General features: G+C 29.3%; 4 protein-coding genes and 1 long non-coding RNA gene across 5 annotated transcripts; 4 read left to right on the forward strand and 1 right to left on the reverse strand.

Moving 5' to 3' along the window:
- The first annotated feature begins 30,930 nt into the window (after window positions 1–30,930).
- On the forward strand, window positions 30,931–37,976 carry LOC112755758 (probable receptor-like protein kinase At1g80640). The gene is made up of 10 exons (XM_025804053.3): window positions 30,931–31,271; window positions 31,663–31,836; window positions 31,937–32,181; window positions 32,755–32,887; window positions 33,030–33,093; window positions 33,397–33,493; window positions 34,125–34,227; window positions 36,183–36,301; window positions 36,380–36,469; window positions 37,322–37,976. Exons 1-10 carry the CDS (start codon window positions 31,121–31,123, stop codon window positions 37,505–37,507), a joined length of 1,362 nt encoding a protein of 453 aa, XP_025659838.1. The 5' UTR covers window positions 30,931–31,120; the 3' UTR covers window positions 37,508–37,976.
- A 1,052-nt stretch (window positions 37,977–39,028) lies between these two features.
- Window positions 39,029–43,593, reverse strand: LOC112755759 (aspartate aminotransferase P2, mitochondrial). Its single transcript, XM_025804055.3, has 12 exons — window positions 43,344–43,593; window positions 43,076–43,156; window positions 42,915–42,956; window positions 42,059–42,253; window positions 41,836–41,874; window positions 41,657–41,746; window positions 41,458–41,566; window positions 41,253–41,362; window positions 40,764–40,907; window positions 40,405–40,571; window positions 39,864–40,128; window positions 39,029–39,490 (listed from the first exon to the last, which is right to left on the reverse strand). Exons 2-12 carry the CDS (start codon window positions 43,154–43,156, stop codon window positions 39,359–39,361), a joined length of 1,374 nt encoding a protein of 457 aa, XP_025659840.1. The 5' UTR covers window positions 43,344–43,593; the 3' UTR covers window positions 39,029–39,358.
- A 1,795-nt stretch (window positions 43,594–45,388) lies between these two features.
- On the forward strand, window positions 45,389–48,089 carry LOC112754194 (uncharacterized). The gene is made up of 4 exons (XR_003178420.3): window positions 45,389–45,569; window positions 45,660–45,714; window positions 45,803–45,939; window positions 47,701–48,089. It is a non-coding gene; the product is annotated as an uncharacterized lncRNA (long non-coding RNA).
- Window positions 48,090–55,099: 7,010 nt separating this feature from the next.
- On the forward strand, window positions 55,100–58,440 carry LOC112755760 (DEAD-box ATP-dependent RNA helicase 38). Its single transcript, XM_025804056.3, has 8 exons — window positions 55,100–55,540; window positions 55,651–55,944; window positions 56,129–56,356; window positions 56,556–56,621; window positions 56,991–57,395; window positions 57,487–57,610; window positions 57,848–57,933; window positions 58,094–58,440. Exons 1-8 carry the CDS (start codon window positions 55,382–55,384, stop codon window positions 58,163–58,165), a joined length of 1,434 nt encoding a protein of 477 aa, XP_025659841.1. The 5' UTR covers window positions 55,100–55,381; the 3' UTR covers window positions 58,166–58,440.
- A 5,610-nt stretch (window positions 58,441–64,050) lies between these two features.
- LOC112755761 (disease resistance protein RPP13-like) lies at window positions 64,051–68,570 on the forward strand. Its single transcript, XM_025804057.3, has 2 exons — window positions 64,051–64,719; window positions 66,343–68,570. The coding sequence occupies exons 1-2, from the start codon at window positions 64,077–64,079 to the stop codon at window positions 68,337–68,339; spliced, it is 2,640 nt and encodes an 879-aa protein (XP_025659842.1). The 5' UTR covers window positions 64,051–64,076; the 3' UTR covers window positions 68,340–68,570.
- The last annotated feature ends 1,837 nt before the right edge of the window (window positions 68,571–70,407 follow it).

Genomic DNA, 70,407 nt, shown 5'->3' on the forward strand with positions numbered 1-70,407 from the left:
TAACGACGTGACCATTTACTTACTTGGCCATTAGTGTGACATGTCAGCAAAAGCTTTAACGGCATCGTTTTGTTTGAGTCACCATTTACAACGCTTAATTTTCCAACCCTGTTTCATTCCAGTCCATACCATCCTTCTTCTCGAAACAAAACATCTCTCTAATCTCATCCTTCTTCTTTGGTTCTCACCTAGACAAAGAAGAAGCGTTGAACGGCAACCATCGGCGCAGACCGACGACGACATTGTGTTGGAGTTGAAGGTGACAGTTTTGCAACAACGTTGGTCAAGCGAAGAGTGCACACAATCGCTTTGTGTGAGAGGTAGGTTACCTTTTTTTCGTTATTTTCTGAAAGCGATTGTGCTTTTGTCTCTTCATTAACGTGTATCTATGATCATTGGAAACCCATTGTTACTGTTTGTAATGTTAAGGTATGGAAAATATGTTTAGGTTTAGGGTTTACGTTGTGACCCATGAATGACTCTGTTTTCTGACATTTGAGAACAATGTTTGTGGTCTATATAGCTGCATGTGTGTGTGTTTTATTTTTATTTTTAGTTTCTAATAATTTAGTGTGTTGTTGTTTTGGTTGCAGATGAAAGGTCCCCTATGACCTTTGTATTTCACTATAGTGAAAAGTTCAAAATAGATGAATCAGGATATCTGTTTTATGAACCAGATAATACTGAAGTATTAATAAAGGTTGAAATTGACACTCTAGATGTATTTTTTGTGAAGGGGTATTATAAGGAGTTAGGATATGTTGAGATGAACAATTGCTTGCAGAAGGTTCTTGGAACACATATGGATGATGGCTTGAGGAGGCTAGAAAATGATGCTGATCTGTTGGCTTTGGTAGGATTGTAGGAAGAATTATAACCTCATAAACATCTATTTTGAGCATATAGTTTCTAAGCTACATGTGGTCGACTGTATGAGTGAGCATGATGATGATTTACAACAATTTCCAACCAACCCAAAATTTATGCAACAAGCATCCCTGAACCTCCAGAAAAATTGAATAAGGACCACAATAAAGCAATGTCTCATCCAGTTTGTAAGATCACAAAAAAATCTCCTCAGCCAAAAAGGAACAACTCTCAGCCCACCAAGTTACCCTCACCTCAGTCCACACCTCAACCCAAACCTAAACCCACACCTCAACCAAAACCTAAGCCCACACCTTAGTCCACACTGAGACCTAAGCCCACACCTCAACGCAAACCTAGGCCCACTCCTCAGCCCACATCTCAACCCAAATCTCAGTCCACGCATCAACCCGAACCTCAACTCACACCTAAACCTATACGTAAGCCCATCCATCATCCCAAGCCTTGGACCAAACCCTAGGCTATTAAAGTTTCTGCCAATCCTACACCAACTAAAAACATGAACCAGAAAGTCAAAGGTACAAGCAAAACAAGATCTGAAAGGCAAGTTAAGCCAACCCCAGTTGATAATGATACTGACTGTCATGATTCATATAAGAGTGCTGAAGATAGTTTATACAAGCCTCCAAAAGTTGTGGGAGATTTTCTATACAGTAGTGACAGTGATAATGAAATTGATAGAGAACAATCTTCAAGGGCTAAGAAAGTGGATCTTAGAGAGAAGCATAGGTCTGCTACTGACAGAGAAAGGGACAAAGCTATTGACACTTATGACTCTAGCTGTGAGGATATTGAGGCTTAGTTTGGTAAAGTTTTTACTTTTTAAAAGTAGCTTATAAAAGCTATCTTTTAAAGGATAGCTTTTTAAAAAGTATAGCATTTATGTTTGGTAAATCAACTTAAAAATGATTTTTAATAAATACAAGCAACAATAATTACGTTTGGTAAAATAGCTTTTAAAATTTAAAAATACTATAAAAGACATAAATTTAAGCGTTAAATTTGAAAATTAGTTAATATATGAGGTTATATTAGACTTTTAAATTTTGAAAAAATTTTACCAAACCAAGCCTGAATCTGATGAAAGCTCTGATGCATGTATTCTTTATTTAATTATATATGAGTTCATTGCATATGGTCATTTAATTGTTGTATTATAGTTCTTTGTGAATTAATTGCTTGTATTATAATTGTGTGGTGAATTGATGTTATTTCAGATTTAGAGGATGATTTATTGTATGAAGGATCATCAGAGGGAGATGAATGGCAGTCAGAATATTCTGATCAACAATTAGACTCTGAGGACGAGGGTTCAACTATGCATCCACAGTATAATGACAAGGTCAAATTTGGTGATCTAAAATTTGAGGTAAGTATGGTTTTCAAGTCCAAAAAAATTTTATGGCTGCCAGTAGGATTATACTATTCAATGGGAGTAGGAATATAAAGTTCACTAAGAATGACAAGGTTAGAGTCAGGATTATTTGTAAGAGTGAGGACTGTCCTTGGGTAGTATACTATGCGCACAACCCAAGTGATAGTTCATGGCAGATAAAAACATTAGTGGACAATCACACTTGTGCAAGAAAGCGAAAAAATGGAGCTGCAACTCAGGAATGGACTGTGAATAAGTTGTATCCAAAACTAAGGAAGCACCCGAAAATGAAACACAGGGAGGTGTATGAGTGATTTGTTAAGAAGTGCAATGTCAAGCTGAATAGCACATGTATAACTAGAGCTCTTAAGAAAACTAGGAGGATAGTTGAAAGGGATGAGGTTGCATAGTATGGGTTGATATGGGATTATGCACATGAATTGCTTACTGACAATCTAGGTTCTACTGTCCAAGTGGGTGTCATTCCCATCACTGATAATCCACTTTAATTTGAGAGATTTTATGTCTGTCTTGATGCTTGTAAAAAGGGGTTTCAAGGCAGGGTGTAGACCGTTAATAGGATTAGATAGAGCATTCTTGAAAAGCTTACATGGAGGATAGCTTCTCATTGCACGTAGGCAGGATGCAAACAATCACATTTTTATGACTGCATATGCTATAGTGAATATGGAGAATAAAGACAATTGAAAATGGTTTCTGGAACTGCTCCTCACAGATTTTGGAGACTACAAAGCAAATAACTTGTGTTTCATCTCAGACATGCAGAAGATGAGGAATAATTTGACTCGCAATTTAATTATTTAGGACCATTCTGATTTAATGATATATCTTGTTAGGACTGAATTGATTTAATGATATTTCTTTTAAGGACTTAACTGACTGAATATCTTTTCAGGTTTCATTGTTTGTGCAGGAATTAATCCCTACAGTGAAGGAACTGCTACCATCAATTCACCACGGATTTTGTGTTTGGCATTTGTGGAGAAACTTCTCCAAACTGGGGCAGCATCGACCTAAAAGACTTGGTCTGGGAGTGTGCAAGATCAAGAACTCCAGTCGAGTTTGAAAGAAATATGAATAGAGTCAAGAGGATTAATCAACAAGCTTGGGACTATCTAGCTAAGTGGCCGAAGGAAGCCTAGACGAAAGCCCATTTCAGTGAAGGGCCAAAGGTAGACAATATATGCAACAACGCTTGTGAATCTTTCAATGCAAAGACCAAGCATGATAGAGGAAAGCCTATTCTGAGTCTGGCAGAGGAGGTGGGAAGAATAATTATGAAAAGCATGACTGACAACAGACAGAAGCTCATGAATTATCAAGGAATTCTTCCTTCGGTTCAATAAAGTAGGCCAGAGTCTTTGATCAAGTTATCCAGAAACTAGGCTCTTCACTGGTCCAGTGATGACAAAGAGGTTTTGTATGAAGTTCAAGGATAGACAACTAATATGGTGGTAGACTTGGGTAACCATACCTGCTCCTGTAGGTTTTGGCAATTGGCAGGTTCAACTCCTAACTAATTTTTAATTTGTGAATAGATGCCTTATTTGATATTTCGCTGAATATATTTGTTCATATATTTTAATAAGAATCCCTTGCATGCACGCAATTTCGGCCATTCAAGAAAAAAAGATAAGAGGCTTGAGGAGTATTACCATGAATGGTTGACAATGAAAACGTATAGAAGAACGTACCAATACAATGTGAATCTCGTCAAGGGACAAGAACTATGGGAGAAAACTAGTTCTCCTGCACCTGTTCCACCACCAATAAAACCTAAACTAGGAAGACCAACAAAAAAAAGAAGAAAAGACAAGGATGAAGGACCCACTGGCACTAGGACAAAGATGAAAAGGAAGTATAATCTACTTAGGTGCATGCACTGTGGAGAGGTGGGACACAACAAGAGAACTTACAAAAAGAAAAAGTAAGGCTAATGCAATTGCAGCTTGCAGTTGTGCCACCACCAAAAGGTGCTCTTGTTCTTGAAGCAGATGATGTAGTTGACACTCAGCCCATTCAGACACTCCCTCTAATTCCACCAGTTAATCCAGATGAACAGACTGAAACTTCTGTTAGTCAAGATGCTCAACTTCTACTGATACAACAATCACATAACTCAACCAATGATTATCAGGTTATCTTGTATTCAGTTTTAAATTGAATCGGTTGAATATGAATCTATTGGATCTGTTGAATATCACCCTTTGTAGTTGATTATGAATCTGTTTTGTTTGATTTAATGATGAATATTGTTTGCTGCAGGCTAAAATTAGAGGTAGGCCTCCAAAACTCCATGTCATCTGATGGGTTTGGAAAACTCTAAACTAAATTGATGATGATCAAACATTATTAACAGCAAAATTATTAAGCTAATCTTGATTGATATGTTAATTAAATTAATTCTGCTGTGCAGGTTTTATTGGGCCAGAAAATAAAAATGTTGCTAGCCCAAATTAAAAATCAGCCTTGTTGCATGTTTATATACTAAGTGGCTGAAATTTTATATTGTTGGGCCAAGCTTAATGTTGCTTACAGCAAGCCCAAAGAAAGCTTTCCTTTGTGTACAATGCTTGATCCAAATCCATCAGGAAAGCAAATGTTATTAATTGGGCCAGATTTAATATTTGATGCAACTAAGCCCAATTATATACAATGCTAATTCCTCATGCATTACCCGAAAACAATGAAGAGGGAACCCAAATTGTTTTCAACAGATCCAAAAATTCAAACATGTGTTGGATTTCAAATTACACTCAACTATCATTTATTACATGGGAACTATGAGAGAGAAATTGACAAGTGATGTGATTGCAAGCACAAAGGCTACACGTTTGTCAGTAAAAAAGAGAAAGGGAAATTAATTCACTTTTATCTCTTGTTTCATTAACTACTATTTCTCTTCCCTCTCTCATCTCTTTCTTCTCTTCTTTCTTTGGTCTTTGTCCAGTAAACCATGGATGCTGTGCTCATTAACCAACAGAAGGAAGAAGCTGCATGCATCAAGACCATCAAGCTAATGATGGCAAGAAAACATACTAAAATAAAAATGAGCTGTGGCTGAGATATTCACTATATTTGGTTAAGATTTGGTGATGTATCTTGAGCCTCTCATGCTCAAAAATGGACGAAGAAGATTCGGCCAGCAAGGGAGATTCTTGAAGCATGGCTTGTCTTTGATTCTGCTCAACCACCACAGGGAGTAGCTAGAGTGGCGAAGTGATGGTTGAAGGCAGAGATTGAAGCAGATGAAGCCATCATCATCATGAAGCATCAAGGGCCAGAAATCCATCTTGGAAAGCAAGCCAAGGATGGAGAGCTCGGATTGATGAAGGGTGATGATCAAAAAAGGACTAGAGGTAATTGCATGTTGGTTAATGCATGGTTATCTCTTCTCTCTCTTTGTGGCCGAACCGGTTTTGTTGAAGGAGGAAGAAGTTGGTTCGGTTTTGGCTTCAATAAGTGGAGGTTTCCCTCTTCTATAATAAGGGTGGACAGCCACTGTTTGAAGCAAGGAGAAAATTTGAGAGTGCAAGGCACAGTGTTCTCAGAGCTACCTGAGCTAACAGTTTTCTCTTCTCCTTCAATGTATTCTGTTTTGTATTTTTCTGTTTAATTTTGTCATGTCTTGAGTCTCATGGTAAAAGGCAAACAGTGAGGTTTGTAATGAAAAAGCCATAGAGCGGAAAAAGGCAGAGAGTGCAAAATTAAAAGAAAAAGCCATAGATGTCTTAGAGTTTCTTTGTTCATCTATGTTGTGTTTCATGATTCTGTGGGAATCCCCTTGTAAGTTGGGTTGGCACTTTACAAGTTGTAATCAGATTGATTATAGTGAAATTCCATCATGGTTGTGATGGAGACTGGATGTAGGCTGCACTGCACTTAGCAGCTGAACCAGGATATATCTGGGTGTAATATTTCTTCTCTCCTACTCCATTTCTGTTTTCTACTGCACAGAAGCAAAAACTAAAATGTCTCGTGCCAAGTGACGAGACAAAACAAAAAGTCTCGTGGCAAGTGACGAGCAAAAACAAAAAGTCTCGTGTCCAGAGACGAGCTAAAACAGAAAAGCCTCCCCTGTATTCAGCAAGTGTCAGCAACATAAAAAAAGGGGGCTAAGATTCAACCCCCCTTCTCTTAGCCACTGAAACCATCATCATCAATACCAGGGCAAGGAAAAATGCCTCTCTAAAGTCTGTTGCTCAGACACCAGTTGTTGTATCTGCTAAAACCATCAAGAGTAGTAGCTTTGCAACAGTCAAGAAGCTTGCTAGCTTCATGACATTTGTTCCAACTCCGGAATTCAAACCTCCCAAGAAGAAAGACAAAGCATGACTTGAAGACTTGAAGACATGATGTATAGGCCTTAGTATTTGCTATTTTGTAAGGGTCAAAAGTTTCCATTTGTAAACAATGTGGTAGCTATGGTTTATTGGATAGCCCTGTTTTTTATAGTCCTTTAGGTAATGGTAACCTTAGTACAAACTGATGTTAGGCTTTTTGAGCATACCAATTTGACTATCTACTCTATTTTTATGTTATTATCATCTTAAAATACTGTTGTTATTTGAATTTGAAACAATGGTAACTGATAGACCATTGGTTATGTTATGCTAATCCTATTTCACTTCATTTTATGTGGTTTTTGTGATTTGTTAAAATTATGTTATGGTCAAGATTCAAGAAAAATAGTGCATGTTGAAGGTCTTGTATTACTAAACTAAGATGAACATAGCATATCAAAAGGTTTAGTCAGAAGTTTGTTCATATACAATAAGAGCATACAACTAACAAGGTTCACAACATCCACAATTTGACCATTATTGCTAGGGTTGCATATGGATCGGATAATATCCACATATTCGCATCCGATCCGAATTTTATGAATATTATCTGATCTGCAGAGCCATTGGATTGGATCCGATCCGCACTATGGTAGGATTAGATTGCGGATTTGGCAGTGATATCCGCGGATCCGATCCGCAGATCCGTATATCCACACGTGTCATATAAATAACAAAGTTTAAGAAAGTAAACCCTAATGTGATATGAATTTTAGTGTGTTGTTTTATGAATTTTTGATATCTTGTTTTTAATTTTTTATGTTGTACTTTAACTTAGAATAATCAAACTTAGATCTTGTGTTATTATTTTCTTTTTGTTATTCAAGAGAACTTTTATTGATAATATTTTAGGAGTAAATAGGCTAAAAAAGGTGAAAAAATAGATTTTCTAGATCGAAAAAGGGCCTTAAAACATTTTTTTTTAATTATGCAAATATATCCGATATTCGATCCGATCCAATCGCAAGTATGCGAATCGGATCGGATCGGATCTAGCTTGAAAAAATGTGGATATTATATCCGATTCGATCCGTGTGCAACCCTAATTATTGCTTCACTTGGCACTAAAGAACATACATATAATCATAACCACCAAAATCACAACTATTAATCCAAAATACAGTTGCATCCTAAGTGCTCTAACTTCATCTTCTAAATTTAGGACAATTCTATGATGTTGAAGGAAGAAATGTTCCTCATCTGCTGAAATAACGTGGCAAACATTCAGAATAGACGCGTGTCCCTCCCATTTCAATGAGTGTGAGAAAGTAAGGGTTACTGTTCGTGGCAGACTGGTAGTGCAACCAAGTGTGGGTCCTACCAATGCCAGTGGAGCTTTGACGATGTTTTAAGTTTTTAATTAATCCCCTTCTAATGGATTATTATTTGCAGCAATTTATGTTTATTGATTTATATTTTATACTATTTTAATGGATGAATTATGTTATGGACTAGGCTATGTTTTTTTTTTTGGTTCGTGGACTAGGCTTTAAGTTGAACTGGTCCTTAATGTGGAATTGTGGATTCGAAGTTAGAGTTTGTACGCAATAAATATTTTTTATAATTTACTGTGAGCTGTGTGGATACTGGATAGTATTGTAATGACACGTTTAGTTTAATGAGTGAATACCCCACTCGGCCCCTAACAATTTTTTCAAAAGAACAACAAGGCCCCAAGAAAAAAAAATACCCAATCTGGCTCCTGATCTTTTTTCTGGGACTGATTAGTCCCTGTGTAAAAAAAATAACATTGAATTTTTTGGCACAGGGGCTAATCAATCCCATAAAAATAAAGTTTGGGGGCTAGGTTGGGTATTTTTTTTTGTCAAGAATCTCGTTGTCTTTTGAGGTAATTATCAAGGGCTATTTTGGGTTTTTCTTTAGTTTAATTTGTGAGAAATTCATTTAAAAAATGAAGTATAAGTTAAGGAAAAACAGTGGCCAATAAACTTTTTGTGGTTGTTAAACAATAGAAAAAGTTTGGTAATAGTTATAATTAGTCAAAATTTTCTATAATTTATTTTATTTATATAATTTAGTAACAATTTTATTTTTTATCTCACTCTTCTATCGATTTACTTATCAGATTCTTATCAGTCTCATTTATTAATGACATTGATTATAATATCATATTTCTTACTGTTAGACATTCTTGTAATCAATATTTAATATTTTTTTATGATTTGATTTTTATATTTAAAAATACAATAAAGACTAATAATAATTATGAAGAACGGTAATGATAATTTATATTAAATGAGTTAATTGTAATTAATTTTTTATTTTTGTTAAGTCATTTATCATCATTTAATGAAGATACAAAACTTGAAAACTACCCTAATATGGTTTTGTTTCAGTTAATTCAATTATTTTCATTCAAAAATCACAACTCTAATTCAATCGTCATACTATTTGCAATGATAAAGATGACTTCTTGTAAAATTTCTTGGCCTATTTTAAATTTTTAGGTGAATGCTACTCAACCTCCTCTAAAATAACATGTAAGTTACTCTTCATGATTTATCAAATTTTAATTGGACATTATCTTAATTGGTCATTATCATTACCGTTCTTTATAATTATTATTAGTCTTTATTGTATTTTTAAATATAAAAATCAAATTATAAAAAAATATTAAATATTGATTACAAGAATGTCTAACAGTAAGAAATATGATATTATAATTAATGTCATTAATAAATGAGACTGATAAGAATATGATAAGTAAATTGATAGGAGAGTGAGATGAAAAATAAAATTGTTGTTAAATTATATAAATAAAGTAAATTATAGAAAATTTTAACTAATTATAACTGTTACCAAATTTTTTCTATTGTTTAACAACCACAAAAAATTTATTAGCCACTGTTTTCCATAACTTATACTTCATTTTTTAAATGAATTTCTCACAAATTAATCTAAAGAAAAACCCAAAATAGCCCCTGACAATTACCTCAAAAGACAACGAGACCCTTGACAAAAAAAAATACTCAACCTGACCTCTGAACTTTATTTTTATGGGACTGATTAGCCCATGTGTCAAAAAAAGTCAATGTTATTTTTTTTTTTTTGCACAGGGACTAATCAGTCCCAGAAAAAAAGATCAGGAGCTGGATTGAGTGTTTTTTTTTTTGGCCTTGTTGTCCTTTCGAGATAATTGTTAGGGGTCGAGTGGGTATTCACTCATTAAACTACAACGTATCATTACAATACTATCCAGTATCCACACGACTCACAGTAAATTATAAAAAATATTTATTGTGTACAAACTCTAACTTCGAATCCACAATTCCACATTGAGGACCAATTCAACTTAAAGCCTAGTCCACGAACCAAAAAAAACATAACCTAGTCCATAACATAATTTATCCATTAAAATAGTATAAAATATAAATCAATAAACATAAATTGCTGCAAATAATAATCCATTAGAAGGGGATTAATTAAAAACTTAAAATGTCGTCAAAGCTCCACTGGCATTGGTAGGATCCACACTTGGTTGCACTGTCAGTCTGCCACGAACAGCAACCCTTACTTTCTCACATTCATTGAAATGGAACGGACACGCGTCTATTCTGAATGCTTGCCACGCTATTTCAGTAGATGAGGAATATTTCTTCCTTCAGCATCATAGAATTGTCCCTAAATTTATCATTTTCCATGATAGGTAATGCTTCAAGTCAACAAGATCATTCTCCATTTCTACATCAGTTTCACCGTTTTCCTTTGCACCATCTAAGCCTTCATACTCATTATTCTCAACTCACTTAAAGTAATTGTAGTGGCTGCCCTTCTGTAAAATATTAGGTTATAAAAATCTCAAAATCCTACACACATAACCAAGTGATTGAAGAAGATTATATTTATAATTCACCTGGTATCTTGGACAAGCACTACAAGAAAATGAAATATTTGTAACAAAAAATTTGTATCAAATTTAAAATTGTTATAAAAAAAATAGTTTTTTGTAATAATAATTAGTGATTGTTACAAAACACGATAATATCTTGTAACAACATGTTTTATTTTGTTACAAATTATGTTAGTTTTTGCAAAAAATCAAAATATTTTGTAACAATTTTTTTTTGTTTCAAAAACTCCAATTGTTTTGTAAAAAAAAAGTTAATTTGTCACAAAATTCAATATTGTTTGTAACAAGTTAATTATTTGTCACAAAATATAAGTATATTTTATAATATTTTTTTTTCAAAATGTTAAACACTTTAAGAGTAAAAAAAATTGTGTATATATTTTTTTCAAAATAATTTTATTTTGTTTCAAAAATTAAATTTTTTTACATACTATTTGTATTCATTAATTTTTAAAAATTATAAATATTATTTTATATTCTTCTAAAAAATTAATATATACTTTTTATTAATAATAAGATTTTTAAAATTAACTAAAAACTAATTCATGTAACTTAAAGAAATTTTATTAAATTATAAATATAAATAACAGTAACTAAATATAAAAGAAAAAAAATCAAGATAAGAAGTGTAAAAAATAATAGAGTGTAGTAAAAAATCCTAAGTCCCCACCCCCTTACTTTGAGCCTCACTCCACGAAGATATTCTGCGCCGTCTACCACTCCACGAAGCGCAATGGAGATACTGCGGGAAGAAGAAGCACCGGCGTAGCCCCCGAAAAACGTTCTCCTCGTCGTCGTCTCGTCTGCTATCACCATCTCCTCCGCCGTTGTATCGTGTGCGGCGGCCTCGTGTTCTTCGGTGATCTTTGTCCCGTCGTATGCGTCGTCGCCGTGTGGTCGTCGTCGCAGTGATCTTCGTGGTGGTGGTCGCCGTCGCTGTTCGTGGTCACTGTCAGCTCTGCTTCTCTGTGTAGTTCATCGTGCTCTGCTTCTCTGCGTAGTTCTTTTTGTGTTTTGCCTCTGCCTCTAGTCCGATAACTTCTCTGCTGAAGGTAAGCTTTGGTTTATTTGAGTATTGTTAACTACATTTTTAGTTGATAAACTGCTGATTTTAGCTGAAATATTGAACCCTTTAGTGTTAGTTGATTTTGCTGATGTTATGTTAAAAATATTAGTGTGTAATATGATTGATAATCTTATTTTTGGTTATTTGGAGAGTTGATATTTGATTCTAATTTTTGTATATGTGTTCTATTATTTTGATTCTATATTTTTTTAGTGATTTTGATTCTGTTAATTTTTTTTTATATATTTTTGTGTTTGTGAATTGAGTGTCTTAGGTAACTACATTATCCTTGTTAGCAAAGAAATATTGGTTAAATTTTGTCAGTAATTTTGTGTTTTTCTTAGGATAGTTTATGCTCCTCTGCTCATCCTGCCTCGTCCGCTGTCTCTGCTGGTCTGATTCGGCTGTCCTTCCTCTACTGACTACTGGTGGTCTGGTCTGGTTCGACTGCTTCTCTGCTGAAGGTAAGTGCAGTTTATTTGAGTATTGTTAACTATATTGTTAGTTGATTCTGCTGATGTTATTGTGGTTGAAAATATGGTGTGTAATATGGTTGATAATCTAATTTTTTAGTTATTTGGAGAGTTTATATTTTTATTCTATTTTTTGTTCCTGGGTTTTATTTTTTTGATTCTATTTTTTGCAATTTTTTTGGTGATTTTGATACTTTTTGTTTTCTTAAATTTTTTTGTTTGTGAATTGAGTGTGTTAGGTAACTACATCATCATTATTAATATAGAAATATTAATTCAATTTTGTTATTGATTTTGTGTTTTTTACAATGCATTGAATTAGGATAGTTTGTATTGCGGAATTATAGAGAACCGTCTCGAAATTTAGTTTACATAGAGCCCTTTAAAAGTGATAGTCGCTGTGATGCTATGTTATGTCATGCTGCTCTTTTTTTTTTTCCATTCTTTACATCCTTTTATATGTTCTCGTCTCCTGCAGAAATTAGTCCAATGGTCAATTACAAGAAATATTGAATTAATTTTGATAGGCGTACTCTTGAGTTTAGGAAGTGCCTCGATGAATTATTTTTAAATATTTTAAACTTTAAAAAATTTGCAGCACCATCCTAGAACTAGTGTCGAGCCTGACATTCAAGAATTGCGGCAAATTACTCATAAAAAAAATAACGGAGAATGGGTCAATGAAAAAGCTAAACAAATTAATGTAACATTACTAACCTTTTTCTTTTACTGTAGCATGGAAGTTAAATTTTATCTTCATTTTCAAATCACAAATTGGATTGTGCAGGATGATATTAGCTGTATGATCAATGAATCCTATGATTTGTAAAATCCTATCACTCCAAATGAAGTTTTTTTTACTTGTGAGAGGTGAGAAAAGTGGTGCAAGATATAGCAAAAAAGCTTCGAAATAAGTTAAGGATTCAAGCACAACTTCAAGAAGGAATGCAAGACCATGAGGAGCTAACAAAAGAAATAGATGTGCTCAAAGAAAAACTTGAAGAGCAATGAACACAGCAAGAGAAAGAATTAGCTCGAGTGAAAGCTCAATTGGAAACTCAACAAGTCATTGTGAATTCTTTTATAGCACGCTTTGACAATGAAAGAAACTAGACAACTAAAGGTAGTCCTAAAATTGCTTATGGTTTTAATACATATTCCTAGGTGATTCCTATATTATTAGTATAGTTTAATTTGTATATGGATCTATTTATCACATTTTATTTGTGTCATGGTTGAGAAGTGATAAATATCCTATTATTTGGTTTGATAAATTTGGTTGTGTATTGACTGAGAAATAAGTAGTGAATTGGTTGTTTTTGTTGCAACCGTAGACGGTGGAAATATCCAAGTTTTAGGGGAGGTTCTGCCAAATTTTTTTTAAACATTTTGGATAAAACTTAATGAAAAAAAATTATAATTAGTTTCTTGTTTCTAATTTTTTGTTTCGGTTTTTCTTATTTAGGAGTGCTAAAATGGTAACCACATGCTACCTTGAGGGCTCAAGAATATTTTGATTTATAGAGACACTAATCTATGTTAGAACATTTAACTTTTGGTTGAACTTGTGCAAGAAATATAACTTGTAGAACTAATCAATGTACTCACTAATGTTATTTTGTTTTAAAACAATTTTAACTAAATGAAGCATGTTTGAATTATGTATATTTTTACATATTATATAAATGTAGACTTGCTTAGTAAAATAGTTAATATATTAGTGAATTAAAAAAATAATTTAGTAAATTATGCATGCAATTTGTATTAAAAAAATTATTACAAAATAATTATTTTTTTTGTAAATAAAGAAGAAAGATGTTACAAAATCAAGTTATATTTTGTAACAAAATTTTATAATAGGAAAAAATATATTATCACAAAAAATATTCTGAAGATCAAAATTTGTTACCACTTTTGTAACGATTTCTGACTTTTTGTATCAGAAAAATGTGTTACAAAATATTATTTTGAATTGTAACAGTTTCATTTTTTATTACAAAAACTTTTGTAATGGGGCATACTACAACGGTCTCTTTTTTTTGTTACAAATATTATTTTTTTCTTGTAGTGTTCAACCCACAAAAACTCGAAACATTGCTTCCATGTGACTGCAACATTAGTATCCGACTGCGACCCAGTTACACTAACCATGATGCAGTTCAACATCAATTTTGGCCTTTGTAGAATCAATTTGTTACTACAACAATAATGGTATTTAACGAGAAGAAGAAATTAGACAACAATTTTATTTTATATTTTAAATTATTTTTAAAATAATTAAATAATATAATAAATATATAATTATAAATATTAAATTAAATTAGATAATTTTAATTATTATATTTTTAATATTATTGTATAAAAATATATTAATAAATAAATATATATTATTAGATTTATATTTTAAAAATATATATTAAGATTATAATTTAAAAACTTTTTATTAAAAATATTAAAAATTTAAATTTTTAATATATTTATTTTATATTTACTAACAAAAGTTAAAACCTTTCCCTGATATTATATACATCCATGTGTCCATTATGTGTTCTGTTACAATGGCCTTGGTGATAATGCTTGTCAAAGGTTAATAATTTGGGATGATCCAAAGTCTTGCGTCATTTTCTCATCTGAATACAAATGAGAAATTATTAAGTGATTCACGTACGTATATTATAAAAGAAATTATTAACCATTTATTTTTTATGGAGTTTTTTCTGGTGAGTTTCTTTTGATAAAATTTTAATGAGATCAGTAGAAATAAGATTATTGAATCTTGGTGATTTTATGTTCATGTACTTTGCTTGTATTTCTCTCATTTAATTTTATTCATTTTATTTTTAATCTTCAAAAGACATAAATAAAAGGAATTCAAACAATTATAAAAGCTTGTTTTACTGGTATAATATAATAATATAACATATAGGGTCAAAATACATACAATGCTGCAGTAGATTCTGTTGCTCTAGATTAACTCTTTATAGCAACCAAATATATCTAAAAAGGATATTAACCATTAAGTGAGTAGAGATTTAAGAGATATAAGGTTTAATATTAAATACATCATTTAGATATATGTTAAATTTAATAAAATTGAGAGAGTATATAATAAAATTAAGAGAGTACGTAAAGAAAATTTGTATATTTTTTATTGAATTGAAAATAAAAAAAAACAACTAACTATATATTTATAAATGCAAAACAAACTAATAGAATGTTAAACTTTAAACTACGTTAACAAATTATGTGTGTTTTATATTTTAAATTTTTTTATAGACTTCTGAAGAGAGTTGATTTAACATGCTCCTCCAAATTAGATAATGGTATACGTATTAATTATGTGTTCATTATGTGTTCTATTGCAACTGCCTTAGTGATCATACTTGTCAAAGGCTAATAATTGGAGATGATCCAAAATCTTGCATCATTTTTTCATCAGAGTGCAAGTGAGAAGTTAAGTGATTCACGTACTTAATACGTATGTTACAAAAGAAATTATTAACCATTTATTTCTGATGAAATTTTTTCCTATAAATTTCTTTTGATAAAATTTTAATGAGATTGGTCTGATGTGAAATGGAATTTTCTGAATCCTGTCATTTTATGTTCATGTACTATGCTTGTATTTTTTTCATTTAATTTTATTCATTTTATTTTTAATCTTCAAAAGACATAAATAAAAGGAATTCAAACAATTATAAAAGTTTGTTTCACTAGTATAATGTAATAGTATAACATATAGGGTCAAAATACATACAATGCTGCAGTAGATTCTGTTGCTCTAGATTAACTCTCTATATCAAATAAGTATATCTAAAAAGGACGTTAACGATTAAGTGAGTAGAGATTTACGAGATATAAGGTTTAATATTAAATATATCATTTAAATATCTGTTAAATTTAATAAAATTGAGATAGTACAATTGAGAGAGTATGTAAAGAAAACTTGTATATTTTTTATTCGATTAAAAATAAAAAAATAACTAACTAACTATATATTTATAAATGCAAAACAAACTAATAGAATATTAAACTTTAAACTACGCTAACAAATTATGTGTGTTTTATATTTTAAATTTTTTTATAAACTTCTGAAGAGAGTTGATTTAACATGCTCCTGCAAATTAGAGGATGGTATACGTATTAATTATGTGTCCATTATGTGTTCTATTGCAAGTGCCTTAGTGATCATACTTGTCAAAAGCTAATAATTGGAGATGATCCAAAATTTTGCGTCATTTTTCTCACCAGAGTGCAAGTGAGAAATTAAGTGATTCACGTACTTAATGCGTATATTACAAAAGAAATTATTAACCATTTATTTCTGATGGAGTTTTCTCCTGTAAATTTCTTTTGATAAAATTTGAATGAGAATGGTCTTATGTGAAATGGAATTTTCTGAGTCTTGTCATTTTATGTTTATGTACTTTGCTTGTATTTCTCTAGTTTAATTTTAAGTAATTTTATTTTTAATCTTCAAAAGACATAAAATAAAAGCAATTCAAACCATTATAAAAACTTATTTAGGTGGTATAATGTAATAGTATAACATAAATATATAGGGTCAAAATAGATACAATGCTGCAGTAGATCTGGTTACTCTAGATTAACTTTCTATAGCAATGAAGTATATCTGAAAAAACCTTAACCATTAATTTAGTAGAGGTTTAAGAGATATAAGGTTTAATATTAAATACATTATTTAGATATATGTTAAACTTAATAAAATTGAGATAGTACATAATACAATGGAGAGAATTTATATATTTTTTATTCGATTAAAAATAGAAAAAATGACTAACAAACTAATAGAATGTTAACTTTAAACTACCCTAACAAATTACGTGTGTTTTATATTTTAAATTTTTTCATAGATTTCTGAAGATAGGTGATTTAATATGCTCCCACAAATTAAAAGATGGTAAATATATTAATTATGTGTCCGTTATGTGTTCTGTTGTAATTGCCTTAGTGATAATACTTGTCAAAAACTAATAATTGGAGATGATCCAAAATCTTGTGTCATTTTCTTATCTGAGTGCAAAGTGAGAAATTAAGTGATTCACGTACTTAATGCGTATGTTACAAAAGAAATTATTAATCATTTATATCTGAGTTACAAAATCTTTTGATAAAATTTTAATGAGATTAGTCTTATGTGAAATGGGATTTTCGAGTCTTGGTGATTTTATATTTATGTACTTTGCTTGTATTTCTCTAGTTTAATTTTAAGTCATTTTATTTTTAATCTTCAAAAGACATAAAATAAAAGGAATTCAAACAATTATAAATACTTATTTCGGGGGTATAATGTAATAGTATAACATAAATATATAGGATCAAAATAGATACCATGTTGCAGTAGATCTAGTTGCACTAGATTAATTTTCTATAGCAATGAAGTGTATTTGGAAAGGACATTAACGATTAATTTAGCAGAGATTTAAGAGATATAAAGTTTAATATTAAATACATTATTTAGATTTATGTTAAAGTTAATAAAATTGAGAAAATTCGTAAGGAGAACTTGTATTTTTTATTCAATTAAAAATAAAAAAAAATATTAACTAACTAACTATATATATATATATATATGCAAAATAAACTAACAGAATTTTGAATTCAAACTATGCTAATAAACTAATAAAGTTTTAAATTTTAAACTTTTTCATAGATTTCTAAAAGTGGTTGATTCAATTTGCCTCACAAATTAAAAGATGATATACATAAAAAATCTTCATCTTGAAAAGATTAGCATGCAACGGTTGATTCAATAAAATTATTTATTTATAGTGTTTAAAAAAAATTAAAGAGAAGTTGACAAAAATTTTGATGAATTCATACCGAATTTATGCAGGATCGTCCTATTGGATATATGATGTCAATTATATTTTTTATGAACGAACATAATTTTAAGAGAGACATTTTTAAACTGATAATTGTTTTGAGTCAAATTTTAAAAACCAGACCATAAAAAAGCTCTTGAAACACATTAAAAATGCTGTAATGACATCAAACATGTATCTTCATAAGATGGTTAATCTTTTATTTCTATGTAATATGATTGATTTTGAAGTGTTTTAAAAAAGATATTATAATAATTGATTTCTTGTTCAAATATTAGTTATTAATATATGTATACACAGGCTAAATTTGTGAATTTCGTTGCAATTAAATAATGGATGACTTGATCTTTCTTCAACTCAGGAAAATAAGATTGGCTTCTTCAAAACCTTCCCAAAAATCCATTAATGGCTACTGACGAAATCAAAGTAAGGAGCATGGAGATTCTCAAATTATGTGTTCAATTTTGTCATCCCTCCCCACACCATCTCTTTGGTTTAACAAATGCATTAGCTACCACTTGTTACTTGAGCGTCAAAGTGATTTACAGGTATGTGCTCCCACCATTGATATATATATATATTAGTATTTTTTTATTTTATGAATTTATGAAAAAAATATAAAAATAATAAAATTTTATTTTCTATCTTTTACTTCTTGTTTTTTATATAAAATTTAAAAAAAATATTAAAATTAAAAACAAAAAATAAAAATATAATTCCAACACACTCTTAGTGTTCATTGCTTTAAATATTGGGATCTTAGACTACACATTTAATACATAAACATAGTATATAAAACTATCTATTAATAACTTTAAACAATTTGAGTTGGTCGAATAGTTAGCCCATTCGTACTCTAACTAGTTAGAGATGAGTATGTAGTTTGTAAAATTTTGTAATTTTCATCCCTCCTCATTTAATGTAATAATTTCATTAGTAAATATATACGAGAATAAAACATGTTTGAGAAATAATAAAAAATAATTTAAAAAAACATTTAAAATTATTTAATTTTATATTTTAAATTATTTTTGAAATGATTAAATAATATAATACATATCATTATAAATATTAAATTAAATAAAATAATTGTAATTATTATATTTTTAATATTGTTGCGTAAAAATGTACTAATAAATAAATATATATTATTAGATTTATATCTTAAAAATATATATTAAGATTATAATTTAAAAAAGTTTTTATTAAAAACTTAAATTTTAATATATTTATTTTATATTTACTAAAAAAAATTAAAACCTTCCCTAAAGTTATATACCCACGAATTATTAATATGTATTAATTATGTGTCCATTGCGTGTTCTTTGCTTTACAAGTAGAGTTAATTTCTGTTGTTGGTGATAACGCTGTCTTGCGTCATTTTTTTATCAGAGTGTAAGTGAGAAATTATTAACTGCTTCACGTACTTAATGCGTATACTACAAAAGAAATTATTAGCCATTTATTTTCTGTTGGAGTTTTTTTCCAATAAATTTCTTTTGATAAAGTTTTAATGAGACCGATCTTATGTGAAATGGAATTATAGAGTCTTGGTGATTTTACGTTCATATACTTATACTTATATTTCTTTAATTTAATTTTAAGTCCTTTTTAATCTTCAAAATATATAAAATAAAAAGAATTCATACAATTATAAGAGCTTGTTTCGGTATAGTGTAATAGTATAGCATAAATATACAGGGTCAAAATAGATATAATACTGCAATAAATCTCGTTGTTCTTAATTAACTCTCTGTAGTAATGAAGTACATCCGAAAGGGACGTTAACAATTAAGTTAGTCGAGGTTTACTATTAAATACATCATTAGATTTATATTAAACTTAATAAAATTAAAAGAGTACATAATAAAACTGAGCGAGTACATGAAAAAAATTTCTGTATTTTTTATTTAATTGAAAATAAAAAAAATTGACTAACTATATATATACACACAAATACAAAATAAATTAACAGAATTTTAAATTTTAAACTACGCTAACAAAGTAAATCTTCATGAATATGAAGTTATAAAAGACTTTAATATAATAGATTAGGTTGCCACAAGGTTTGCATTTGATCTTATATTTGTCTAGTTTTTTTTTTTTTTTTTTTTTTGCATGTTTTTCCATCTTTGTCTTGTTATCAATACTAGCATCGCAATAACAGCATTTAAATTGTTCTTCCATTGCCGAAGGCAGGCAGCGACGGTTTCATTCTTTCTTGATGAGAGGAATGGTGTCAGAGAGGAAGAAAGAAGAGTTAGAATAAGTGAATTTCTACACTAATTAGTTATAGGTGTACTTATATATACATGAAGATTAAGTTAGTAGAAGTTTAAAAGATATAAGGTTTAATATTAAATACATCATTTAGATATATATTAAATTTAATAAAATTAAGAGAGTACGTAATAAAATTGAGAGAGTACTTAAAAAAAATTTGTATATTTTTTATTTAATTAAAAATAAAAAAGAATGACTACTATATATATATATATAAAATAACAGAATTTTAAATTTTAAACTTTTTTATAAATTTCTAATGATTAATTCAATATGCCCCGCAAACTGAAAGATGGTATATATCGAATTAAAGAGAATTTGAGAAAAATTCTAATAAATTCATACAGAATTTATGCAACTATCATAATTTTTAGAGACATTTTTAGACATGTAGTAATTATTACTTTTTTTTTTTTTTTTTTTTGGGAATATATGACTTTTGTTGCATTCATTTTGTTTATCTGCATGGATATATATCCACTTTTGATTACTATGTAACATGAAAGAGAGAATAACATGAATGATGAAGGCAACGGAGAAATCCTCTTTTCAAAGATAAACACAGATGGGAAGGTTGGCACATTAATGTTCTTGTTGGGACAATGAGGAGGGAGCAACATGATGATAATATCTATTAATTCTTTTCATTAAAGAAGTTGTTTCAATGCGCATTTTTTCTAAAAAAAAAATTATAAATTTAGTGTCCATTGTTAAAAAAGTCTTTGAGCTTGTGGAGGCTGTAGAGTGTTAGAAATTCAAAGAAGAATTTAGAGAAGTTTCTAGTATGGGGCTATGTTGGGAAATTTTGGAGCATTGTAATACTAAATCTCTTGAAGAGAACATCAAAAAGGGGTTATGAACATCAAACATGTATCTTCATACGATAGTTAATCTTTTATTTCTATGTAATATAATTGATTTTGAAGTGTTTTAAAAAAATATAATAATAATTGATTTCTTGTTCAAATATCAGTTATTAATATGTATACACAAGCTAAATTTGTGAATTTCGTTCCAATTAAATTATGGATGGCTTGATCTTTCTTCAACTCGGGAAAACAAGATTGGCTTCTTCAAAACCTTCCCAAAAATCCATTAATGGCTAATGAGGAAATCAAAGTACAGAGCATGGAGATTCTCAAATTATGTGTTCAATTATGTAAATGCATTAGCTACCACTTGTTACTTGAGTGTCAAAGTGACTTACAGGTGTATGTATATATAGTATTTTTTTTGTTTTTTGAATTTATGAAAAAAATGTAAAAATAATAAAATTTTATTTTTTTGTTTTAACTTCTTATTTCTTTATATAAAATTCTAACACTAAAAAATATTAAAAAATTAAAAACAAAAAATACAAATACAAATCAAATACATTCTTAGTATTTATTGCTTTAAATATATTGGGATCTTAGATATATAAACATAGTATATAAAACTATCTATTAATAGCTTCATGCACAATACCATCGTTATCATTAATAAAAAAATATTATTTTCTATGGTATTTAAATTTTATACATAGAATGTAGTAAAAAAAATAGATCCCACCATTCAGTTGGGAATCTAACTAAGCTTGAATCATGATCATCCTTAGGTATGATCCCATCATAAAAATTTAACGCATAACGAAGTGGTAATTAAAATGTTACTCTCTCTTTCTTGTTGGTGCCAATGACAATGAGTACCCTCAATCTGCATATAAATGTCTTCCATTTTGACAACACCACCTTTGTCTTCTTATTGGCACTTGCTTTGTTTGGATTTGATCACTTTTCTGCCATGGTGGAGGTAGCTACTTTTTCCTTTTCTCTTTGTTTTTTTTTTCCCTTTTAAAGTGTGTAATGTTAGAGTGATATATATGGATTTAAGGGACAAATAGATTTGGCTTATAAAGAATTCACTACATTATTTAAAAAAAAAAAATAGATACAAAATGATAGTGAACCAGCAATTACATAAAAAGGTCGAATCATTTTAATTCTCCTTTTGGTCATATTTAAATAATAGAGTAATGCTAGGGGCCAGCAACTTTTATGATTAGTAGCCATCAAATAGCCATCAATGATGATTTAATGGTGTGAGATTGGTGTGAGATTTCATCCAATGACTCACCTTTCTTTGTTGGTTACATGCTGGCCAAAATTCAATAAAATTGCTGGCCCTAGACTTTTCCTAAATAATATCCCAAATACCAATAAAATTAGGATAATTGGAAAAAAATAAGAAAAGGAAAGAGATATTAAGAGAGATCAAATAAAGTTTTAAACAAATTAATATAGTTGTTTTCTTTAAATTTACTTTGTTTTTCAATAAAATTTATTGCAATAAAAATTAAAGTATTGACTAAACCTACAATACAACAACAACAACAACAAAATCTTATCCTATTAGGTGAGGTCGGCTACATGAATCAAATGACGTTATTAAGCTCTGTCATGTATCATATTTACAGAGAGACCATTTACATGTAGATCTCGTTTGACCACCTCATAGATGGTCTTCTTAAGTCTTCCTTTACCTGTCACCCTTTGTCCATCTTCCATCTCATCCACTCTCCTAACTGGGTGCTCTGTCGGTCTTCTTTTCACATGTTTAAACCACCTAAGACGTGATTCTACCATATTTTCCATAATGGGTGCTACTCCAACTCTCTCCCTTATATATTCGTTCCTTATTTTATCCAATCGTATATGACCACTCATCCATTTCAACATCTTCATCTCTGCCACACTTAGTTTATGTTCGTGCTCCCCTTTGACTGCCCAACACTCTGTGCCATAAAGTATAGCCGGTTTTATAACAGCGCGATAGAATTTACCTTTAAGTTTTAAAGGTACTTTTTTGTCACATATAAAATCAGATGCACTCTGCCATTTTGACCAGCATGCTTGGATCCTATGATTTACATTCTGTTCAATCTCTCTATTATCCTATATGATGCACCCAAAATGCTTAAAATTTTTAACTTTTCGTAGGATATTTTCTCCAATCTTCACCTCTATATTAGGGTTTTCCCTTCGCAGACCGAATTTACATTACATATATTCCGTCTTGCTACGGCTTATACGCAGACCATACACTTCTAGAGTTTCTCTCCATAAGTCCAACTTTTTTATTTAGGTTTTTCTTTGACTCTTCCATAAGGACGATATCATCGGCAAAAAGTATGCACCATGGCACAAGCTCTTGGATATGCTCTGTGAGTACTTCCAAGACTAATGTAAAATGGTATGGACTTAACGATGATCCCTGGTGTAATCCTAAACTAATAGAAAATTTCTCTGTCACACCACCTTGAGTCTTCACACTAGTTGTAGCCCTATCATACATGTCTTTAATTGTCCGAATATATGCGATCCTTACTCTCTTCTTTTCTAAAACCTTCCATAAGACCTCCATTGACACCATATCGTACGCTTTTTCCAAATCAATAAACACCATATGTAGATCACTTTTATTACTACGATACCTCTCCGTCATCCTTCTTAACAGGTATATCGCTTCGGTAGTGGATTTGCTTGGCATAAAATCAAATTGATTCTCTGTTACTTGTGTCTCTTTTCTCAACCTCCATTCTATCACCTTTTCCCATAACTTCATAATATGGCTCATGAACTTGATCCCTCTATAGTTTTCGCAACTTTGTATATCCCCCTTACTCTTATAGATAGGTACCAAGGTACTCTTTCTCCACTTATCATGCATCTTCTTTGACCTTAAAATCTCATTAAAAAGCTTGGTTAACCAATTGATGTCTTTTCCTCCAAGGCCCTTCCAAACTTCAATCAGAATATTATCAGGTCTTACTGTCCTGTCATTTTTCATCTGCTTTAGAGCCTCTTTTACTTCAAAGTCTCAAATCCTGCGATATAGTCAAAGTTTTGATCTTCTTCCCTTGTGCATAACCGACCAAGACTCGGAAGAGTCTTATGTCTTTTATTAAATAACTCGTAGAAGTAGCTCTTCCACCTTTTATTAATCTTCTCCTCTTGAGCCAGCACCTCTTCGTCTTTATCCTGTATGCACTTAACCTGATCCAAATCTCTCGTTCTTCTTTCATGGCTTTTTGTGATTCTATATATACATTTTTCTCCTTCTTTCGTGCCTAAAGACTGGTAGAGACCCTCATATGCTCTTGTTCTTGCTTCACTTACAGCCACTTTTGTCTCCTTTTAGCCGCCTTATATTTTTCTAAATATCTATATTGTGGCACAAAGACCACTCTTTAAAGAACTCTCTTTTTACCTTTATCTTGTTTTGTACACCCGTATTCCACCACCAGCACTCCTTGTCTCTTGGTCATATCCCTTTAAATTCACCAAAATTTTCTTTTGTTGTTCTTCTAATAACTTCTTTCATCTTCCTCCACATCTCCTCCACATTTCCATTCCCATCCCACTTTGCCTCTTCTCCTACCCGTCTTAGGAAGCTTCTTTGTTCCTCACCTTTCATCCGCCACCACCTCATCCTTAGATTTTTCGTATGATGTCTTTTCCTTAGCTTTTGCTCAACGCGAAAATCCATGACGAGCATCCTATGTTGTGTTGTTAAACTCTCTCCCGGGATAATTTTACAGTTAATGCAGAATTTTTTATTGACTCTCCTTGACAAGAAGAAGTCGATTTGAGAGCTTGTCATGCTACTCTTATAAGTTATAAGATGTTCGTCTCTCTTTTTAAAACATGTATTTGCGATAAGAAGGTCAAAGGTTAAGGAAAAGTCTAAAATAGTTTTACCATCGCCATTGATCACACTGAAACCATGACCTCCGTGAACACTTCCATACCCAGTCACTTCTCTTCCAACATGGCCATTTAAATCTCTTCCTAAGAAAATTTTATCTCCGGAAAGTATGTCTTGGACCAAACTCTGTAGATCCTCTCAAAACCTTATCTTGTGTTGTTCGTCTGAACCTGCGGTGCATAGGTACTAATCACATGAAAAGTATCTCCCTCCGCTACAAGTTTGATAGAAATGATCTGATATCCCACCCTCTTGACATCTACTACGTCCTTCTTCCACTGCTTATCCACAATAATACATACCACATTCCTATTCTTCACCTTTCCTATATACCAAAGTTTGAATCCGAAAGTATCAAACTCCCTAGCCTTCGCACCAACCCATTTTATTTCTTGTAGGCACATAATGTTAATCTTTCTCCTTATCATGGTGTTTCCACCTCCATGAATTTTTCTGTTAGAGTGCCTATGTTCCATGTCCCATGTCCCAAATCTCAACCTTCTGTCGCTCCGATCTTTACCTTTTACTTTGTGAACTAGCTTATTTACTCTCGTCCGTTTATAAAAACACAGGAACCCTAGGTCATTTAACACTACATCCGGACACCGATGCAGCGGCTCTTGCTCATTTGACGCTGTACTCGAGCCATACAGCGCGTTGTTTCCGGGCAACGACCTAGTTTTAGTGCAATAACATCTTTGATTTATGTGATGAAGATTTGACTAAGTTTTTATATTAGTTGTCGAAGACCTAACACAACCCTCCTCCTTTATCCGGACTTGGAACCGGCTATATACCGCAAGTCTAACATAGACGGAGTTTAACTAAACCTGTAATATATTATAAATTTTTATTCTATGTATTTACTCATTTAATTTTAGTTTGAAAGATTTTATTTTAAATTTGTGTGCTTTTTCCCCCTTCAAGTATCATCTTGATTACATGGAATCTTTATGTTCTTATTTTTCTCTATAAATACTTTTGATGCATATCTATACATTTCGTTGACTTAGATTATTTTAAGTTCATAAAGTTCTAAAAATAAATTAATAAAAAAAGTCTACACACAATTTTCTTTTATCAAGAATCAATTGAATAGATATTTTTATAAACTAGTAAAATTTGGTCCAAATATAAATTTAAAAAAATCAATTCAAAGTAGATTTTTTTTCCGTTTGGTCAAAAGTTGTCAAATGTTTTTATCATTGTTTCTTTTTTTTTTTGTTGGACATGATGTTCTTATCATTGTTGAATTCATTACTAAAAAGCCTTCACGTGATTGGGCCTTTGTTATTGATAAACCATATTGGGCGTTTTTATTCTACGACTTTACTTAGCCATTTTAACTCTTCCATTGTTAAGTCCCAAAAATTAAAAGGTTGGTTGTTTCAAAAAAACAAAAAGATTGGTTGTTACTTTGATAGGTTGAATAATCTATTTGACACGATTAAGAATTGTGTGTTAATCTGACCCAAAAAAACAAGAAAGAATTGTATGTTAATATGTAAGACATTATGAAGTCTATTGATATTAATATTTGTAATTAGGTGGTTATTCTATAAAAATATCTTCATGAAACTAATAATCTTGTAACTAATTTTACAAGTTTTATTTTAGGAAAGTAAACATCCAAACTCATCCCAATGAGTTTTAGATTAGATATTTTGATTTTAATATTTCTTTATTCTAAAGATTTTCGACAATTATTCTTGTCAAACAGATTAATTATTTGTCACTTTCTACAAAATTTTTAATATGAATAAACAAGTTTCTAATAAAATTTATTATAAACAGTTAAGTAAAAAATAACATTATAAAATAAATCAATCTTATTTTAAAAATTTTGAGAATATAAAAATTTGTTGGAATCAAATTATTGTATGAATACTTTTTCAGTCTTAGATGAGTGTAGGGCTGAAAGTGAGTCAAACCAGCTCATAAGTCAGCTTGAGCTCGACTCGTTAATAGCTCGATAAGCTGAACTCGCGAGCTGGTGAGTCGAGCTTGAGTTTGGAATTGAGTTCATAAATTAAATGAGTCGAGTTTGAGTTTGGATAAGCTCAGCTCATTAGCTCGTAAGCTGGCTCGATTATATATATAATATTAAAAATATAGATTAAATGCATATAAGATATGCTTATTAATGCCAGTGAGTAATAGCTCAAATGGCATAGTCTCTCTATACTCAATTAAGAGGTTGCGTGTTCGAGTCTCCTATATTTGGTAAAAAAAAAAAGATATGCGTATTAATAATTTAATATATAATTTTACATATATATTAATGCTCTTAATTATTTAAAATTTTATAGTCATTTTTTATATATAATTTTGATATAAGATATAAATAAAAAATTTATAATTGATAGATAGATAATATATAAAATTTATTTTTTTAAATATTTTTTAATATATATAAGTTATAATTTGTTGATATAGAATTATAGATTTGTTTCTATTATTTGAGTCAGCTCGTGAACTTTTGTTGAGTTGAGTTTGAACTTATGAAATAGACTCAATTATTAATAAATTGAGCCGTAAATCAAGCTTAATTTTCGTGAATCGAGTTTGAACTTAGTTAAATTCGACTCACTTTCAGCCCTAGATGAGTGTGAGAGAGAAACATGTTCCGTGTATTTTTTTTTATGTCCTATCTAACTAGGTAGAGGTATCTCTAACATGAAAATTCTAGTTCTAGCTCTAGTAATATGAAAATATAATATGGACAAATAAGTGAATTATATTTATCTTTTCTGATGGTTATTAATATTAAGTATATACAGCTATTGTATTTTCTGAGGGACATCTATGATACAATGATTCAAATGTCTTTGTTTACTTTCTGCTAATTTTTTGAAATGACTCTAATCAAGGTTGAAATTATGAAGCTTATCATCTCCCCAACGTTCTTCTCTAATCTCTACAGAAAGCGAGAGACAAAGACACCTAATCTACCCCAAGAAAAAGAAAAATGGATTAATCTTTTTCTTTTTTTTTTTATATATATTTTTTATTTTGTTTATGCGTGCGTGCTTAATAAATAATTCATTATTTCATGGTTTAAGAAAAAAAATATGTAAAACAAAAAAAAAAACTTAATTTTGATGTATTATTATTGTATTATACTACTGAAAAATTTGTAAGTGTATTGATATACTAATATTTCAGTAACTTTTAATTATTGATCTTAATTATAAAATATATATAATATATATAATTAAAAATATTAATATACTGATATACTTAAAAAAAAATTTTATATATACTACGTAAATAATTATTAAAAAATAAATATAACTAAATTAATATTTAATTTTTTCTTATTTTAAATTTAAATTCAAGGATAATAAGTCATTAAAACCTTCTACCTTGACAAGTGTGATACATATAACGAATGGACCGAAATGACAAATTGTTGCCAGATAGAGGGAGTAATGAACTTTAATTTATTTGTCTTTCCCTTTGATTTCTTGCAATACATTGTACATCTGCTTGTTTACTTTCTTACTGTAATTGGAACTAGAAATGGAATTGCAATTAATAATTACCAATTAATGATTAATAATAACACCGATATATTTAGAAAGAAAAAAAGTCCATACGAAATGGGGACAAAGGTTAATAAATTACTAGTTTACTACTATTATATGTCGTGGACATTGACATATTAAGCTGCAATCAGTGCAGATTTTCTTAAAAAAATATGCAAAGTATTAAAAAAAAAAAAACTAAATTGGATGACCGACAGAGAACATAGAATAGAACACTAGAAAATAGTTGTAAGGGGTGGGCAAATACCAGCAAATAGGACGCTTTTTTATTTTTAGCATTATGATTCAAGTGGTATTTTTTAATAATGGGAATACTTGGTATATTTTTTTGGGTGTAAATATCATAAATTTAAGAGTCAGATTTATAGTTTATAATTACAAAATTGTTCTATCGATCTATTTAATTCTTAAAAATTTGAAGCTCAAATTTTTCTATTATTCCAAATCGGATCTTAAGATTTGCTTTGAAAACAAAACTGAGCCTCCAATTAACAAATTTCAATTAAAAGAAAATTATTTCGATATCTATAAAAAAACACACTATTTTTTTTTATAATTAAACGTAATACATTCTGAATTTCTATAACTAAAAAAATTAACCGAAATAGGATTCTAGTGTCTTAGATGGAAGATTCAGTACCCATAGAAGATATTTATTGGATTTCGCTAAGAGTCCCGCTAGAAAAACAATGAGGTATCTATACAATATATACAATGGGCTGTTTATTTGGCCCAATATGTATTAATAATGTAAATTAAACATTATTATCCCTAATTTTTAATTGCTTTTTGTGATTTCTACCCTCAATTTACTCCAAATTCTTTCACATTAACCCTTTATCATCCACCATTACCTACCCTCCAAAAAACCCCATTCTTTGTTCCGCAGAAAAACCCTTTTCTTCGCCGCCCCGCCGTATGCGCAGCAACCTGCGTTCTACCGCTCTATTTCTGCGTGACGTGTAGCTTCCGTTCCTGCCGACTGGAACTGTCGCGCTCCGCCTCCTTGCGTCAACGCCCTCACCGGAAGAACTTCCGTCACTCCTCATGTGGCTGAACATCTGTGACCTGCAACTGTCAGCGTCGTCGACGTGAGTTGCAGCCCCGAACCCCGCGCTCGCATCATCCCAGCACTGCTGCCTGGGTCTTGTTGAATTACTCGAAGAATAAACATCCACGAAAACTGAGAAGGTGAACATCCAAAATCATACAAAAACGAACATCCAATGTGAACGTGTATAAATCATAACCATCAATCATCGTCTACAACTAAGAACCCAAGAAAGTGAACATCCGGCGACAGGAAGAAGGCACAAACCGGCTGTGATGGAGGCGCTGGACGTCCGGGTTGCTCCGGTGTTGTGAGCTCGACTCACAATATGCACGTCCTCCCTACGTACGGTGGCCTGTGTGGACGACGGAACCAGTCGAAAGAGTGTCAGCACTGTACCAGTTTTTGCTTTGAGGAGAGAGTAAGAGAAGAGTTTGCACTGTATTGAAAGAGGGAGATAATCCTAATTTGATTCTGACGGGAATCATGATTTGCTTCAAAATCTAAATGAGAACTACTCAAAATTAATTAATTGTCATAACTACTCAAAATTGATTAATTGTTTTTAATTTAATTCTAATTTCAATTTAACCCCATTGTACACATTGTATAAAACATACATTAGTTTCTCATGCTTTTTCTTTCGCTAATGCCTAATTTTAGAGATGATGGGGAATCTTAATGTGTTTTGTAAAAAAAAAAGTGTAATTTTTTTGAAGAATAATATGTTGTTGAAGGTAATAAATAAACTAATAGGTTTTTGGGTTTTTTTTTTATAATTTTATAAAAAAAAAGTGATTAGTCTTATTAGTAGATTTGTTAAAAAAATTGAATTATTGATATAAAATCTAACGAATAAATAATTAAGATTTGTTTAATTTATAAAGAATTTAATACTCTTATTTTTTAATTTATCAAATATTGTTGCTATAATTTTTTGAAAACCATCTTTAAAAGACAAAGTTTAATAAACTATTTTTATAAACCAAAATTTTACCAAATCAGATCTTTAAAACTTTGCGAATTGCAAGAATGTAAATTTGTATTTAAAGAATTTTGAACCAAGTCTAAATAATTTAACCATTTACACCAATTTCTACCATAAGTAAACTATTCAAAGAGAGAGAAACACACTTAGAAAAAAAAACATATAAAAAATAAACGATAAATAAATTATCAACTAATTAAAAATATAAAAGCATTTTTTGCTATTTAAAATGTGAGACATTTAAATTTTTATATAAAACTGATTTATCCTTAAATATTTTGAACGAAATAACTTAAATGTTCCGTATTTTAAAATATTAGAGACTTTTATATTTTTAAGTAAAAAGTTAAGGAGTTATTTGTATTTAAAAAAATTGTGTTTTTTTTTTGAAGTGTAAAAGGTAAAAACTAAAAAGAGTTGAAGCCTCAAATATCCAAAAACACACATTCGTTCACTTTCATTTGGGTGGCTCACACACACAAAAGTGTGTTTGTTTTATGCGTGCGTCTGTGTTTTCCTTTTCAGTTTTCATCCTCAAAAATCCTTTTGCATTCTTTCATTTGACATAATCCTTTTATCTCTATGTCTCCATAGGCAGACATTTACATAACAAAGAAAATAATGAAGCTTCTTACAATAATGCTTCTCATGTTCTTCCTTATTCTCCACAAACCAAGTTTCGTTCTTTCTTCAACAATTGATTACCCTTTTGCTCCTTCACCTCAAATTCAAGTCATTTCTACATCAATGGCTTCTTCACCTTCATCCCCTGGTACTTACTTCTACTCATTCAACACCTATCTTTCTCTCTCTTTCTATTTGTTTCATTTTCTTTGTCTTTTTCTTCTTCTTTCTTCCATTTGTTGTCTTTATCACTACCTGCTCCTTCTTATGACATTTCTATTTCCAAGAGTTTCAAAATTTAAATTTCTAAAAAAAAAAACATATGGTAAGCACTTAATGCAGATAATGTGTAGTAACTCCTTTACTCATTAGTCTTTTTACATGTCTTTGAATGTTTGGATCCTACTCTTCTGCTTAAACTCTCTTAATTTGTCATTAATTGCTTGAAATTAGACTGATAATAATAATAATAAGGATATTTCTTTTTTTTTATTTTTTTATTTTTTTGCTCACACTGTTATTTAATATTTATTGAACAGGTTTTGAACAAGAGAATGAAAAGCAGGGCATGGATTCACACAGGAAAATGGTGATAGCTTTTGTTGTTGCCAGCACTGCACTTAGTGCACTCATTTTATGCCTCTTATTCTTCTGGATTTATTATCATACAAGCCATTCATCAAAATCCAAAAGGACAAGTGTTCAAAACTCAGGTACTTCTTATTTAATTTTTCTTTTCACTATTCCATTTCAGAGATTTATTCTTGTTTTATTTTTTCAACATTAAATTTGTTTCTTTCTTCTATTTTGAAGGGCAAGATGCTGAGAAAGGGGCATATTTGAGCAAATTTAGTTCTATAAAGATGGTGGGTAAGAAGGGTTGTGTTCCAATAATTGATTATAAGCAAATAGAAAAGGGCACAAATAATTTCAAGGAGAGTAATATTTTGGGGGAGGGTGGTTTTGGATGTGTTTATAAGGCTACTTTGGATGATAATTTGGATGTTGCTGTTAAAAAACTTCACTGTGAAAATCAATATGCTGAGACAGAATTTGAGGTAATGCTGCTCATAATCTTTCTTTCTCTTCCTTAATTTAGTGTTTTTTTTTTTTTCAATTTTGTTGTGCACCTGTATTTTGTTAACAACTAATATAAATTCTTTTTGTTTTGTTTCTTAAAAAACAATTTAAATATATAATTAGTTAATGAAAACAGTTGATTTTGTCTGGTTGTCAAAAATGTCTAATATACTAATAGAAAAAGTATAGTTAAACATCTTCAATTAATAATTATTAATTTTATATTTTTTAAAAAAAATTTAAATAATTACTAATTAATAACAATTAATTAATATGGAGTGTAATTTAAAAATGTTTGTTGGCTAGACCTAGCGCAATTGATACTAATAATATTTTCTTATTATCCATTTTTTATAAAATATTTAAGTTTAATTACTAATTAGTATTAGTGTGAAAAATGTTTTACAACACTATTATTGAATTAGATATTGATAAAAACTTTTATATGATAATTATAAGTGGTTAAATTGAACACTTCTATTGATGGTGTAATAATAATAATATATGACTAAATATTTGTTTAAATATTTAATAGCTTGATGACTTTGCAGAATGAGGTGGAATTGTTAAGTAAAATTCAGCATCCCAACATAATTTCTTTATTGGGTTGTAGCAATGATGGAATTACAAAGTTTATTGTCTATGAATTGATGCACAATGGATCATTGGAAACCCAATTACATGGTGAAACACCTTATCTTAATTTTATTTTAATGTTACCTAGCAGAGAAACAAATTTAAATAATAATAGTAATAATGAGGCCAATTATTAAGAACATATACTAATTAATCTCTATATTTTCCTAAATTTTGTGACTATGTGAAGGACCTTCTCATGGCTCAGCATTGACTTGGCATATGAGGATGAAGATTGCTCTTGACACAGCAAGGCAATAATAATCTTACCTAATCAATTCTTTATCTTCCCACTTGTTATTTGAATAATAATGTTATTATATACTAATAAATATGTCTAATACCTTAATATGAAAAGTTAAGCTTTTAAATTTCTAATCTATATTATTAATTATAGAGCCCAAAAGAGTTTTAAATTTTCACATTAAAGTTTTAGTCATAAATTAAGTTAAGTATATTTATTTTTGTAAGATTGTAAGATATTATTATAACATATCATTTTTCTTGTTATTTATTTCCATTTGTGTTTAACATAATATTAATTGATGTTTAACCAGAGGATTAAAATATCTGCATGAGCACTGTTACCCTGCAGTGATCCATAGAGATCTGAAATCTTCTAATATTCTTTTAGATGCAAACTTCAATGCAAAGGTAAACAAGACAAATACCATGTTGAAATTACTATATTAATTTTTTATTTTATTTTGTCCTAATTTCTACTATACATGTAGCAATATTATGTTATTGCATTTACTAAAATTTAATTTTACTTTTGTGCTCCCATTACACACATTTTTATTTTTAATATTGGGTTAATAATGATTTTTTTTAAATTGTGATCTACTGTGGTATTTTTCTAAAATGTGGGATGATTTAATTTACGGAGTACAAATCGGACCGTCCAATTTTTAAGAGGTACAGAAATTGGACTGTCCAATTTTTAAGAGGTACAGAAATCGAACCGTCCAATTTTTAGGTATATAAATCCGACCGTCCGATTTCTGTACTCGGACCGTCCGATTTGTGTTTAAAAAATTAAAAAAAATTGGAGTTCGATTTGTGTACTCCAAATTTTTTTAATTTTTACCGATTTGTGTACCCCAAATTTTTAAAATTTTTTAAACATAAATAGGAGGGTCCGATTTGTGTACCTTTCATAATTTTAAAAAACACAAAAAATTATCATGTTAAAGTATAACACTCCTCCTACTTCCATATCCAAATTTTTTAGTCCCCATTACACACTTATACTTATTTTGTGAATATTAATCAATATGATCAGATTTGTGATTTTGGGCTTGCCATAACTGATGGGTCCCAAAATAAGAACAACATCAAGCTTTCAGGCACATTGGGGTATGTAGCTCCAGAGTATCTTTTAGATGGTATGCCTACTCAACTTTTATATAAAAAAAGCTTGCTTGTTTGCATTATTATTATTAGTTTAATTTTTTGGATTAACTATAAGTTCATTATCAAGCCACTCTTCATTTTTTCAAGTTTGATTCCAATCTTTTTTCCTAATATGTACTTAGTTGTTATTCTTTCCAATATTAATTGTTCTTTCTTTTTTACTTTATTTGGTATCAATTAATTATGAGTAAATTATTGTTTTTGCTAATAAAAATTTAAAAAGACTTGACAAATCTATTTATGAATGAAAGGAAATTTTTGCGTGACAAAAGTATCTAAATATAATTTTATTCGTAGATAGATTTATTAGCATTTTAAATTTTTATGAGTGAAAATAAGAGTTTATTCATCTTTATGAGTATAAAGCTATTTTTTATTTATTAATAAATTTTGAATTTTTATAATTAGAAATAATAATTTACTCATTATTTACTTTAAAAAATATTCTGGTATCTTCCAACTTTTTCAAAAGTATGGTACTTTGTAGGAATCAATAGTTAATAAGATCAATCCACGTATCCCTTTTTATTTAATGAAGTAAATTTATTTTAAAAATAAATATAGTAGATACATCCATCCATTAAATAATAATATCCATTTATTAGTAAGATTGTGTTCACAAGTGTCTCTAACTTAAAATTTAGAGTAAATGTTCTTTTCGGTCTCTAACCATTTGTCTGATGGATTTTTCACCCCCTAAGAAATCTAAACACCCGAATCGGTCCCTATCTACTTTGAGTAAATGCCCTTTTCGGTCCCTAACCAGGGACTGAAACGTACATATATCAAAGTAGATAGGAACCGATTTGGGTGTTTAGATTTTTTAGGGGATAAAAAGTCCATCGAGTAAATAGTTAGGGATCGAAAAGGGTATTTACTCTAAAATATATAAAAAACAAATAAAAAAACTTGTTTGTTTGTTTCATTTATTGGGTACTTATTCATAAACATAGAATATTTTACCTAATACCATTATCACAAATGTCTTTTTCTTTAAATAAATTCATGTTTTCTAGCATCTTTGTATTTATATTCCTAGAAAATCATGACTAACAAGGAAATTCCAATATGTTTAACAAAAATTGCAAAGTTTTCAAGTAAGCAGATCCAAGATAACATTTCTTTTGGACCTAAATGATCTGTCAAACTTGTGGTGTGTTCTTGCATTGGGAATGTAGCAGCTGCCCCAAGTGACCTAGCAACTCTAATAAAATAATACATTATTAAATTGCTTATGTTGTTTGTTACACTTTGCAACTCATGCATGGTTTGCTCTAGTTGCTTCTTGTCAGTGATTTAAAAATAATATATGATCATAACTACTAACTAGTGTGGTAAGCCCTGCATACATTGAGTGAGGTGGAGGATTTGATTATTGTCTCAAAGATGGGAAACATTGCAAGGTTTTTCCTCAGTTGAAAATTTAATTAATTTGGTGTGGGGTTGTTATGTAGTTTAATTATTGTCCTTTCTGAGTTATAAGTATATATTAAACTTTGAGATATAAATAAGAGTTTAGTTTAGAGTAAGTGTTAAGACTGTTATGCTAACGAGCTATAACTCAAATGGTGTAGTCTCCTTATCCTCACCTAGAAGTTTCGGGTTTGAGTCTCACTCCTAATTTTGAAAAAAGAAGTGTTAAGACTGCTATTAGTGGAAATTTTTAAATTTTTTAATAAATATATAAAAAACTTGAATTATGTATATTTTTCAATAATTTTTTAAGGACATTGAGTAAACAGCTAGAATTCCTACTAGTTTGACTTTTTGGAACAATATTTTTTTTTTCCGATATTTAATTTTTATGTTGACAAAAGTAGTTAATTTTTATACTACGTGGTAGTAGCTAATTAGATATTGTAAAAAAATATTGGATTATCTACTAATAAGGAGATTAAAACTAGATTATATAATTATTTGATTCCAGGTAAATTGACTGATAAAAGTGATGTGTATGCTTTTGGAGTTGTGCTTTTGGAGCTTCTATTAGGAAGAAAGCCTGTGGAGAAACTGGCACCATCACAATGCCAATCTATTGTCACATGGGTACTAATTTTGTTTTTAATTCCAAGGATTGAAATGAATTTGGGATTTGAGTGACATGGAAATTCTTGATTATTGCAGGCCATGCCACATCTCACAGACAGATCCATGCTTCCAACTATTGTGGACCCTGTGATTAAGGATGCAATGGATCTCAAGCACTTGTACCAGGTTTGAGAACCTAGTAAAAATTTAGACATAAATTTCAGTTTTTATGGATTACCCTTTTTGGCAATTACATTCATTATCCTATGTTTATTCTAGAGTTAGTAAAACGTTCTTGCATTTGCATATATGAATTAAGTTTAATGTATTATCAGTGTAAAACCTTTTTAATCAACTCTCACTTTTGTCACTAACAAAAGATATAAAAGGATAAATTTGTTATTTTAAAATTTTTAAAGACGAATTTATCTTAAGGTGATTTTAGTTAGAGAAAAAAAATTTGAGATTTACTCAATGTCATTTTGAAAATAGTATTTTTCTCGTGTGGAGTAAGGCTAAGTGCATATATATTTGTATATAAATACATATATTGTTGAATTCATTTTTAATATGTATTTTACATTTCAACATGTATTTTATACGAGTAACTAAATTTCAGTTTACACGTAATATAATTGTTTATGAACTAAGCTATCTTTTGTGATTTTGTCTTTGGTTACTAGTGGTTAGAATTTAGAATGAGAATATCTTAAAGGGGCAAAATGGAAATATACAAGGAAAAGAAGAACAAAGACATGTTGGAAAAACAATTTCATTAATCAGTCTAATTCCTCCCTCTCAATTCACATCCTTGCATGGACACAAATTTTTGTCCCTTAATATTGCATGTCCTAGTAATCAAACATCTTTTGTCCTTTGTTTTCATGTCTTTATTGTCTTGGATTACTAAGACAATAGCCAAACAGAACCTTTGATATCTAATGTAACCCAAAGGATAAAATTAAATGATAATAACTCTTTAAGCATCAAAATTATTTTTATTATGCTATATTGAAAGCTTTTTTTTTTTGTGTGTAGGTTGCTGCCGTGGCTGTGTTGTGTGTGCAACCGGAGCCGAGTTACCGGCCGCTGATTGCGGATGTTCTGCACTCACTTATTCCTCTTGTGCCTGTTGAGCTTGGAGGAACACTCAGAGTTTCACAAGTGACACAACAAGTTTTACCAATTGATGATGTTGCTGAGAATTCTAGTCACTCAATTTGAAGACAAGACAACATCACATACTGATAATAATCCAGGGCATGTTTTTGTCATGCTGCTAAAACCAGTTAGGCTTAGGCCTAATAATCAAGGTAGGAATTCTAAACAGAGACATCATAATTAGGGTATGTTCGGTTTCTGTTTTTATTTTCAGTGTTGCAAGAAAAAAAGTGAAATAAAAAAAAATAGAGATCCTCTCATATTCCCTCCAATTTTCACTTTTTTTTTTCTGCAAAATTTTGATAACTAGAAATATTGAAAATGAAAATCGACCAAACTTGTCTTAAGCCTAATGCTGTATAAGAGGATGAGAATGTTCATGACTAATGTAAAGAATAAACTAATTGCACATTTTGTGAGAACATTTTGTATATAGTGGCACTTTCTTTTGGAACAACGAATAATTTCAATGATCTTATTTTCTTGAGATATTTAAATAATCAAAAGCAGTGTGTATCAATATTGAGAACAAGAATTTACATGCAGGTCTATCAATTTATTTATGTATAATAAATTATCATTTCACTAAATCATTAGAAGTAAAAGTGATGTGGCTGATTTTCTTCTATGGTTTCTTTGGAAACCGGCTCCTTGGGAGTGGGACCAAGATAAATTAGGGAAGATCTTCAAAGATATTTTAATATGGTAAGTTCTATGAGGATGAGTGACTGAGTGAGGCATGCATCAATTCTGTTAGAATGCACTTCTATGGTCCATGCAAGAACATGGTTCTTGACTCTTGAGTATAAAGATTTTGCACCTTGTTCTCTCTGAAATAGAAGTAACACTCATGTAAACTAAAGTAAGGAATGAAGTGTTGAACTTACTCAATTTGCATTGTGCCAAATTTTAATGGTAAAAAGATGTATCTTAGCTTGATTTATGAGATATTTTCAGTATACCCAAAATCCCAAACGTTATTTAAATATTAACTCTACACAATATTAAAGGGTCAATAATTTTAGTTAAAAAAGTTAACTAGTATTAATTCAAATGCGCAATATATATATCACCTAACATCTCTCAATTTAGCTTTTGGTAAATAAGAAATTAGCCACAAACATTGCATACATTTAGTTGTTAAGGATCAAACCTAAGACATTATCTTTAAGTAAGCCAAATAACTAGCACTTGTGTTGGCCTATTTAGGTATCATGGTTTCCAATCAATTATTTATTTTTTCTGGATCTTTTGTATACACCTTTTAAATAATTTGAGTGTTTTGACAAAATTTAAATCAAATACACAATCGCTTGTGTAAATAAAAAGAACTGTACATTTTGTCATACTGAATTCATTTTTAGAAAATCGTGTCATTTCTTTCTTTCTTCTTTTTGAAATCATTTTGCCAGAAAACTTATTTTTTGACAAAAAATTGATGGTTTACTCCTAAAAGAATAACAACACGGGTTGACATTTTTCTATCAAAATAAATTATTTGATCATATACTGAAAGCAGGATTATAAAGAAAGAAAGAAAAAGAAATTCGAAACAAAAAGAACTGATAACATCTGAAGCACATATAGCGAACAAAACTACTGTTATTAACATAGTCTATTCAATCTTACAAACCATAAATGTTAAGAAATAGACTCATTATTCATCAAGCTTTAGATTCAACTTGCTTCAAGTCTATGAGAAGCTAACTCATTATGCATCAATACTTTGATTCATACTGCTTAACTTTAAAGGTTACAAAATTTCCTAAGTGTCCTTCAGGTACATGCATGTGTGGCAAATCAATGCACACATAATTGTATTATTATTTTCAGGTATGTCACCCACAGTGGTTTGCTATATAACACTCACCAAAAATAGAAGTTTTGGTTATGGAGCATATTTAACTTGAGTTTTCAGCTGACATTATGGTATGAATCAATGATAGCATCAGCCAAGTATTCACATTTGGCCAATGACAATCCTGCTAGTGAAATCCTTCCATCCTTTGTCATGTATACATGCCACTTATTGGTCATATTGTCACTCTGATCAACCAAGAGGAGAAAATCATTCAGAAAATAGAATAAGAATAGCAATATAGCTACAACAAATTACATATTGATATCATGACAAATTATGCTCATTCTCCTTAAGTCCTTAACATTATGTGATATTATCCTGAGCATGCTTTGGTTCATCATATCTACATTAACCTCCCCTTAGTGTCAGATTTTAAAAATACTAGAGAGGACAGTGTCATATTTTGCTAAATATAATGGTATTTAGGGTAACGCCATCTATATCTCGAGAGATCATATTAACTTTTTGACTGGGAGCAAAACAAGAAAAGACATAATTTACCCTTCATATTAAGATATAGATTCAAAGAAATGAGAGAAGATAAGGTGACTCAAATACCTGGTTCTTGTTCAAGCCTGTGTACGAGAACATGCCTATCTGCTTAAGTATGAATGACCAATCTTTCCCACTCTTATCTTTTGAAGAAATACTATCATATAGCTTCTGCCTGACATTCTTTATCCTTCCAGCCATCATCTCCATCTCCGCTTTCCATTCATCAAAAAGGACAGGAGTTCCAACAACGTTGGCGACAATCCTGGCCCCGTGAACTGGTGGATTAGAGTACATTGGTCGTGCTAGCCTCTTCAATTGGCTCTTTACCCTGAAAAGGCATATGAACAGAATTGTGGATTATATAATCAACATTACCAAGGCATAAATGAAATCAACGATATGTTTCTTAAATGATTGAGCATTTTGTCATGATGATGGTTTCATATCAATATAGCATCAGATTCCAACTATTTCATGCTACTTGTACTTAAATCACCTTGCTAGAAAGGGAATAAACATGCATGAGAAGTAAAGAAAGTAGACTGATTCAATCTTTTACTTAAACCATGATTAAAGAAAACAATTAAAGCTCAATTCATCATACCTTGTTGCAGATTCAGAAGATGATGAAATGACATTCATTGCTCCAATCCTTTCAGCATAGAGACCAAGATTTTTACTGTAAGATTGGGCAACAAGAACCTCCATGCCACGTGCCACAAACAATCTCACAGATGCTGCATCTTCATCGAGGCTTCCACTAGCGAATCCCTAAAAATTTAAACCATTTAGAATATAGTAACATTGTGAACCAGACTATATATAATATCTACCATTTATAAAAAGTATCCATATTTTTATCTACAGCAATTATTTTTCACAATTTCATATGCAAATAGTGTTTTGATACAAACAATACAAAAATGAACTAAAATAATTGCTTATTTACCAAAAGATTTGTACCTGGTAAGCAACATCGAAAAATGGAATGTGGTTCTTCTGTTGAATTACATCTGCTATTTTTTCCCACTGTTCAGGTGTTGGGTCAATACCAGTTGGGTTATGAGCACATCCATGAAGTAGCACAAAAGTTCCTTCAGGGGCTGCCTATGAAAATGGAGAAGTATACAATTAGGCAAGAAAGCACTTCCATACGGAATAGAATTGAGCTTAAAAATTAAATGAGAAAATCTGTGTTTCTATTTCTTATTCAAATTTCTATCACTAATTTGTCAAACACAATTTTACAGTGCAACAACATATCATAATTAAAAGAATGATATTGATTATATACTTCAAGTGAAAGTTACATTTGGAAACAATACATCAATTTTGATAATAAAAGAAGAAAGCATAACAGGCATAAAAAACTAAGATAAATGAACAAGAGAGAAAAAGATTAACTAGAAAGTACAACAAAACACAGTTCTTAATTCTGAATTAGGATATAACCTTAATATCTTCTATCATGCCCTCAAAATCCAAACCAACTGTCCGGGGATCATAATAACGGTACTCAGACCATGGGACCCTAGCATCATTAAAAATATTCTTGTGATTACCTGCAAGACAGTATTGTTAGCCATGATGAATGAATTCCCATTTTTTTCTTAAAGGTAATGATTAAGTTGACAGAGGTAAGGAATGAATTGCACACCCCAGGTGGGAGCCGATATCAAAACTTTTGACCCGGGAAAATATCGTTCTATCAGAGCTGCTCCTAGTCTGAGAGAACCGGTTCCAGAAAGACCTTGGACAGTAGCAACCTGAGTGTATTTTGAAAAACAAAAGAACAAAGAAATAAAACATTGATTTTTACTCTATCATAAATAATAATCACTGAATCCACTACGTACTCTTTGTTCTTTGATTGCAGGGTTGTCTGCTCCGAGTAACAACTCTGCTGTTGCCTTATTAAATGCAGCCAAACCCTCAATAGGGAGATACTGCATATACAAGTTAAATCATAGTCAATAATCTACCGGGAAATAATTCCATGATAGACACAAAAAGCATATGATGCAAAGAAAATTACCTCTTTGTTGTCCCCTCTCTCCAGCATAAGATTCTCTGCCTACACATTCAGGAAGAAAAAAAAAATATCAGATCAATCATCAATGTTCACTCAATTTTGAAAGTCCTGGTTTTTTGAACAAGAAGTAAAATTAGCAACAAACATATGACAACAGTTATAAAAAAAAAGGATGAAAATAAGTCATCAAATCACTGCATCACACCATCAAGGAAAGAACATAGACCTTCTTCACAACATTAAGCACATATGGCTGTAGTTCCTCTGTCCTGTAGGCCCCAACTCCAAGGTTGAGCTTGACATCATTTGTGTCTGCTCTAAATGCTTCTGATACTCCAAGAATTGGATCAGGAGGAGCCATCGGAATGCCCTCAAATCGAGAAACATTAACTGCAACAGTCATAGAGATCCGTCCAGAAGACTGCAAATAAACATGATTAAAACCAGATTTAAAAAGGGGGGGGGGGAGGGGAGAAGAAAAAGAAAAAAAGAATTCAAGATCTTGAAAAACTTGAATGTCTAGTCACCCTCATGGTTACACCTTTAAATCACAAACTTATAGTTTGTCAAAATTCAAATATCAACAGAAAAGGGGGAATATAATAACTCTCAATTTGAATTGATTTTGAACATCAACAACAAAGCCGTATGTCACCAAGTGGAATTGGATCATACAACACTGAAGATCTAGTCATAACATGTCTATCCTCATACCACTAAAGAATAAACATCTTTTAGTTTGAATTGAACAACTAACAAAAAGTTGCAAAAGTGAGGATATTACTATTACAACAACAACAAAAACAAAATCCATTCCTCACTAGGTAAAGCCAATTACATGAATCAAACAACGTCACTGTATTTTGTTGATTAAAGTGAGTATAATTTTACAAAAAGAAAAAAAAAAGTATAGTTGTTGAAAAAAATATTACCAAGTCTTACCCAGTTGATCAAACAGTAATAACTAATCAATAGTGAACCAACTAACCAAAGCAAGGAAATTTTTTTTATGCAAAAAAAAAAAAAAAAAAGAAAGAAACAATTTAACAAAAAATTCTAGTAATAACTAATAAGATATTTACCTTGCTAAATCTCAAAGTACTTCCTCCAAGCTTGGCCTTTCCCTGTTCAACTCAACACCAAAGTTCAATACCAGTTATTTTCTTTTCTTATTTTTAATAAAATAAAATAATTTAATTATTAAAATGTGTGTATTGGTGCAATTTCTGAAGAAAGGGAGTACCTTGTGGGTTTCGTTAATCGACAGTGAAGAAGCATTGGGAGAAACACACTGTGTAGCTATGGATAGCACTGCAGATGCCATCTGCAACAAATTCAAATTAGAAATTAACAAACAATTCAGAATATAGGATAGAAACTGTTGATTAGTTAAAAAGAAATGATTAGGATGATTAATGAAACAGAAGTAAGTAGAATATTTGAGGTGTGAATAATTATTAATCATTAATAATTCATAATTAAGAGATAAAAAAAAAGGTAAAGTGGCGTACCGAAGCGAATTGGGGTTGAAGAAGAGAAAAGCTAACTTCAGAATGAGATCAAAGTTAAGAATTTATGAGTAAAGAGTGTGAATGAGTGTAGTGACAAAGTGAAGAAGCGGAGAGAAAAGAATATGGGCGAAGAGATCGAAGTTAGACGAGCCTCACGTTGTTTGATTTATCACCTTGTGATTTTATACATGTTTATAATAATAATGTTATGATTATAATATAAGGTTAGAACTTTAGATATGATGTCACCGGGATTTTGATTTGTCCCATAATGTATTCTTATAATATTGATTTTTGTTGAAGGGTATCCTTGACAATTCACACGGGATTATTGTAATGTTTGGATTGGTAAGCTACTACTGTACTAGTATGAGGTAGACTAAAATTGAGTTTATGAGAATTTGAATTTAAAGTTTCTTACAACTTGTTTAAAAATTTTTAATAGTATAAAATTGAATTGAATTCTAATGTTTGAAATAAAATAGTAAAATTATAGGATTGAATTAAATTTTATTATTTAAAATATTTATTAAATAAATTAAAATTTTATAGTAAATAATTTTATTTTTTATTAATATAATATTATATTTAAATAATAAATATATTTATTTATTAAATTATATAAAATAATTAAAAATTATATTTTTAATTAATTTTTTTCAACTAAAATTTGTTTATCTCTTTATAAAAAACAAAAATTGGTTCAATCTAAAAAATCAAATTTTAAAAAATATTGTTATTAAGTAAAAAAATTAAATGGTTCTCCGTAGTTAATTTCAACGACAAATTAACAACAAAAAATAAACATGAACTATTAAAAATAAACTTGTTAAGTGGTATAATGATATAACAAGTAAAAAAAAAATTATTAACAATAAATTATAACAACTAATTAATATTTTATCTCGATTTAGTTCTATTCACTTTCACTCCTTCTTAATTATGGCCTTTGGACGTAGTTTTGAGCTCATGATCACGAAAAAGACATTTTTAGTTATTATTTTAGTAATTGCTTATGAGTTCATAAATTGATGTTAAAATTGACTAACAAATAACAAAGAAGTACTTCTTCAGTTCTTGTTTGAAGTTTGATTCAAGCCTGAGGTCAAACATAGAGTATTCAATTTATTTGTTGTTTTTCACTTAATCCAATTTATTTGAACTTTAATTTATTTTTTTCCTTCGTTTTCTAAATAAACTTGTTTTACTTCGTTACTTTTTCTTTTTAATTTCACAAAATTAAAATAGCTTATTTCAGTTGATGCTTGAGAATAAAAAAATTGAATAAATGTTAGCGTAAAATAGCGGAACCTAAATATAAAATTTAAAACAATAATAATATGTTTTTTTTTTTTTTAATGAAAATAAATGTTGCATGGTGACTAATCCATTGCTTAACTGATAGGAACCTTGATAAATAAAGTATCTGGTCCCAATTTTGTTCATTCTATTTTTTTTATGTACCAATTTCAATAAGAAGCACTCTATTATACCGATTAAAGTTATATAAAAAGAGTATAAATTTTTTTTATAGTTATTTTTTTATTTTATTGTTATTTAAAATATGAGTTCTAATTTTCTCAATCTCTCTTTCATTTCATAAAAAGAAAAATCTGTAAATTTACATCTTTATCGTGTAATTTACCTTTCAATAATTATTGTGAAATTATGCCTTTGTTGTTGCAGAATAGTCACCTGAACAAATTTTTATATAAAAATAATAAATAAAAATATTAAATGACTTTATATATTTAAATAAATTGTTTAACATAATAATACGTGTGCACTGTAAATTCCGTTAAATTAGTAGGTAATTAGCCAATAAATTAGTTTTTAATAAGAAATATTAGAAATACGAATATTATATCAAATTAGGATAGAGTTCATCAAAACGAGAATTTTGACACCAATTTCAAAAAAAAGGTCTAAGATTGGATCGAACAGACCAAACCAGTTGAACCGAAACTAAATCAGACCGTGAGTCCAACCGGGCTGTGGACCCAACCGGGCCCCCTTTAAATGAGCCCACGTTCCTTTTCTTCCTCGTTTTGGCTGCAGCAACGTGAACTCGTGAAGTATACAGGGAGAGAAATTAAAGGAACGCCGAAAACCCTCGGAAAAATTCAATTCACCATAGCTTCTCCGTCCGAGCTCCGATCGCTGTATCGTTTGCGACCACGCGTCCACCGCATCAAGCTCTACGTTTCTACCGGAACGATTTCATAGGTAACTCGTTCTTTATTCTCAGCCTCTTCTTCTCCAATTTTTGGAAATTTGAGTGAAGGTATTGAATTTCTTTGTTCTTTGATGTTTTAGGATCCAATTAACTTGAGAAAAACGTTCACTCTTACTTATGTGAAGCTTGGGTAAGGTGAGGATATGATAATTCTATTTTAATTTCATTAAATTTGAGTTTTGAGTATTAACTTGGATATATATGTGTTATAAATATGTATTAGGTTGTGAATAAATAATTAGAGTTTGAAATTGTGAATATTGGAACTTGGAGGAAGCTGAGCTTAGAATTTGTTGAATTTTGAGGGGCTGCCTTGATTTTGAATAAATCGTTTTGGTCGTTACATGGAAATCGGCCAAGGTATGGTTTAGCTTTCTTGCATTTAATATATAATGTCCTGTGAAAACTTAGGCTAAATGACCATAGGATAAGTTGGAATACAGGTGTATGTTTAATGTTTAGTAATTTGTTGTTGAATATACTTGGTTGGTGTTTGTGGATAATTAGTAATTGATTAAGGATGTTGGTTGTTATGTTGATTTGGAAAGAAATATGGTTGAATGTGTTGTTGATGATTATATTTGGTTGGTGTTTGTTGGATAGTTAGTGATTGATTATGGATGGTGATTGTTATTATGTTAATTTGGAAGGAATCATGGTTGAATGGTGTTGCTAGGAATTGTGTTGGAATTGATATGTTGAAAGTGAATGGAATGAAAATTATGGATGAAAATGAGGTTTAAAGAGTTTGAAAATTTTGGTTTTGGGTTGAACTTCAGCAGGCTATAACTTGGCTTCCAGAACCCCAAATTGATTTCAATTAGTTTTAAATAAAAATTAGATTCGTGAGGTTTATGCCGTTCGAATAACGGAAGAAAAACGATTTAAAACGATTGAGTTACGCTCGTTAGAAGTTTTATTGTGAAATTTGTGAATTTCTGCAGCTAAACACTCCAGGGCATGCAGCTTTATGGTTAATCCATTTTTTTTTTGAAGAACGTACGTCCACGCGTACGCGTGGCCCACGTGTATGCGTGGCATGGGATTTTGGCAATGCGTACGCGACTGATGCCATGCGCATGCGTAAGGGGTTAGTAATCATGTCCACGCGTACGCATGGCAAGGGACGCGCGCGTGACCTGCATTTTTACAATCCCACGCGTACACATGAGTCAGGCGTACGCGTGGCACCTGTTGCAGCAAACATGATTTTTAAGGTTTTTAACACCTATTTCAAACTACTAAACCTCTATTTTCATTCCATTGGTCATAAATAATAGTGTTAAACCTGATAATCAAATGAAGTTAGGAAATGAGGATAATTTGAAGGTGAAGTAAAGTTGAAAAGTGATGGATTGATTATGAGATGTTATGGATAAGTCATATATGATACTTGACTGGATATTCTGATGAAAGATTATGTATGAAATTTGGCTTGAATGATTTAATGATTTGAGATACGAGATCTCCTGGATAAAGTGTCGTGGCTTGCCACCACGTGTACCAGGTTGAAAGCTCGATACTCTATTGACTCTACGACGTAAGTGTGACCGGACACTATAAATTCCCGGGAATGTAACCCCATTGAGCAATATTGATTATTTGAGAAAAAGCTATGCATAGATTCTTGGGGATGCACGTCGGGGGACAGTCTAAGATTTTCGGACTTGTCGGATTGGCTGGATAACCGACAGATGAGCCTCATCAGCCATAGGACAGGCATGCATCATATGCATATTACTTGAATTACTTGCTTGTACTTTAATTGGGTGTGCCTAAATGTACTTGCCATGCTAAATGTATATTTGTTACCTGCAGTATTTGCAACCTTCTTGTGCTTATCTTTATCTGTTTATTTGTCTGTGAAATGCATGATAGAGTTGGAGGTATGGAGGAATGGCAGTATGAGACTTAAATTTAAGATTAAGTTAAGTTAGGTTTAGATACTCTTAGAAAACCACCTTTTATGGCTTCTATTTAATACTTTAAGCTCTATAATCTGAGTGTCGGCGTTCTAGGATTGTCTCTGGCATTCCCAGGACCTTATATCTTATGTGTGTGGTACCTTTACCATACTGAGAACCTCCGGTTCTCATTCCATACTATGTTATTGTTTTTCAGATGCAGGTTGAGAGGCATCTCATTAGGCATCTGGATACCTGAAGCGAAGTAGTTACTGGGCTATTTTGTTGTACAGTGATGTCTCTATTTGTACTTAGCTCTTTCCCTCCACATAACTTATTCTTTTTTGTCCTCTTAGAGGCTTATGGAGAGATAGGATTTTGTTTATGTACTTTTGGGTTTTGGAAAATGTATGTATATACGTGTGACTATCCTCCGGGCAGTCTTGACTTCGCAGGCTGAGTTAGGAGCTTGTTATTTTGTATTTTTGGCACTCTACTCCTACTTTTATTATCCTATGTTTATTATAGTTTTCTTAGCATGTAAGTTAACTCGTTCCTTGAACGTTGCACTTTTATTTCGCGATTTTTATTTCCTCTATTCTTCAAGGCTCCTAGCATATTAAGATTCTTCTGCTATTATATGTATACATTTTATTTTAGAGGTCGTAATACCACACCACCTCTGTTTTACGATTTAAGCGTAAAGTTCAGTGTGGTAGGGTGTTACATGCACGTAAAGTTAATATTTAGGGTTAAGTTCGATTTTGGTCCCAAACGTAGAGGTCGAAAATCGGAATCGTCCCCAACTTTTTTTTTCTACGAAATGGTCCCCAAAGTTTCAGTTTGTTTTAAAATCGTCCCTTGGACAAAAATACCCTTCTCCCTTCACCCCAAAATCAACCACCACCACCACCACCACTAGAACAGAAGCCTACGCCCAACCAGAATCACCACCGCCACCACCAGTATCATCATAGTCATCATCATCTTCATCAGAATTTTTCCCAAAATCAACCAGAAGCCCAAGCTAAACAAGAACCCACCACCACCACCACCATTATCATCATGGCCTCATCATCATCATCATCATCAGAAAATTCAAACAATAATCAACAAATTCAGCAACAACAATATTCCACAACAAATTTCATAAAAAAATCTAAAATTTCACAAAAAATCCAATTCACAGAAGAAGAAGAAGTTGGTGGTGGTGCGGTGCAGCAAGGCGGCAGGGCAGCGAAGAAGAAGAAGAAGAAGAAGCTGGTGGTGCAGTGCGGCAGGCGGCAAGACGGCTGCGCGGCTGAGCGGCAGTGCGATGGTGCGGTGGTGCGGTCCCCCTTCTCTCTCCCCCCTTCTCTCTCTCCCCACCCCCCGCTTCTGTATCCCTTTCTTTCTTCTTTTTTTATTTATTTTATTTTATAATTTTTGTATTGAGGGATAATTTTGTAATAAAAAATAAAATTGGTAAAAAATATTATTTTAAAACAAACTAAAACTTTGAGAACTATTTTGTAGCAAAAAAAAAGTTAGGAACAATTTCGATTTTCGACCTCTACGTTGAGGACCAAAATCATACTTAATCCTAATTTTTATTTGAGTAGTCACCATGATCGTTCCGTTGATTACTGCATAACTTTCAATGCAAGCAAGAAGTATTGAACATACCAAGAAAGAGCTCAACAACTGGCTCTCAGAAGGCGGTGCCGGTCGCACAGTCATCGCTGTGATGGGCGAAGGCGGACTTGGTATTATGCTTCCCTCTCTCTACACTTCAAAAATATTACATCATAATTATCAAGTTATACTTGCTCTTAATCTAGTCTTTAAAATTTAAAATGATTTATTCAATTTAGTTTTTTAATTTGACATATGTGACTCGCATTAATTTCTCATCTTATTTAATTAATTTTTGTATAGAACTGTTAATAACATACTTGAGATAGACTAACAACTACAAACTGTGACAATTAATTCTTAGGACTATTAGAATTTGGAATAATACTACTAGGTACTAACATTCGGACATTCCTATTAGAATCCCGGATACAATTAGCTAATAGTCATCCAAAAACACTAAAGATTGATTTTCAAGCAAAAATTTAGGAGTACTACCAAGTTTTTCAAATAAATCATGTTTAAAATAATAATTTGTTAACACAAAACATATCTTTTTCTGTTGTAGGGTCTTTTCGATCATAGTTGCCAGAATCGAATCGGTAATTGAACCGGTTAAATTATTAGTTTATTAGTTTATTAGTTCAACCAATAAATTATTGGTTGAACTGGTAAAATCGAACTCACGTAAATAAAAAAATATAAAATAATCAAAAACTTAAAATTAAAATTTAAAATACATATCTTCACTAGTTCACTAACATTTTATGAAAAATCAAGTCTCAAATTTTAAAAATAACTAATATAAAAAACGTAAAATTTAACAGTAATACTACAATAGTATCTTAATTTGACACAATAAAAGTAACAATTAATTCACAAAGCCTATCATCTAACTATAATATCAGTAAATTTTAACACTAACATAAAAAAAACCTTAATCACAAACACTAGCATTAAAATAGATCAAGCAGATTAATAAATTTTTAGTGAAATTTATATTTATATTAATAATGGTATATAATTAAAATATAATTAATTCAAAAAATAGAGAATGCAAAATTAAATTAAATTGGATATTTATAAAATTATGTAATTGAATGTATACTATATAACAAGTGTAATTATTCGTGTCATCCACGTGATAAGATTGAAATTATAATTTTAAATTATTTTTTAAAAATTAATTTGAATTATAATAATTTGATTAATAAAAAAGTAACATGTTATGTATTAATTAGATTAACTCTAAAATAGTTATTAGTCGGTTTTAATAATCTACTTTCTTCAATAAATCATACATATATACTGAAAGTGATCATAAATAATATAGTAATAGTTAAATTCACAACAAATATATTGGTTATTATCACACTATAAAACAAATTAAATATAAAAGCTATCAGCACTTATAAATCTATAAAATCGCATTATCTTTGATTCGTGCAAGGGTTTACTTATCAAATAAACTTAAAATATGAACAAAAAATATTTATAAAATGGACCTAGCATCACTTAAAAGAATCATGAAAAATAACCAACTTACCTTATCATCCATGAGAACCATTTCTATGTAAGTCATATTGTTCTTGTCAAATTTGGATGAGATTTTCCATAACCTTATAATTCTTACCTTTGTTTTTCAAACTTTTTCATTATATAATCTATCATAGGTAACACTGTTGATAGAATAGTAATTAGTAGCCCTTAGGTATGAAAATAATAAAGAGAAAAAGATCTATGTATGAGATACGAATTTTCTAGATAATAAATAATTGTAACAATTCACTATTAATCCTTATATATATATATATATATATATATATATACACTAATAGAGATACTTGCTACACTGAAATTTATGTCATTATATTTTATTAACCTTTATGATTAATTCAATAGAGATACTTACTCAATATATATGTTATCTACATTAATTATATGCCAATATTTTTAGAAAAGAGCTAAAAGAGGAGATATATAAATATATGTAATATTATTGCTATATAGGAAGCATACATAAATTACTACATTTTTTTTTATTATATTATACAACTTAAAATTATAGTATAATGCTATTATTAATTCTAGATACTTGCTATAATTATATCAATTTTAATTATGACTCTAAATAAATAAAATAGATAACATTCAATATTATTTTTTTCTTTTTTACATTTAATATTTACTGTAAATATAAAAAATAAAATAATTAATAAAAAAATATGAGCAAAAAATAAAACATATTAATTAAAATTCAATTTGTTATCTAATTAATCTTGTGTCCATACGATATAACTTTACGAAGATGTTATGAATTACAATCTTTTTTATTCTAAAGAAAAACACTATATGTAGCCTTTAGTAATACAAAAATAATTATAAGAATTAATTATTGATATTGATATTAATCACAATTGATTATTGATACCCTAATTTTTTTAAAATATATTTTACCTTTTTAAAATACAATGCATGTACCGTGTAGATATTATTATTATTATTATTATTATTATTATTATTATTATTATTATTATCCACTAATTGATATCAAATTAAATGGGTCATTATTAATGTGTGCATCAACTATTTCCTAATAAAATTATTGTACTTGAATATAGAATTAGAACTATATCAATTAATATAATTAGAATGATTAAAAATATGGATGATTGATAAGTAGTTTAATAACGCATTGAATATTAATTTGATATAATTATAATAATGATATTTTCTTAAATTAATATAATCATGCATTATGCATGAGTTAATTGTAATATAATTAGAATAAATTTATTTGAGAGAAAAAAAGAGTTCATGTGTAATTTTCAGAAATTATAATAATTTTTTATTTATGTATATATATATATATTAATTTTGTTAAATAATATATATATACGTTAGTTTTTCTTAATATATATATATGTATATACATAAATAATTACATACATGTACATAAATAAAAAAAATATATGAATTATATTTTGTTAAACTCTATGTTACCGGCTATTAAAAATATTTAAATCAAATATATTAATTATTTTTTGTTATAATTATTTCGCTTTATATATATGATTATTTTTTATTCTACAATCGTGCAATAAATTTTTATTTTTTATATCCATGTATATTCCTCAATCCCGACCCATTCGTACGCATGTTAATAGTTTTTTTTTCTAATAGTGATGTTTTAATTTTTTGTTTTTCTTTTTTCACGTATCTTTCTTTTTTTAAATAGTGATATTTTAATATTTTTTAAAATATTTTTTTAATAATTACATTACTAATATAAAATATAAAATGAGAAAAAAAATGTGATACATATATCCAAAAAAGAAAATAAATTTAAAAATAAAAAAAATTATATTAAAAATGTAAAAATAATATATTAAAAAAGAATAGTCGTAAATCGTAATATATAAATTGAGTCAACAATTTAAATTTTTCTAAAACTAATAATCAAATACCAATATTAGAAATAAATTACTTAAATAATATTTAATCTATTCTAGTCTTTAGACACGTATAAATTAGAGTCATTCTCGTAACGATAACCAACTGAAACAACATAGTAAGTTCGAACATTTAGAATTCGTATTCAGACCATTCCCTTATTATTTGAAAACCTTCTTTATTCCTGATAGAGTTGAATCGCAATTCCTTTTATGGAAAAAGAGTTACGGATGTGTCTTTGATGTGTTGGAGACCGAAATTCGGAAGTCACTATTTATATCTGAGTGTGACACCTATTAAACTCTAAAGGCCAAATAAAATAGTGTATCTGGTTTTATTCTCATTTAATTTTAAATCAAAAGTAATAATGACTTATTTAATTCAGCATTTATGATAATAAATGAGATGACCATTATATAAGTCATTTAATATAAAATAGCTTAATTTGTGATTATAATTAATATATGTATTACCCATAAATAGGTTAGAAAATAATAATTTCATAACAAAATAATCATTCAATTTGAATTACAATTAATTAATTGATAGAAATCATAATATATAAATTGTATGATATTTAAATAATTAATCAAATCAATTAGTTGATATAATTAATTTATTATAATAAATTAAATTTGATGAGTTAAAAGAAATAAATCAAAAGATACCATCAGAAACATGCCACGACAGTTGTATTATTAAGTGCAGAAATTTAATTTTTATATAATAGAATAGATATTTGTAGATCATTATACTAAACACAGACTAAAAAAAACACACTAAACAAAATAAAAGCATCGATGGTAAAATATAACCTAAAAAATTATTTAAATTCAAAAAGAACCTGTGATGAATTATAATAAGTCTATATATGAGAAGTAAAAGTAAAATAAACAATTAAAAATAAAATAAAAGAGTAATTAAAAAGGAAAAAGAAGATATAAAAAATAATGTGTGGAGTAGATAAAAAATGTATTGCAATAGAAGATTAATATAATTAATTAATACAAAGGATGAAAGAGAAAAATCAAAATACGATCTTATTAATAAATTTTAAAAAAATATTTTGAAGAAGAACCTATTAATCAACTTTTATAAAAAATATTACAAAAAATTTAAATTATCTTTAAATAAAATAATAATACCCTTAAGAATTATTAATCAAAATAAATAAAAAATTAATATAAAACAAAATTATAGAAAAATATTAGTAAAATTAAGATAAAAAAATAAAAAATAAAAAATTACAAATATTTTATTTAAAGTACAAAATAAAGAGAAAAAAAAGGATATAACAAATAATAAGATAATAAATTGAATTAATTGAGTTCATTTATTTTATTGCTTTATATATTATTTATTAAATAATTTAATATTTATCTTGATCAAATTAAATAATAAATTAGTTATAATTAATTTGGTATAATGAATCAAACAAAATTTAAAATAATTTGATATTTACTCTAATTAAATTAAATATTTGAAGTTATGATTAATGTAATTTAATGAATTAAATAAAATATTAAATGATGAAATATTTATCCTAATCAAATCAAATTACATAATTGATTAGTTATAATTAATACAATTGAATGAATCAAACACATTAAATTGAAAAATAATTTAGTTAATTTGTATCTTAAAGACACATTTTAAAATTTTTTATAAAAAATTTTTATAATATTTTTAACCTATGGTCTAAAGATATAATTATAATAATCCATTAAAAAGTACTTAATTAATTAATACAAATAATTAGTATAATTGATTTAGTTCAATAAATTAAAAGAAATAAATGTGAAAGGAAGAGATAAAGAGAAAGTAAAATTATAAAAACGTGTAGCCATTAAAAAGTAATAAAATAGCATGTACCGCTATCCTATTATGTGCTCCTTTGAGCTTCATTATCTTGATAAAAAAAGATCTTTATTCAAAAAGATCTTTTTTATTTTTTAGTGTGTTTGGCAAATTTTTAGTAATAAAATAAAAATACTAAAAAAAATAAAAAAATATATTTTTTGAGAAGCTGTAATTTACATATTTTTTTAAAAGATATTTTTTTTAAAAAAAGATATTTTTTATATAATAAATAAACAAAAAAATATTTTTATATTATTATATTCAAACATAATTGATAAATAAAAAAAATCTTTTTTATATGAAATATCCAAACATATAATTACTTTTTACTTTTACGTTTTAAAAAAGATAACTAAAAAATATCTTTTTTTTTTAAAAACTCCCCTAAAGTTCCAACTAAAAAGACGAAATGATTTTTCATTATCTCGATTGAAGTAATGAGCCTCAATATTGGGAACAACAGCTGGAAACAGCTGCTAATACTCCGTAGGCTGAGGAGCAAAAGAAGGAATCCGCCCGAAGAAGGGCTCGCGTCCGATTAGCTAGTTTTTTTGGAGTGGAATTGTGGTCTAAGTTCTTTATTGAACTCATTTATTTGCAATCATGGTTAAAATGTAAAAAAGATTGGAGTTGACTACCAATCTGGTGAAAATGCGGGAATGTCTACAATACCGAGGCTCAACAGGGCCATTTTACAAATTATCTCTCATAAATTTATTGGTGGTGCACTTTTTTTCTTGGCGGAAACAGGTTATAATAGACTACGTCTTCCTTATCTTGACCAAATGGACGGGTGGAATGGTTATCCCAATGCCCAAAATATTCACAGTTTTCAGTATCTTACACCCAGACAACCCTATATATAGAGATTAGCCCATGAAATTTTTATCAAGGCTGCTCAGTTTGTTTTTTGTTCTCTCTCACTCTTCCACTCTCAGTCCACTTTCTCTATTCTCCCTACGCACACAACCATGTCTGAACCCGCTGTCACCGACGATAAAACAATCACCACCACCACATTGGTTCCATCTAGCTTATCGCCGTCGCTCAACATCGACGAATTATCGATCGACGAAAACAAGAAACCTCCGAAGCTATTAGACGATCCGGAAGACTCCAATATCCAAGCGGTTCGATCTCTTTTCTCCAATCACGACTTCTCCATCTCGCGATTTCTCAACTCCTCAATTTCTCATCAGCTAGGGTTTACACTTTTTTAACTTTTGTTGATTCGGTGCAGGTTACTTCTGGCGACACGCCGTACACCTCGGCGGCGAGGTTCGAGGACCTGAACCTGTCAGAGGAGCTTTTGAAAGGACTCTACGTTGAAATGAAGTTTCAGAAACCGAGCAAGATCCAAGCTATAAGCTTGCCGATGATCTTGAATCCGCCGCACCGTGATTTGATCGCTCAGGCTCACAACGGTTCCGGCAAGACCACGTGCTTTGTTTTAGGGATGCTTAGTCGTGTGGATCCTTCGACGCAAGCTCCTCAGGCTCTCTGCATTTGTCCAACGAGGGAGCTTGCTATTCAGGTATACTTTTTGATAGAGATAAGAAAAATATCGCTTTCTAAAAAAGGGTAGAAAATTAATTCGTCTCAACCCTGAGGATGTATTTTTTCAGAGGAAGTTTATCGAGACATGTTAGTAATAAGACTTAACAAAAAAGTGTATCTACTTGAAGTGTGAAGTGATTGGTTTTTTCTGTGTGTCTTAGAACACTGAAGTTCTCCGGAAGATGGGGAAGCACACAGGGATTAGCTCGGAGTGTGGCGTTCCGACAGATAGCAGGGATTCAATTCGAATTCAAAAACGGAAGTCAATTAAGGCTCAGGTGGTTATTGGGACTCCTGGCACCATCAAGAAGTGGATTTCTTTCAAGAAATTGGACTTGACCAGATTGACGATTCTTGTCTTTGATGAGGCTGATCAAATGCTTGCTGAGGTAAGTTTTGCATTCTGATGAAATGTAATGCGATTGCTTTTAGTTAGGATTTAAAGTTTCATTGTAGTTTAGAATTGTAACTTGAAGTTGTGATGCTTCTCCGCTTATGTGGAGGATATAGAGGGTGAGAGCACTAGTAAATCACTTGACTCTTATGAACTGTGAATTTCCTAAACAACTATGAACTGTGTTGTTGCAGGATGGTTTTAAGGATGATTCATTGAGGATAATGAAAGAAATAGAAAAATTCAATTCTAGCTGCCAGGTTTGTTGAACTGCCTCTCTTATAGTCTGCATGCATGTATGCAAAGTTCAATCCATTCGAGAATTCTTCTCTAGATATAAAGATGAAACGTATATCCTAATTGATTGCTTTAATTAGGTTGCAAGTTGTGTTGAAGGAAAATATAATTGTTCCTTGATATTTGAGAAACTTCTTATTTGTGCAGCTGAACAATTGCATCTACTTAAATGTACTGTGCCATTGCATCTTCACGTTAATGATCTGAATCATTGCATCATTACTTGAATTGATTTATTGACCTAGATGTAATTTCTATGCATTTAGTTCAAATATTTGGGTATACTTGTGTGAGGTGTTGATATGTATATTTTTGTTTCTTTTAATCTCCAGGTTCTTCTATTTTCTGCCACATTCAATGACATTGTCAAGAACTTTGTTGAGAGGACAGTTAAAAAGGACCATAATAAACTTTTTGTTAAGAAAGAAGAGCTTTCTTTAGATACTGTGAAGCAGTATAAAGTGCGCTGCGCTGATGAGTTGTCGAAGATTGAGGTGATAAAAGATTACATATTCGAATTAGGAGAAAATGTGGGCCAAACCATCATATTCGTGCGCACGAGACAGAGTGCAAAAATGCTGCACAAGTCACTTGTCGATATGGGTTACGGGGTTACTTCGATACAAGGTGCCCTTGACCATGAAGAGAGAGACAAAATTGTCAAAGAGTTCAGAGATGGTTTGACTCAGGTTCTTATATCTACGGATGTTCTTGCTCGAGGCTTTGATCAGCAACAGGTGCTGAATTTGTTCAATTTTCTCTCCTCCTTTTCCTTTCTTTTGTGTGTATTTTCTTTTCAAAGTAATGACATCCTACAATTTTATTTAGGTCAATTTGGTTATCAACTATGATCTCCCAATAAAACATACTGCAGAGTATACACGGGAATTTGAGCCTGATTATGAGGTGTACTTGCACAGAGTTGGTAGGGCTGGTCGATTTGGCCGCAAGGGTAAGTTCTTGTTCAGTGTAATGTACTAATACATCTTTACTTTCCACTCCTAAACATATAGACTCTTAGTTGGACTTATAACTTATTATGAACTTTGTTAGGCCACAGAATTTCTTAACATACAACTTTTAGTTTTTATGCTTTCATTCCAAAGGAAACTAATTCCAGATTTTGTTCTTCATATTGATATTTTCAGTGATGATGCAAAATAGTAACTTGTTTCATTTGATCCTACAGGGGCTGTGTTTAACCTAATATATGATGAAAAAGATGAAAGGCTGATGTCAAAGATCGAGAACCATTTTGGCACCCGTGTATCAGAGGTATGTTATATCATGATGGTTTTCGGGCTATGATGCTCGATAGAGTATGATGGAACATATTTGAATCCACAGAATTTGATTATGGCTTAGTATGCTTGTGGAAAGAGTCATTGAACATACCCATCTTCAATAACTCGTGTTTCATGTCAATGAAATGCAGGTACGAGAAAAAAGTGTTGAAGACTATAAAGCAGCTCTCAAGGAAGCTGGGTTATTACAAGGTCATTTATAATGTACAGATCTAAATTTATACAGATTTTATAGAGATTCCATTTTAGTCACAATCTAAGTGACACATGTATATGATGATACAAGAGTGATGTAAGTTAGAGAAATATCTTATCAGAATATTTTAATACCATTAGTTAGTTAGGCATTTGATTAAAAGAACTAAGTAGATAGGATTATGCTAACCACGTTGGAAATGCAGATTTTGAAAAATACACAAATATTTGTATTAATTGATTGATATTAATTTATATATCTCATAATTAATTAGGGATAAAATTTTAAAATTCAAAGTAAATTATAAAATTTATTATTTTTTAATGTTCACAATCAACAACTACACTTTTAAAAATATTTCTATAATACTATCTATAGTTTTATATTATTATTTGCATTACATTATAATACATAATAATTAAATCAATTTAATTATAATAGTATTGATATTAATTTGGATAACTTTTGTAGTATTAATATATCTATTATCGGATATATATGATTAAACTTTATAGCTAGAATCTTGTTAACATATTATCATTATGTATTTCTAAGCTTACAAAAAGAATTTATCTAAAAAGTATCACAAAAGGCATTTGTTATCGGTTTATTATTAATAGTAAATTTTGTAAATTTTTTTAGAAGTATTGATGTTTAACTCTTCAATAGAAGTTTTTTAAATTTAAACACCTTATTATCAAGTGATCTATGTTGTTAAATGATAGGATTGTTATCATAGTCATAAAAATTGAACCAATAATAGAATAATTCAGGCTATTGATTCACTTATTTATTAGTTCAATCGATGATTCATTAGTTAAACTGGTTGAACCAATCTTATATATATATAAAATATAAAATAGTCAAAAATCTAAAGTCAAAATTTAAAATACATATCTTAACTAATATTTTAAAAATAATTATGCTTCAACAAATTATAATCAATAAATTATAATCCGGTAATTATTAAATAAGTATATAAAATTCTAGAATTTTTTATGATAAAATTTTTTTAATTTTTTTTATATTAAACTATATTGTTATATACTATATATATTTATTAAAAAATAATATTAATAAATATCATATAATTATAAAAAATAATTATATTGTAATTAATAAAAAATTGTTATCTTTTTTATTTATACATATTTAATAATATTTATATTAATAATTATAAATAATAAAAAATATAATTAATTTAAATATAAGTGAATGTAAAATTAAAATAATATTTAAAAAATTATTATATAATTTTACTATATTATTAATAGTTAGCATATAAAATAATAAGAAATACCGTAGTTTAGCAACAAGAGAGCATTCTTATAGTATATATTTTTTTTCAAATCAATAATATTACTTTTGTTGATTCACATTTTAAAATTTTTACAGTACCCTTTTTAATGCAAGAGTGTAATTTTTTTATTTAATCAAGGTTTAAGATTCACTTTTAATTTGGTTATAATCTATTAAATAATGAATTATTTTTACCCATAACATTAAAATATTAAATTATAATTTAGTGATAATAGCTAAATAAAATAGTTTCCAGTTTTGATATTCCAATTTTTTTACATATTTATTTCGTTTATCCTCTAAGAAAAAAAATTGATTGTGAAGTATAAATAAATTTTTTTAATTATTATATACAGTTATATGATATATTGCTAACGAAAAAAATTAAAGAATATATTCTAACAATTTAAATTTTTTATAAAATCTAGAATTTATTTATGTCCTTTATTATCAAACAGATTATTTTAACATATACTACAGGAAATAACTTTAATTATAATTAAGGAATATTACTTTTATCTTTAACTGAAATGAGTATTTCTTTTAAAAATCAGTGAAAAATGCATAGCTTATAAAACCATTTTTCAATTTTTGTTTTAATGAAAATATTAAAGAAGTAGAAAGATTCCTTGTGATTTCATAATTCAACCCTCATTACTATTGTAACTAAGTTAAAATTACCTAACTCCATCTATTTTATTACCGTTTAATTATACAATAACGGGAACATTGTTGACATCTCAAACTTTCCCAACATCACTAGTCCACTTATGAAAACTAACACGTGTCTTTTAAAATAACCACAAATTAAATTTATATAAAATCTGTATATTGATAATCTGTACCTTATAATGACCCCTATTACAATTTTCTTAAGGATACATTTTAAAAATATTTATTTTTTAATAATTTTTATAAAATATTTTTTATAATATTTTTAATTTATAGTCTAAAAATACGGTTATAATAACTTATTAAAAAAATACTTAATTAGTTAACACAAATAATTAGTATAATTAATTTAATTCAATAAATTAAAAGAAATAAATGTAAAAGAAAAAAATAAAGAGAAAGTAAAATTCTAAAAACGTGTAGCCATTAAAAAATAATAAAAAGGTCTCTTTTAGTTTTTTATTTATTATTATTGATTTATTATAATTAATTTCACAACATTTATTATACGTTATTCATCTTACAAATTAATACAATCAATTATCGATAATTAATTTTAATTGATATAACTCATTTCGCTATACTTTTTAAATAAATAATTAAAAATATACGTCTCAATTTTTTATTAAAGTAGAATAAAATAAAATACATAAATTGAGTAGATATAAATCTGAAAATTATAAAATTTTATTAACAACTCAAATAAATTAGTATCATAAAACTAAATTTAATGTCTATTTTAAAAATAATTAGTGACCTTTTATTCTTTTAATTATTAATAATTTAAATAAAATAATACCTTATAACTTATTTTGTTATCTATTTTAAATAATTACTAACATTCTATTTTTCAAATTATTTGTTTGTCTTATTTATCATTTATGCTTTCAATCAATTATATTAATAAACAAATAAACTAAATTAATTCTGGCTATACTTGGACAACTCAATAATTCAACATTATCTTTTTAATTTGGGATTAATTACTAACGATAGAAAATAAAAAATTTAGAGTAATTTAATATTATGAACATTAACTATTATTGTGAAATAACTTAAAATCATAATGTAATTTATTTTTAAAGAAATCATCAAGTATTATTGTTAATTATGAAATAACCTAAAATCATAATGCATTTTATTTTTAAAGAAACAATCATCCATTAATATCTATAAATAGAAATTATCGTCAAAATACTTTGATTAAAAATATGAGGGGTTAATTACTATTTATTATTAATAATATATTGATTATATCAAAAAGTAAAAAAATAACTTTCCGTATGTACACCATTAAAAGAATTACCATCAGGAGTAAAATTTTGTCAATAAAAATAAAAGAATAAAATTGTATACACAGTAAATTTAAAAAATAAATATCGTTAAGTAATTATATTTTTTTAATAAATAATAAAAAATTAAATATCATAAACTAGATTCTTTCAAAAGTAACCCTCTTAAGTTGTTATGTTTGGCATGGTTTTTTTTTTATATAATTTAAATTAACTATATTTTTAATTATAATAATCATTTATCCTTAATAATTATTGTTAGAATTTAATAATTTTTCATGCCTTACAATAATTATCTATAAAAAAACATATATATCCTGAAAAAATTAGTAAATAAATTTATTTTTTTTACCCTATTTTCACATTAAAAAATTTTTGTTCTATTTTTTTAATTGTTATTATGTTATTAGAATTATTAAATAATATTAAAAAATTCTTTAAAAATAAAAATAGCGATGACACCTTGAATAATTAATTCAATAGAATTAAATTTAAACAAATAAAATGATTCAATCAATTATACAAATAATAGCATATTTATAAATATTAATAATGAAAAGAGTCTCACTAATATAAATGATCAATACAATAATTATATGAAAAAATAACTAATTACATAATTGAGCTCATGATCACGAAAAAGACGTTATTTTAGTTATTATTTTAGTAATTGCTTACGAGTTCGTGAATTGATATTAAAATTGACTAACAAATAACAAAGAAGCACGTCTTGTTTGATTCAAGCGTGAGGTCAAAATATAGAGTATTCAATTTATTTGTTGTTTTTCACTTAATCCAATTTATTTGAACTTTAATTGATTTTTTTTCCTTCGTTTTCTGAATAAACTTGTTTTACTTCGTTAATTTTTTTTTTTGAATTTGAAAAATTAAAATAGCTTATTTCATTTTATGCTTGAGATTAAAAAAATTGAATAAAGGTTAGCGTAAAATAGCGAGACCTAAATATAAAATTTAAAACAATAATAATATGTCATTGTTTAAATGAAAAAAATGTTGCATGGTGACTAATCCATTACTTAACTGATAAGAACCTTGATAGATAAAATAACTGCTCCGAATTTTGTTCATTCTATTATTTTTATGTACCCATTTTCAATAATTATTGTGAAATTATGCCTTTGTTGCTGCAGAAATTCTTGAGCAATGATAGAAGCTTGTGCAGCAAGTTTCTCAGCAATGTTAACAGAATCAAAATGAATTCTGCAATAATTAAGAATCTCAATTACAATAGTGGTCTGATCTGTTTTCTATACCAGCAGAATGTTTATCTCTCCAACTAACTCTAACTGCACTTCCAGCTCATCATGCTGACTGTACAAGTTAACCACCTTAACAAACTAACGGAAAAGGAAACTAACATAACTAACTAATAGAAAAGGAAACCATCAGAACAAGGAAATGTTTCTTCTAACTAATCACTTCTATCAACAATTATTCCACTTATGTGAATTCGACCCTTTTTTTTTTTACAACTACAAAATCATAAATACTAAGTTATCTTTCACAAATAAATTTTATTAATTTATGTGTGCAAATTTTAAAAAATATAGATACAATTATATTAATTTATATATATAAAATTCTGATAAATATATAGGTGCAAATTATATATTTTTTTATGTGCAAAACGTATGTAAATATAAATATAAATTATTGGAGACAAAAAATAATAATATTTGCTAACTATATAGCATTGCTCTTTATATATTTAAATAAATTATTGGAAGTCACTCAAATAAAGACATCTAAAACGTTTTTTTAAAGATATTTTTTAATAATTAAAATTTAATACATATAATTAATTAAACTGTGTTATTTTTGTCAAAATTAGGTCAGACAAATTAATTTGATCGAAAAATAGTGAATCAAATCTTGAATTGATCTAAATTAATATTATTTTTTTATAAAAAATGACTACAATATCCTTATTATAGAAAATAATTAAAATACTTTTATTATATAATATTAATTTTGAGAATCCTAAATTCTAGTCATTTATTTCTCCGCCGTTATAGGGTTAGAATTTAAAGTTTTCAATATATATATATATATATATATATATATATATATATATAATAGGAGTATTTTAGTCATTTTTTATAATAAGGATATTGTAATCATTTTTTATAAAAAATAATATTAATTTAGTTCGGTTCAAGATTTGATTCACCATTTTTTGGTCAAATTAATTTGTCTGGCCTAATTTTAACAAAAATAATACAATTTAATTAATTATATGTATTAAATTTTAATTACTAAAAAAATATCAACTATTTGAGTGACTTCTTAAATTGTTTAACCTAATACGTGTTTACATAAAATTTATTTTTATCTGAATATTCACCATGATCGTCATGTTGATCACTGCATAACTTTAAATGCAAGCAACAAGTATTGAGCTAACAAAGGGTGAATCAAGATATATAATTGTTGCATAGAGCAAGCAACATGTAGAACAAGTTAGAATATGTTCCTTAATTAATTTCCTCATCACACATGATTATATTACTTTAAGAAAGAGATATGTGCCTTTCTTGATGCACCATGGATAAGTTATCCATATTCTCAGCTACTACTAGTATATATAGAGGTGAGTATGTAAATACATGTTATTATCCAAAACCAAATACTTAAATGGCAGAAATAGCAGTAAACCTTGTTGTTGACAAACTAATCCCATTACTAAAAAATGAGGCAAAGTTGCTGAGTGGCGTGCGTGGCCAAATCGAAAGGATCAGCGACGATCTACGGCTGATGCGAGCGTATCTGAGGGATGTAGATGCAAAGGCGGAGATGGAGGCAGAGAACTCTGATCAGAGCAGAAAGGAGTGGGTTGCTCAAATCAGACACGTTTCCATCCACATTCAAGATGTGATCGACCTTTACTTGTACAAGGTGGCCAACAATGATGATGACGACCACCACAATCGACGCCGTGGACGGCGAAACGCCGTTGCTGGGGTTCTGTGCAAAATTTGTGACTTGCTCAAAAGTTGTGTAGGGCGCCATGAGATTGCATCTGAGATTGGCGAAATCAGAGAGTCAATAAATAGACTGAAGGATGCAAGACAACTGTATGGCGACTCCAAAGCTGCTGCAGAATCAAGCGGCGGTCGCAGTTCATCACCGCAACGGCATTACCTTCGACTGCGAGCCAATTTTGCTGAGGAAGAAGAGCTTGTGGGGATTGAACATGCCAAGAAAGAGCTCAACAACTGGCTCTCAGAAGGCGGTGCTGCTCGCACAGTCATCGCCGTGGTGGGCGAAGGCGGACTTGGTATTATGCTTCCCTCTCTCTACACTTCAAAAATATTACATCCTAAATATCAAGTTATATTTAAGTCTTAATCTAGTCTTTAAATTTTAAAATAATTTATTCAATTTAGTTCTTTAATTTGACATACGTGACTCACATTAATTTTTTATATTTTTGTATAGAACTATTAATAACATATTTGAGATACAATTACAAACTATGACAATTAATTTTTTTTTATCTCATTTTACTTCATAAGAATATTTTAACAATTTTAAGTAAAATTAGAATTAAGATTATAAATATTTCGTAGGGAGCAAATTATTGAGATAGAAAAGTTTCAATTGCAAACTATTAGAAAGTTTAGTAAAATATTGTTAACAATTTCTTTAATAAAAATAATAATAAAAACTAACATGAGTTACAGAATATTAAGTTAGATAAGGAGATCAAATTGAATAAAATTAAAATTTTAAAAACTAAATTAAAATGAGTGTAACTTTATAAATCAATATGAGTATTAATTTCCTAATTATTGTGAAGGACGATAGGAAAAATAGTTCGCAAGTTATTAATTCTTTGGACTATTACAATTTGAAATAATACTACTAGGTACTAATATTCGGACATCCCTTTTAGAATCCTAGATACAATTAGCTCATAATCATCCAAAAACACTAAAGATTAATTTTCAAGCAAAAATTTAGGAGTAGTAGTGCCAAGTTTTTGAAATAAATCATGTTTAAAATAATAATTTGTTAACACAAAACATATGTTTTTTTATGTTCTAGGGTCTTGTCGATCACTCTATCCGTGAAGCTTTTTTTTATTGATAAATTTAACATTTATATTTTTAATAAAAATGTGAAAAAAAAAAAAACAAGAAAACAGTTACAGAAACACAAAACTCTATATAATAATGAAAAAGAGAAAAGTGTTAATAAAGTTTGAACACTTAAAATATATCTTCATTGTATATTGAAGTAAATTGTTGCCACATTAATATAATATTTTTATATTATGTTTTTATTAATAAAAAGGTAAGATCGTATACAATTAGATGTTATTAATTCTTTAATCAGTTTATCATATTTATATTTATTTTTCTCATATAATATATCATTTTTATATTAATAAATAGTAAACAATTAAGGAAGTACCTACTCTCTCATTTTTTATTTGAATATTTTAGATATGCATTATTTGGTTATATTTGTATCTGATAGATGATAATTACAAACTATTATTGTTATTTTATTGATGATTTATATTATCATCTTTAAATTAGTTTTTCTATTTTACTATTCAAGTAACATCAATAACATGCATTAAAGAGTTAAAAAATGCTATGTATACAAAAAAATATTTTTTAAATTAATTATTATATATTTATATATAAATATATGTTATTTTATTTATTTTTTATGTGTACGTAGTTTATATTATAATATATATTATTAATTCGGTCGTTGATTTAGTGTACCCATGAATATGAGATAGTTGGAAAGAGTTTTTTTTTTTTTGTTAATCTATTTAAATTCTTTTCTAGAAGTAATTATTTTTTAATCATGGTTCTTTAATTTTATCTTAGACGCTTTTATACATATTTAATCGTACCTTTTGGTCATGTATGATTTGAAACAGGTAAAACGACTCTGGTGAGAAATGTATACAAGCAAGAACAACAAAAGCACTCTTTTGATTGTTATGGATGGGTGGATGTATCTCGCTCACTCAAAGGAGTGCAGTTGTTCAAGGCTTTGCTGCGGAGCTTTGGTGATATGAAAGGAAGCAATGTGGACAACAACCTTCATGCTTTGATTGAAGATACAAGAGAATACTTGAAAGAAAAGAAGTACTTAATAGTACTTGATGATGTTTGGGAAACAGAGCTTTGGGGAGCTGTGGAATTGGCATTGCCGAAAAATAATGGAATGATAATGATTACAACAAGAGACACGGGTGTTGCTGATTCTTGCAAAGTGTCAGCAAAAGTTCATACCTACCCACTGGAGCCTCTAGAACCCGAAAATGCCTTGAGACTCTTCCATTCGAAGGCATTTCAATCTGGTTCTAAGAATCTCTGTGAAGAGTTGATGAAACTATCTGAAGAGTTCACAAAAAAGTGTGACGGTGTGCCACTTGCAATTGTGGCTATAGCTTCTCTTCTGTCAACCAAGAAAGAAAGAGTCTCAGATTGGAAGGTGGTGTACAACAGCCTTCAATCAAAGCTTGCAAGCGATTCTCATCTTAAAGGTTACCATCAGGCACTGTCAGAAAGTTATCAGGATCTTAGTTACCACCTCAAGTCATGTCTCTTGTACTTTGGCCTTTTTCCCGAGCAATACGCAATCAAGAGGGCAAGGCTCATCAATTTGTGGATAGCTGAAGGGTTTGTGGAGTGCAGAGAGCACCAAACTCAACAAGAAGTTGGAGAAGAGTACTTAGCTGAGCTCATTGCTAGGAGCTTGGTTAAGGTAGCTTATGTGAACAGTTACAGCAGAGTTAGAAAGTGTAGAGTTCATGATTTAATGCATGACTTCATTGTCAAGAAATGTGAAGAGTTCAACTTCTGTCAAGTGAAGAAAGGTAGCCCATTTTGTTTTGATAAATGGAGTAGACGTTTATCAATTGGCACAAATGTTGACTTTGCTGATCTGAGAACAAGTGCTGATAGAAACCAATGTAGCTTGTTGCGTTCTTTCCTTCTTTATGATATTATAGATGAGGAGGAAACGATAAGCACTTTTGTGAACTCACTTTTCTCTAATTTCAAGCTCTTGGTGACACTGGACTTTGAGAAAATACCAATTGATCATGTTCCAGAAACAATTGGAAACTTTGTCCACTTGAAATACCTAAATTTAAGATATAGCAACATTGAGATCATCCCCGAATCCATCGGAAAGCTTCGAAACCTAGAGACTCTTGACCTAAAAGGGACCAATGTGAATGATCTTCCAGTGGAGATTTACTCACTTACAAAGCTGTGTTATCTTAATGTGCAGACAAAAGCGTGGAAAGGTGTAAAATTAAAGAGAGGGGTTGCAAATTTAACGGCTCTACAAAAATTAGCCGGGGTTGATGCAAGTGATGTTTTTGGGGAACTGAAGAATTTGAAGCAATTGAGGAGTTTGAAGATCGAAAATGTTGATAGAAAGGATGGAATGTGGTTGTGCAATGCTATAGAGAGCATGACCAATCTATGCTCATTGTTGATAAATGCCAAACACAATGAAATCCTTGAATTGGAGTCACTAACTAGTCCTCCTCCACACCTTGAGCGTCTTTACTTATATGGAGTAATGGTGCCAGATTGGGTTTTTAGACTCAAAAATCTTATCGGGTTGGAGTTGATACGGTTTAAATTCACACAAGACCAATTGTGTCTTGTAGGGCGCCACCTGCCAGAATTGATGCGACTTTATGTCCGCCCATTCGAGGGTGATGAATTAAACATCCAAAAGGGGTGGTTCGGGAAACTACGATCACTCACCCTAGCGGATTCAACATTGAAAGCTATTAGAATAGATGAAGGATCACTGCCTTGCCTCCAAGAGTTCTTTCTCGCACTTAGGAATTGGAATCTAGAAGCAGTACAAGTGCCAGATCATGTTCGGAAACTCATGCATGTTATATAGTTATATACTATATAGGAAGGTTATCAGGTGTACTGAGAATATCGGTGTTTTAATTCTTTTAATCGTTGATATGAATTATAAAAAATATATATAATATATATTAATTAAAATCAACGGTTAAAACAACTAAAATACCAATATTTTCGGGTACACCTGATAACTTTCCTATACTATATAGGCTATAGAGCACCCGTCACTTGTTGACATTTCAGCAATATCATGTGGTTACTGCTTATTCATTATGTACATACATTTCTATATTTTCTTTTACACTTGTAAACATTAATCTACATGGTGTGAAAATAAATTATATTCAAAATTGTTCTTTGCTTTTTGATATAGTAACTTTTCTCTATTAACAAAATTTTGCACATGTCATCTTTATCTTACAAAACCATTTTTAGTTGCTGTATATTAACTATCAACTAATATTAAGCTCCAAAGTTCTTAAACCAATTAACTACCAAATAATAACTAATTACATTCAGGAACGGAACACTCGTTAGTTACCAAATGTACAATATTTAAATATTTTAGAGAATGATGACTATGATAAATATAATTGTTTATAGCTTCTCCCAAGTACTGATACAGTGATACGTATTATCTCCATGATGAGTTGCTCCCAGCCCCACACGCAACAAATTAAGAATAAAGAGAGGGTTGTTTTTACGCTATGGATCAGTGATTTGTGATTTGATAAAATAATAGTAATGACTAGGTTTGATTGAATTTCTCGCCGATTATTAATATTTTGGGGTAATTATGATGGTCAAAGAATCTTTGACTTTAACTCATATTTGTCCCAATTGGGATTATTGACCCAATTATGAAAATATGCACCTTCCTAAATTATAGATACACAATAATAATAATGCTTTGTACACTATTTTATTTTATATTTCATAACTTTTTACTATTCATTATTTAGTTGAGATGAAATATTTCATGTGAATTCATGATTTAGTTACTCATGTTTCTATTCATTTTACAAAACTCTCACCCCTATTTTTAGTTTTATACCACCCACGTCCTTATTCTTATATTTTTATTCATAACATGTATGCGCGAATTAAATATGTTATAGCATGTGCAGAAAACGCACTACTAGTAAGAAAATTTTGTTGATTAGTGCTTAGCAATGGGCATGTGTTTGAATTTTCGTTTCCATCCATCAATATCAATATTTATGGAGGATTAGAATATGCTTTGGTCATCAACTCATCATTGATCAACTTGTTGATTTTTCAATAAATAAATAAATATTACTATTTAAATAATAATTTTGTTAAAATTAATTAGTTCTTAAACTTAGCAAATTGAACTTGCTAATCTCACAGAGAAACTTAGCAAACTACATACTTAATTCAATTTTGACTCTCTAATAATGAATAATCAGAGCTTGTAAGGACAATATCACCTTCCAAAACCCATTTTATTTGTCAGAAGCTTCACACTTTGCATGTCAACTCTAAATTAGGAAATGTAAACGATTTTAATTTCACATACACACTCATATAATTACGTATCTCTAAGAAGGAACTGCTCCATGCTTTTTAAAATAACGATGGCTTTTTATTTTTTGATTTCATTGAAAAAAAGTATAGACATTTCCACTTATAATCTCTAGTTGGCTAGTTTTTTTGGAAATAGACTAGTGTATTATCTAATGTTATTATGAGTAGGTTTATTTTTTTTTTCTTCTAATGTGGAGATAAAAAATTTGAGAATTAGATTTTATGTTGAGATGTTATAAGTATAAAAATTCTTAAATTAGTAATTTTAAAATAATAAAAAATTTAAAAATATAAATTTGACACTCAAATTTTAAAAATTAAAAAATTATAAACATAAATCTGATCTACGAATTTTTTATTTAAAAATAAAAAATTATAAACATAAAACATACCCTCGTCTCCAATATTAAAAATAAAAAGTCTCTCTAGCTATCTTGGTAAATGAGATATTATTTTACCAATTTTAAATAGAGAGTCGCAATTTTATATTTTTAGTTTTTTTCTCTTTTTTTGAGTGACATGTTTTTAATCTTTCTTAATTTGCTGCATAA

This window comes from Arachis hypogaea, chromosome 6 (genome assembly GCF_003086295.3).
Source record: "Arachis hypogaea cultivar Tifrunner chromosome 6, arahy.Tifrunner.gnm2.J5K5, whole genome shotgun sequence".
Taxonomy (NCBI): Eukaryota; Viridiplantae; Streptophyta; class Magnoliopsida; order Fabales; family Fabaceae; genus Arachis; species Arachis hypogaea.

Bases quoted from the DNA above. Each gene is read 5' to 3' on its own strand.
- LOC112755761 (XM_025804057.3), top strand. From the start codon at position 64,077: ATGGCAGAAATAGCAGTAAACCTTGTTGTTGACAAACTAATCCCATTA. The intron at 64,720-66,342 runs GTATTATGCTTC...GATTTGAAACAG, and splicing joins GGTGGGCGAAGGCGGACTTG to GTAAAACGACTCTGGTGAGA.
- LOC112755758 (XM_025804053.3), top strand. From the start codon at position 31,121: ATGAAGCTTCTTACAATAATGCTTCTCATGTTCTTCCTTATTCTCCAC. The intron at 32,888-33,029 runs GTGAAACACCTT...GACTATGTGAAG, and splicing joins ATTGGAAACCCAATTACATG to GACCTTCTCATGGCTCAGCA. The intron at 36,302-36,379 runs GTACTAATTTTG...TGATTATTGCAG, and splicing joins GCCAATCTATTGTCACATGG to GCCATGCCACATCTCACAGA.
- LOC112755760 (XM_025804056.3), top strand. From the start codon at position 55,382: ATGTCTGAACCCGCTGTCACCGACGATAAAACAATCACCACCACCACA. The intron at 55,945-56,128 runs GTATACTTTTTG...TGTGTGTCTTAG, and splicing joins CGAGGGAGCTTGCTATTCAG to AACACTGAAGTTCTCCGGAA. The intron at 56,622-56,990 runs GTTTGTTGAACT...TTTAATCTCCAG, and splicing joins AATTCAATTCTAGCTGCCAG to GTTCTTCTATTTTCTGCCAC.
- LOC112755759 (XM_025804055.3), bottom strand. From the start codon at position 43,156: ATGGCATCTGCAGTGCTATCCATAGCTACACAGTGTGTTTCTCCCAAT. The intron at 42,254-42,914 runs GTAAATATCTTA...GTTTATTTGCAG, and splicing joins GTACTTTGAGATTTAGCAAG to TCTTCTGGACGGATCTCTAT. The intron at 41,567-41,656 runs GTACGTAGTGGA...AAATACACTCAG, and splicing joins CTGCAATCAAAGAACAAAGA to GTTGCTACTGTCCAAGGTCT.